This window comes from Humulus lupulus, chromosome 7 (genome assembly GCF_963169125.1).
Source record: "Humulus lupulus chromosome 7, drHumLupu1.1, whole genome shotgun sequence".
NCBI classification, from domain to species: Eukaryota; Viridiplantae; Streptophyta; class Magnoliopsida; order Rosales; family Cannabaceae; genus Humulus; species Humulus lupulus.
Genome location: NC_084799.1, coordinates 24,430,571 through 24,502,659, shown reverse-complemented (window position 1 = coordinate 24,502,659; position 72,089 = coordinate 24,430,571). Strand labels below are relative to the sequence as shown.

Genomic DNA, 72,089 nt, shown 5'->3' with positions numbered 1-72,089 from the left:
ATTTACATAATATTATCATAGAATAATATAGTCCATAAAATATATGCATAACAAATTCAATTTATTTATTTATTTCATAAAAACAATGTCTACTACATATGCTTTCAAGGCACATTTCCAACAACTATGCCCCCCAATGTGATCTCCACAATATCCTTCATGGATTTCTTCCAAATTTTTCTTTGCCTCAGGTGGAGTTACACATCGAAGTAATGGCATAGAGTACCCTCTTCTATACAACTTCCCTTCCACAATAGTGTACCTTGGAATCTGATACATCGGTTTCCTAGCCTCGTTCTGGTCTGCTGGGAGACTTCTGATTTCGAGGTAGTAACCTATTGGGGTCATCCAGGTTGGTTGTGAGTCAATAATTCATACGTCGTCTTCGTCAGGCTCGTTAATACTCGGGGTCGGTAGAAACTCTACTTGGGACCACATTCAGTGTATCGGCCTCATTAATTGTGTCTGCATTTGAATTTTGTTCTCGGGGGACTTGCTCTACAACGTAGAATTCAAACTGTCCGAGTGTAGTTTTTTCTTTCTCTAGGTACGCAACCATTTTTATGTTACAAGCCTCATATTCTCCCAAGACTTGGTTAACCACTAGCTGCGAGTCACTATAGCAATGTATAGCCTTTGCTTTGAGCTCTCTTGCTATTTGGAGTCCTGCCAGTAACGCCTCATATTCAGCCTCGTTGTTTGATGCTTCGAAGCCAAACCTTAAAGCCGAGTGGAATCGATTTCCTACTGGGGTAATTAATATGATGCCTGCCCTCGATCCATTTTCATTAGAGGATCCATCGACATAAAGTTTTCACAGCTCTTGGACTGGGGTTACAACTTCGTCATTTGAGATCCCGATACATTCGACAATGAAATCCGCCGAAGCCTGTCCTTTGATAGTCGTTCTTGGGTGATATGTGATCTCAAACTGCCTGAGTTAAACAACCCACTTTAACAATCTTCTGGACGTTTCTGGCTTGGACAAAACTTGTCACACTGGCTGGTCAGTTAGCACATGAATAGGATGTGCTTGGAAGTAGGGTCGGAGCTTTCGAGATGTGTGTATCAGGCTCAGAGCCAGTTTTTCCATTAATGGGTATCTCAATTTTCCCCCAAGAATCTTTTGCTGACGTAGTACACAGGTTTTTGTACTTTTTTTTCCTCCCATACTAGTATTGCACTAATGGCGTGCTCGGTTGTAGCGAGGTATAGATAAAAAATCTCTCCTGTGATAGGTTTGGACAAGATTGGTGGTTCAGCGAGGTGTTTCTTAAGATTTTGAAATGCGAGCTCGCACTCTTCTGACCACTTGCACTTTTTGCCCCCTCTTAAGAGATTTAAGAATGGAAGGCATCGATCTGTAGATTTCGAGATAAACCTACTTAAGGTTGTCATTCGTCAAGTGAGGGCATATCTATTAATGCCTTAATCTTGTCTGGATTAACCTCTATTCCCTGTGCATTTACTATAAATCCAAGGAACTTTCACGAAGACACTCCGAATGAGCACTTTTGTGGGTTAAGTTTCATGTTGTATTTCCAAAGTACAGTAAAACACTCTGTGAGGTCATCCACATGGTTATTGTTATGTTTAGATTTGACTAACATATCGTCCACATAAACTTCCATGTTATTTCCTATCTGTTCAGCAAACATCCTATTTACTAGCCTTTGGAATGTGGCTCTAGCGTTTTTGAGCCTAAAAGGCATGACATTGTAGCAATATAACCCTTTATCGGTTACAAAGCTCGTATGTTCTTGGTCTGGCACATGCATGGCAATCTGGTTATATCCAGAATAAGCATCCATGAATGACATGATGTCATGACCTGCAGTGGCATCTACGAGCTAGTCTATCCGAGGTAAGGGGAAATAGTCTGTAGGGCACGTCTTGTTAAGGTCTGAGTAGTCGATACAGGTTCGCCATTTGTCGTTGGGCTTTGGGACCAACACTGGATTGGCAATCCAATCCGGATAAAAGGCATCTCGTATGAATTGATTTGTTTTTAACCTATCGACTTCTTCTTTGAGGGCCTTCTTTCTGTCATCGTCTAGGAGCCTTCATTTTTGCTACTTCGGGGGAAGCTCTTGTCAATGTTTAGTGCATGGCTTATGAAATTTGGACCGATCCCTACCATGTCCAAGTTTGACCATGCGAACACGTCCTGATTTTCTTTCAAGAAGCAAATTAGTTGCTATCTTGCATTTTCAGAAAGATTCTTACCCACTTTTACCACCTTCGTTGCATCCATTTCCTCGAGTGCCACTTCCTCAAGTTCTTCCAGAGGTTCGAGATCGACCCTTTCTTCTACTCTGGGGTCGATCTCCTCATCTTTATTGAAGATGGATCCATCCATCTTATGCATAACTACAAGTGTCTGTGCACTTCTTTGATTCTTTCCTCTCATGGAAATGATGTAGCATTCCCTTCCTACGAGCTGGTCTCCCTTCAACGTCCCGATGCCACTAGAAGTCGGGAACTTGATGGCCAGGTGCCTGACAGATGATACTACCCCTCCTGAGCAGTATGTTGTAGACCGACGGGGTGTCCACTACTATGAACTCCATCATCTTGGTTACCGAGACTGGATAGTCTCCCAAGGTCACGGGGAGCTCAATGGCTCCCGTACAGGCAATCCCTTCTCCTAAAAAACCACACAACTTCATTGCACATGCTTTCAAATCACGAAGCGTAAGTCCCATCTTTTCTAGAGTGGCCTTGTACAGGATATTCACCAAGCTTCTGTTATCAATCAGGACTCAGCGTACCCTCCTATTCGCGAGCTGAAGAGTAATGTCCAGGGGGTCGTTGTGACGAAATTGGACGTGTGATGCGTCCTCTTCAGTAAATGTGATGGGCTAAGTCTCAACCCTCTGCTGCTTTGGAGCTCGTGGTTTGGGTTCATAGGGAGAACCGTCTCCAGTCTTGAGCTCGTTAACATATCTCTTTAAGGCATTCCTGCCTGAACCTGCAATATGAGGTCCCTCCGAGATGGTTACTACATCCTCTCCATCAATCGGAGAGGGTCGCTCATCCTCCCGAACTCGGGAGTTATTATCCTTGGCAGGTTGTGTAGCTGCTGCCCTCTGACTTGTTGAGGCTTGATTGGAATTTCGGTTTCTAACATACTGTCTGAAACATCCTCTTGAGATCAAGCCTTCGATCTCGTCCTTCAATTGTCGACATTCATCGGTTGTGTGTCCGATGTCTCTATGGATTCTACAGTACTTATTTGTGTTAGGAAAATATAAATTGTCTCAATGGAAATGGTAAGAAAATATTACAACTCTATGCAAAATATTACAATAGACAAGGATTGATTAAATAAAGTGTTACAACTCTATAACTGAAAATACAAATAAAAGGAGAATGAGATGTAAGATGATAGAAATAGAAAGTACAACTCTATTACAAAAGGATACAAGTAAACTAGAAGTGTTTGAACAAAGGAAATAAAAGGATTACAACTCTTAAACAAAAGTACAAGTAAATAGAATAAGAAGAAAAGAAGAAAGAGCAATAGAAGAAAATAAGAACAAGAACCAAAACAATAAACTCTCACTCATACAACCAAAGTGAAGAGTGTTGGGGATCACCAACTTGAACAAGGTTTGAAACCTTTGTCCAAAAGCTTATTTCCCCCTAACTCAAGCACTAAGGGATCTCTCACAGATTATAGGAAATGCTTTCTGGGATAATCAAGCCTCAAGGTGTTTCTAGCCAAGTGCTCTAATGGATAGAAAATGTTGTGTCTTACAAGTGAGCTATAGGCTCTTATTTATAGAGTTTAGAGACACCCTTTGAATTTCAAATTCCACCAACCCCCATGGTTGTTACCAATGTTTAATTGGATTAATATGAAATTAAAAAAGAGATTTGGGAGTTATTTGGGTTTATTGAGCCGTTCAACAAAAATTGAAAAAACTGAAAAAATTGGTCAGTTTTTGGCCTGTGGCCGCGGCCACTAGTCTCTGTCCCACAGGCCGCGGCCACCGACCAATTTCAGCACAAAAAATGTGATGTTTTTCCAAACGGTTCCAAACCCTCCCAAATTATTTTGTAACTCCTAAAACACATTATTGGGGTTAAAATCATATCTTTAATAGCCATATCACATATGGCATTATGAAATTCATCTCAATATTGTGTAACAACAATTTTACACAATAAAGGATAATATTTGGAAGTTACAAATTTGTAACACCAAATATGTTACATTATTTGGATATATATCATATATCTAAATATTGTAACTCTCTATTATATGTTACAATATGTGACACACTTTGTCACATTTATTTAATCTAAAACATTATATTATAATATAATATAATATTACATTATATTATAAAATAATATAACAATTTGAGTCCCTTTTCGCCTTCTGATTCTGCATGGGGTCAGGTCGTCTGAATGGGACCTGACTTTCATTGGTTAGAAATATGTTTTCTTGAGTATCGTTGAGCTCGGTATACTCTGTGTAAATGGAGAAATATTTATCTCCTTTCTTCTTTTTTCCCTCCATCAGCCTCGAGGTTATTCTCTTTGTTCTTCTTTCTTTAAGAAGGGTTATCCCCGGAGGGTTTTGAAGTTGATGGGGCTGCCGAGGTCGAGGCAAAGTTAACGTTCGTCGTTGTAGTTATGGGCTGAGAGGTCAGGTTTAATGCTAACCTCACCTCTTCTACATTGACAAACCTTTGGGCTCTCCGATTGAACTCGATTAGTGCCCTAATGTGTTTTCTTTGTAAATCTTCCCAAAGGGGACTCCCTGGTAAAATACCAGCTCGAACAGCCATTAAGTGGCCACTATCATCAACATTTCGGGCTCGAGCCGCTTCTATGTCAAACCTCGTAAGGTAACTCTTTACTGACTCCTTTTGTCGTTGTCGGACATTGGTTAGGGCTGAGGCTTCGGGCCTGACACCAACCATAGCCTTGAATTGCTTTTTAAATTCTCTTGCTAATTGATACTAGGATGAGATCGAATGTCTTTGAAACTTTTCAAACCAGTTTTTTGCTGGTCCTGTAAAAGTAGCTGGAAACAGAATACATCTGAGCTTGTAGCCACCATTGTTGGCTCGCATGATGGTATTAAAGGTGCTCAGATGGCTGTACGGGTCTAAGTTTCCATCAAATGGTGCTATGTGAGGTATTCTGAATCCTTGCAGAAATGGCATGTTAGAAATATGCAGGGCAAAAGTCTCAAGCTCCGCATCGGACTCTTCAGCCTTATCTCTGCTCCACTCATCTTGCAGGAGCCTGAATGCCCTTTCCAACTAATCAATCCTTTCCTGGACTAGATCCACTGGGGGTCGAGCCTGAACTTGAGGGAGCTGGTTATCGTTAATAAAAACTCCAGCTCCTTGTCTCGGCATAGGGTTATATGCCGACTGCTTACGACCGTTTAGATGGTCTCACATATCAGGGTTCGGGGGATTATCTCATCCCCAGTTATGGTTAAGGTGATCTCGCAGATCAGGATGATTCCCACGATTCCATGTATTTCTAGGTTTAGTATTATAAATGCTCACGGATCGAGTGTAATCCGAGCTCCTGCTTGCGAAGCTTGCCGGCTTTTCTGGCTGCGAGGCTCGATGATTACGAGGTGAGCCCCCTGCTGGTCTCCTTACCGCAGCAGATTGTGATCTTGAAATTTGGCTTCCTGAAGGTTGAGGAGCTCTGTGCTCCCGGATAGCCTCCCTTTCGTTTCCCTGTCCAGGTCTGGCCTGTCGGTTTCCATCCCGACTGCCACTGCGAAACGGTCTCCGTGGTGCAGTTCGTGGGACCTCTCGGTCTGGTGAGGGGTGCCTTATTGGTGTCAGTGGATGTCTTATGGGTGATGGCGACTGTCTCCCATTGTTGGGCCTAGATGGCTCAAAGCTTCCCGGATAGGTTCCGAGATGTTTCTTACAGTTTCAGAATTCGGGTTCCGAGCTATTGGAGGAGCTTGGTTATTACCCTTCCCTATTGACAACTCTACAGTTTGGTTGTCAATGGTCTTAGCCCGAGTGTTTCTCCTAGACCTTGGTTGATCCTGCTGCGTCGCTTGTTCCACTCTCTTGGCGGCCGTGCTCCCACGGGGACGTCCTCTAGGTCTCCGGGGAGGTGCCTAGGCTTCAGCAGCCTGCCTGATTAATTCCTCATTGTGCTTTGTCGCCTCTACCAACTATTTGCGCAGTTGGCGATTTTCAAGTTCCACGATAGGAACATATCTTTTAGGATTGTAGTACAGATCCTCATCAGGTCCGGGAGCAGGTGGCCCCCGAGAATCGGATGAATCACTCATCTCTTCAGGGCCTGGGTCAGTCATGGGTTGCTTTCCAGGGCGTCGTGGATAGTCTTCGGTACGAGGAGTTTTCTCCTCTGGTATTTGGGGCAATGGTCGCCCACCAGTGCTGGGGTTGTTTACGGCAACAATTGATGATTCAGGAGGTTTTCTGATCAAATAGGCTAACGTCTTGTTTAATGGCTCTCAATGAAAGCATCAAACTGTTGATGTGTTTTTTCGTCAACTTAGAAATGAAGAGCACTAAACAAAAAATCAGAAAAATAAATAAGAAGCACGCGATTTTTTACATGGTTCAGCAGTTAAAACCTGCCTAGTTGTAGAGTCCAAGAACTTTACTTAGCTAGTTAGATAGTAGTATTATAGTATTTATAGCATTATCTTTGCAACTGTGGATTTTTGGTTCAGACCGGGAATTATTTGGACACTCATAGTAGTACTTGTAGATTTTCTAAGTTTAACCTATAGTTTAAGAATATTAATGTTAACCTAAGGTTTGATTATATGACTGATATTAAGGATAATATTTATTATACTATAAGGTTTAGATAAGGACCAATAGGATTTTAAGCACATGTTATGTATGGATGATTAAGGATTAAGTATTTTGAGGATTAAATTTAATAAGGGTAAAAGTTTGAATGCTATAAGGTCAGTTAGTAGCTTTGAATACGTTGAGGGCTTAGTCAAGGCTGTTTACTCCATTCAAACTTAGCTAAAAATGTGTAATTTCGTGTTTAATTAATCAGCGTGTGCCGATATATCGCAGCACATAGATACGGAAAACACGAGACGATGCACGACAGCCTCGGGCATACTGGCCCAGGTGATATATCGCCTACAGGGGGCGATATATCGCCTCCTTCAGTATATTTTAAAAGTTTTTGAATTCTTTTTCCTTTCAGCCATTCAACCTCTTGATAAGTTCAGCACCTTTTTGAACGAGTCTTCAACCTCTGCTGAACGATTATTCAAATTATTTTCACCTAAAAAGCTATTATTTTTATTCAAGTAAAATTTAGATCCTTTCATTCCTAAACTCTATAAATAGGACCTAGTACCCAGCCATTATTCATCTTTTGCTCTAAGTTCAGAGGCTGCAAGTGCTAAGTGAGTGTGAGAGTGTAAACACCTGGGTTGGGGAATCATAAGCTTGATCATCATAAGCTTATCAAACACTTTGGGAAGTAAGGTTTTATAGTATTTCGGTTTGAGGTGTAGATTGGTCTTACAAGTCTTCAAGGTAACCCAAAACTCTAAGTTCATTTCTGTACTTGTTCTCTTAAGTTCTCATAGTCTTTTACTCAGCTTCTAACCATATTCTTATTTTGGTTAGGAAATCTAAGAACTTGCACATAAGTTTTTGGTAAGTATGTTTCTCCAAGGTTTAGTCCTTCCATTCCTTTCATTTCTTTTTCTTCAAATCTACTCACCCTGTTATATATATGGTTTTAGGAGTGTTCCAAAAGTCCCTACTCTGTCCTCACATCCCGGTAACTTTGGTAAGGAAAATAGGATAGAAATGCATATGTTATATGTTCTATATGTTATCTTATGTTTCTTATGTTATGATAAGTGTTATGATATATATGTTTGTAGTCTTGGGCATATGATCCATATGACTAACAAGACCCCAAATAGATTATGGGCATATGACCTACTTAGCTAGTAGGACCCCACTAATCTCATGGGCATATGACTTGTTTAGTCTATGGGACCCCAAGTAATAATGGCCATTATAGTATGTGTATGATATAAGTGTTATGTTAAGTTTTTATGTTTCTTATGAAATTATGTATATGAACTATGTGTTAGATTTTTCCTTGCTGGGCATTAGGCTCATTCCTTTTGTTTATATGTGCAGGAAAATAGCTATAGTGGCGGTAATATTCGTGGATGCTTGGGGAATGTGTATCGATGGTGAATGGAGTCAAGGAGTCGAGAGTTCGATTTTCGAGGATGTAGTCTTGTTTTACCTTTTTTATGGTTTTACATGTATTTTTCCGCACTTTCTATGTAATTCCTTTTAATTTAAATTATGTTTTGTTTTTAAGACAATGGGATCCCATATCCTACTTATTTTATGAAAGTAACTCTTATTTCTACAAGTTTCCAATAAAGTTATGGTATTTTTGCAAATGTAAGTTTTATTAAGGATTTGTATGTATAGTTTCGTTAATGGTCCAAAAGTCTAGAGTAGTGGGTCATTACACTAGTCCACGAGTTGTTATTATTCAACTATGGAATTCTCTCAAAGCTCTTAGAAAGCAATTCAGCAGAGTATTCCCAGTACCCATTTCCGTCCCTACAAATGAATTTCTCCAGTCTATTTATAGATTGGTTTATAGAATATCTCCCTTCACATTTCGGGAAGTTATTATCCAAATTTCCAATAAATACAATTAAATCTGTTTAAATATATAATATCCCCTGACATTCAGGATTTATTAACAAAGTACAACAAATCTCCCAGATATAGGGGTATTCAAACAGTAACCGTATTCACACTAGATTATCGACCTCTAACATGGCCCACATACCTTCGAGGTCGACTAATCATCATGAGCTCGCTACCTCAGTTTGTCTTGGTCTTAACAAGTAACTTTATCGAGATCGTCCTCTCCAAGCTCACAATGCCTAAGCTCGAACCTCCTTGTTTGATTGTAGTTTCGAGCTTAACTTGTAACCTTGAAACACCTTCGAGACCGCATAGTTCCGAGCTCACCAATTCCAACGTCGTCGTTTTAATACTGAGCGAGACTGTCAAACTCAATTCTCATTAATGATGATCACATGACGAAATTGCTTATTTCGAGCTTACACTTTATGAGCCTGAATTTCGAGATCAAAATTTGGGTGTAACAACTGTATAATTACATAAGAAAGTAGAATATCATTCATCTTCTATCAAGAATAAACAAGCTTATTCTCCAATCACTAAAGTGTGCTTTGAAGAATATTATGACTAAATGTTTTGTATCTTGAATAGAGTTAAGTAGAGCGGCCTGTGATTTAAAAAATTATCATATATTTTTTTTAAAAAAAACCTATAGACAATTTTTTAGTTATATATTTAAAAAAAAAAAAAAGACCGTGGACAATATTTTGGTTTCTTTTTTTTAAAATGTTTATGCCATTTTTTTATAATACATGATATTGTTTATTTATTTAAAATCTATATGACAATTAAAAAAACATGATACCATGTTCTAAATAAAATTAAGCAACATGCAATTACTAAAATATAGTGTTAAATTTGAAATAAATATCAAAATAAGATAATTAAAGTGGAAACCAAAAATTCCCACTAATTTGGCGTGGATGATCGAAATGACGCACCAATTTTTTTTTGTAGAATTTGGTACTCCATTGAAGTAAAATTCCATACCATTTTGATGTTGTATACCAAAAATAATATAATTAAATGTTGGGATTAGTGCCCTTTAAATCATATGTGTTGAACAATGTTTATGAAATAAATTATTGAAATGAATTTTTAGCATACGTTGATTATTATTATTGACATAATAAAATTATATGAATATCATAAAATTCTCAAATTCGTTATTATGACTACAATCTTGTATTGGTGTGAGATGATTAAGATTGTAGGGAATAAATTTAAATAGTTCGCAATAAACACAAAGTTATATAGAATATTTGGATTAAATAGTGTAAGTACAGTTCACTAGTATTATGAATACATGCAATCTAGATTCGGATTATTGATGTAGTATGACATCTTAGTGAATGTACTTTGTATAAAGTGGTTATACAAGAACGAGACCCGATCTGTTATTAATACTTAATAATACCGTTTACTTTATAAGTATTAATTAAACATATCAATAAAATGATCATATACAAATTGATCTTAATCCTGAAGTTATTATGAATTCATATTTGTGTCATATAAGTTCTTTGATTCACTCGTTATGGTTTGTTAAAATGTTCAGGCTGAAAACTTTTGTATTGGGAACTCATTGATGTAAATGGTTGGGGACATAATATACAGATATGGATTCTATACATTTCCGAGAGGAGTTGAATAATGGTTCTCTTAAGGGTTGACCTTTGAAACTGAAAGGTTATTGAGCTCAAATTTATAAATTAGTTTATGAATAAATCTTCACTAGTAAAGTTAATGTTAATTAAGGAAACAAGATATAATTAAAGAGGTTAAACGATAACTAATTCCAACTTTAATTATGAACCATTAATAGAGGATTGAATTGTATGTAGTGATTAAATCGATGGACAGTTTTTATACTTAAAAGTACTCAATAAAGTAATGATTATAATTACAAAAGTGAAGTCTCATATTTTTAGTAGAATAATATTGAGATTAAAAAATTAATTTTATTATATTAAATATTTTTAATTAATAATCTAAATTTATTGGAGCTTAAAATTATAGGTCCATGGGTCCCTATGATGACTCTATCAATACTATTTAATGTAAGAGTTGAAATCGGGAAAAATCAGGAAAATGACATATTTGGAATAAATTTGTTCTTCGGGGTTAAATATGTATTTGAGACAAATTAATTAATTAATATAATTTTCTAAAATTATTTTTGAAATAAAATAGTGATTTTCGAAAATAGTATTTAATTAATTAAGATAATTAAATTTGAATAAATTAGTTTTATTTATTTAAATTATGTGAAAATATATTTATGATAATTTAAAATGGATTTGAATTTAAAATAATATTTATTCTTTAATTATTCTGACAAGATAATGTTACACCCAAATTTTGAGAATAAATAAACAATCTCGAAATGTAAGCTCGTAAAGTGTAAGCTCAGAATTAATAAGTATTAACAAATAAACATGAAGTTCCAAATAGCCATGCCATTTGCACTCAAGCATGAGTTGCAGGCTCGAAGGCAACAAGAAGTCTCCTCCGAAAGATGAGTTCGATGGACCCATCAAGCAATGAAGTAGCGACAATCGGAATGATGAGCTCGAAGCTACATATGATCTCGAAAGCACACCGAAACAATGTTCAAGCTCGAAGATCCGTTAAACTAATACATGGAGATGCCGTTAGGAAATCCCTATAATCATGGGGATTTAATTCAAACTGTGTAATCAATCCTATTGTTTTATGGATATTTATATACAATTAATGCAATTGATTGTATTTTAAGATATATTGTAATATCCCTAAGATTAAGGGAGGGTTCTTGTAACTGGGTCTATAAATAGCCTAAATTTAATCATTTGTAGACATGCACTATTTTGTACTAAGAAACGCTCTGTGAAATTGCTCTCAAAAAGCTTTAACGAAGATCTTAATAAAAGTGACTCATGGACGTAGGCAGATTTTAACTGCTGAACCACGTAAAAATCTATGTTATTCTTTTCTTGCTAAACTATACATTTGCTTAATTTATCTTGTTTTTAGTTGGCAAAAAATGTCGTCAACATATAAGTTATCAGATTTAGATATTTTTTAATAAATTATTATTAAATAATAATGAAATAAAAGTGGTTAAGACACATATTTCTGAAAATTGGGATATGCTACACGCCAATCACAGTGAACTAGGTCCAAGAATGAGTCTTGGATATTTCTTTTATTTATTTAATAATTGGTTTATAATTTGAATTTTGAATTTAATTAATTATTTTATAAATCTATTTGACAAAAATTAGTTTCTACAAGATTAAAAAAAAAAGAATTTTGAGTCTTTTTCATAGAGAGAAAAATATATCGTATTATTTTTCTCTATCCCTGAAAATGTCTCAGATTTAATATTCCAAGATCTCATGAGTTGAGTACATCTTGTGAATCATAAAATTTTTCACCATTACTCCACGTGCCCACACACGTCTTGAGTTGTAGAAATACATCCTGGAAGATCTTGGTCTGAGTATTCAAAAGGCTGCTTTGAATTGGATGTTCGATAGATGTACTAAAAGATAGCGATGATTCTTGATTGTTCTACAATTGGTAAATTTTCATCATATTTTTCTTTCTCTTTTATTTACTATTTTTCATATTAATGGATCCGATTATTTAAAGATTGTTTAATTTTTTTTTTGAAATCTCTCGGCCCACCACCCCATGCTTTCCGCTGCGTATTTATTTATTTTTGTTTAGGATTGGTTTTATTTTGTTTTTTAATTAAAATTTATAATTAATTTTGGTTAGATTTAGTTTGAATGTAATTTAGGTTATTGATTTTGTTTAAATTTTGATTTAATGAAAAAAAATTATTCTAATTTAATTAATTAAATTTATTATTTTTTTGAATTTTATATATATTTTAATTCAATATTATTTTATTTCATATAATTTAATTCATCAATTAAAAAAAATCAAGGACATTTTAGTCATATTGAAAAATTGTTTGACTAAAATCGAGTTCAGGGTATCATTTTGTTCCATTTGGCAAAATACAGGGTCCGTTTTGTCATTTAACAAAACACATATGCTGATCTAGTATTCGGGCAAAATATAGGGACGAAACTAGTATTTTCCCTTATTTTTTCACAAAATCTTAATTTTTTAATAATTTTCTACACAATATGATATGTAAAAAGATTTGGAGGTTAGAAAAATATCAAAATTATTTATAATTTTTTTCAAAATCTTGATAAAAATTAACAAAAAAAATCTTAATTACTATTGTTTTTTATATTCCAACACACTTAATTACCGAAAAAAAATCTCCAAAAATGAATTACCACACCAAACATTTCAAAGGGTATTTATACTTAAAAAGTAAAAGAGGAAATTATATTTTATATGAGATTCTTAATATAGTGTGCAAAAATATGGCATTTAAAAAAAAAGTTAATCTATGTCTTTTTTTTTTAAGAATTTTCACTTTTATGGGTTTATTTTCCCATATTTTTGTATAAAAGTTGGTTTATGCCATAGTTTTACTCTTAATCAAGTGTTATTATTTTACAAGGGTATCTTTGTGATTTGATTATGATTTTTTTAGCTTATTTGTTTTTTTTATATTAAAATTTTCTTTGGTTGTTTTGTAATATGAATTGTGTTTAAAATTATTTTTTATTTATTATAAAAAAAAATTCCATTCTTTTTAGATTTTACGTTTCTTTTTTAAAATACGGGGTAGATTTTACTTTATTGATTTTTGACAGTTATGTAAAAAAAAATATTCCTAGAGCTAGGTTAAATAAAATGTACTAGGAGGGGTAACTAGTTATCCTGAGAGGAGTAACTTTCTGCCATAAGAGGGGTAACCAGTTACCATAAGAGGGGTGATGGGTTACTCGTATTTAATATGAAAAGAAACACCAAATTTGGAGGAAAAATAGGAAGAACATTTCATTAAAAAATGAATAAGTAACTATGATTTTAGTAACATAGGTAACTAGTAACCATAAAGAACTTAGAAATATACACACACATCAGAACGTGAAGGTAACCAGTTACCTCCAGAAATATACACACAAAGAACGAGAAGGTAACCAGTTACCCCCATAAATATACACACAAAAAAGGGGAAGGTAACCAGTTACCACAGATATGAAGATAAAAAAAAAAAATCAAATCCACTCCCTTTCCCTTCTCTCTCATCTTCTTCGTATAATTTTTTTTCTAGATTTGAATGTTCCTCCCATCAGGGTAACTGGTTACCCATTCACATTTCATATTTTTATTATTTTTCTTTTCAAATTTTGGTGTTCCTGTAAGGGTTACAGTAAAAAGAAAATGCTAAAAAATTAATTTGAATTTGTTTACATATAGTGGAAAAAACTATAAAAAAAATACAATAATAAAAGATAATAAATAAAAAAATAATTATGTAATGTTAAAATATGTGTGGAAAAAAAGGAAAGAAAAATAAAATGGAATGAAAACAGAATAAGTACAGAAAATGAAGAAAAAAGAAGGAAAAAAACTTAGGAAATAAAACTAAAAAAATATGAAGAAAAAATAAAACCAAAGAAATGATGAAGGAAAAAAAATAGATGAATGAATAAAAATGAAAAGAAGACAAAAATAATGGATAAATAGAAAGAAAAAAATATGAATGAAAAAATTGGTAGGAATAAAAATGGAAGAAGAAAAAAAGCTCATATTTGTAAAAAAAGAAAAAAAAAATAGAAGGAGAAAATAATACATACAAAAATGAAGGAAAAAATGAAAGAAAAAAAAAAGAAAGAAAATTGAAAAAATATGAACAAGAAAAGCAAAACAGTACAAATGAAAGAAAAAAAATAGATAAATGAATAAAAATGAGAAGAAGAAGAAGAAGAAGAAGAAGATAATAGAAAAATGGAAAGAAAAAAAATGATGAAGGAAAAAATTGGTAGAAAAAAAAAGAAAATGGAAGAAAGAATAAGTAAGGAAAACAAATAAGTGAAAAGATAATTAAAAAATGATGGAAAAATTAAAATAAAATTGCCGTCAAAATCAAAGAAAATATGATAAAAAATATGACATTTCTATATTTTAATTAGCTACTAATTGTGTTTCCCATACTTTAATTTTTTCTTTAATAAATTTTTCAATACAAATTAATAAAAGTATAATTCTCATATTTTTGCACATTAATAAAACAAAAACCATATTTTTTTAAAAATTGCCATAGTTAAAACACTCCTAATTGAAGGAGTTTTAAGTAGGGGTGAACATTTGACCCGAAAAACCCGAAAAACCCGAAAAACTCGCAAACCAGCCCGACCCGCAGCCCGAAAACCCGTTTTTTAGGAAAACCCGTCAAAATCGGGTGAAATCCGACCCGAACCCGACATAAGTCGGGTCGGGTTCGGGTTTGAAAATTTGTTAGCCTCGGGTTCGGGTTCAAACCCGAAATCCGAAAAAAAAAAATGGTATTTTTGAAAAAAAAAGTGTAAAAAATGGTATTTTTGCAAATTTTAGCTTTTCGGCCCAAAACCCAATAGGCTCAGCCCAACCCAAAATCAAACCTGAAATCTGAAAAAAAAATGGTATATTTGAAAAAAATGGTATTTTAAAAAAAAAAGTGTAAAAAAATGGCATTTTTGCAAATCTGGGATTTTCGGCCCAAAATCACAAATGGCCCAGAAAACCCGAAATTACACCCGAACCCGAACCCGAGTGAACTCGAACCCGAGTGAACCCGAACCCGAAAAAACCCGAAAATTTCGGATCGGTTTCGGTACCATTTTTCTTAACCCGAAACCCGCAAAACCCGAACCCGATGAGCCCGAAACCCGAAAATCCGACCCGTGTGCACCCCTAGTTTTAAGTGGATAATGTCATGGATAAGCTTAGGGACATGCTGTGGGCTGAAACTTATTGTAAGCCCATGTAGGTTTCATTAAGAGTACGTTGAAGTAAAAGCCATAAGGCATTGTGCAAAATAGTTTTTAATGATGCGTGAAAGTAAGTAAATGTGCATGTTTTTAATTTTGTAGTAAAATAGCCTAATCATCTCTTTAATATTATATATTACCAAATATGTCATTTAACAAATTACTATTTTATTCTAAATATTTTAATATTATGGTATATGTATATTAGTTTTGTTTAATTAGTTTTTATTGTAAAGTTATTTTGATTTTTTTTTTATTTTTTTATGGGTTGTTGAATGATATACCATACCACAAAATATATATACTGAGTTGAAAAATAATATACCATCAAAACTTATAAAATTATTACTAAAAAATGTATATACTACACTAACAAAATTATATACTAGCACTATGTATAATAAAATAGAAATTAAATATCACAAAAAAAACATTATATACCATACCACAAAAAACATATACACTAATTGGAAAATAATATACCAATAACCTATAAAAAACTTAAAAAATCAATATAACTTTAAAATAAAAACTAATTAAACAAAACTAATGTACATATACCACTATATTAAAGTTATACAGTCCTAAATAAATAAATAAAATTATAAAAAAAAAAAGCAATTTAGGTAATCAACAATGTAAAATGGTCATTTCTCTACAATTTTAAAAATGAAGACATTAGCTTCTTGATGCTTTTATTTTGAGTCATTTCCTATTATTTCTCTAGCTTCTTGTTCCCGAGTACCCATTTGAAGTTAACTCCTTTAACTTTTATTCACATTTTTAAACTCTTATTTTAATGTTATCCAATTTTTTAATCAATGTACCTATCATACCCTTTTCTTTAGCTTGCTCAAACACAAGCAACACATCCCATAGATGAGAAAGCTTGTGAGATTAAAGAAAGAGAAAGAAAGTTATGTTAGAAAAATTTGAGTATTTATGCATAATGCAGGGGTATATATCAAAAAAATATCATTATTTAACATCATTCCAAAATAATGATAGTATTTGTTTGGTTTCCAAAAATATCCTTATTATTTTTTTAGTCTCCATCCGTCTTCTCTCTCGGGTCACCTTTATTTTTTGGACACCATCCCTCTATCCCTCCATCCCTATCAATTAAGATACTAATTTATGCATTTCGAATAGATCTGTACATGATTTTTTAGTTTTTTTTGTAATTTTTTTTACAATTTTTTAGATCTGAAACGTAAAAATTTGCAGAAAACTCGATATACCTCGATAGACCTCAATGTACATCGATGCCCAGCTCGATGGGCCCTTAAAAATCATGATTTTCAAGAAAAAAACTATCTGCCTCGATAGGCCTCGATAGACTTCGATAAGCCTCGATGCAAATAATTGCAATTAATAAAAAGTGCATAACTTTTCACTCGGGTGTCCGTTTGAGGTGATTTTTTTTTTAATTTTGGTATTTTTTTTTAGATATACATGTCTGGGATATGTACACACACATTTGGGAAGTTGAAAGTTTGAAAATATACCCAACTTTGGAAATATAAGGGTATTATTTTGAACTTTGGTGTGTTTTCAAGCTTTCAACTTCCCAAATATATATGTACACATCTTAGATGTATAGATCTCAAGAAAATACCCAAATTCAAAAAAAAAATCACCTCAAACGGACACCCTAGTGAAAAATTATGCACTTTCTATGAATTACATCGAGGTATGTCGAGGCTTATCGAGGCATATGGTTTTTTTCATGAAAATCATGATTTTTAAGATATACCTCAATAGAACTCAATGTACCTCGATAGGCCCTTAAAAGTCATGATTTTCAAGAAAAAAAGCATCTGCCTCGATAGGTCTCGATGCAAATCAATGCAATTGATAGAAATTGCATATATTTTCACTCGGGTGTCCGTTTGAGGTGATTTTTTTTAATTTGGGTATTTTCTTGAGATCTACACGTTTGTGATATGTAAACACACATTTGGGAAGTTGAAAGTTTGAAAACATACCCAACTTTGAAAATATAAGGGTATTGTTTTTTAACTTTTGTGTGTTTTCAAGCTTTCAACTTCCCAAATGTATGTGTAAACATATTAGACGTGTATATCTCAAGAAAATACCCAAATTATAAAAAAATCACCTCAAACGAACACTCGAGTGAAAAGTTATGCACTTTCTATTAACTGCATTAATTTCCATCGAGACCTATCGAGGCCTATCGAGATCTATTGAGGCAAGTGGTTTTTTTCTTAATACCATGCTCACATAAAGCTTCAGAAATATCCCAACAACACAATCCAGAATTTCAACCTCAACTATTGCCATAATCAACTAATTATCATTCACATCCTTTAACTATTCACCATAATAATTAAAACTCAAGTAATTGAAATAGTTATGCACATCAAATTCTCATCGTCATACCACAATTCATATTATTCCATAAGTTTGCATTACTCATTATTCTCCACTAATGTAAACAACACATGCTTAAGAATCAATAGGACTTTAATGGCTTACAATGTATGGCTTAGGTGAGGTAGATAAGAAAGTCATTTAGGCACTAATACCATAAGCATACCAACCTTTCAAACAACCATGTACACATAAATCCCAAACACCCATATTGAACAACCTTGACATGAATGAGAGCTGTATATATTTTTCTTTCTTCCTCGTTTCTTCTTTAGTTAATATATATATTTTTCTTTTTCAGCTCTTTTTTTTTTTTCAACACTCACTCCCCAAAACTTTGTGTATACAATATATTTCCTTAAGGGAGTGAGTCTCCATGATAAAAATTTTCTCTTTTTTTTTTTTCAAGAAGAAACTTTCTCTCATTCATCTTTTCCTCTCTTGAAAACCCAAAATACTTTCCATTACAAAACCCCTTCCCACATTATCTTTGTATGCTCATGATATTAATATGGTTAGGATATTTGATAAGATTTTCGTTAGGTTTCAACAATTTTGGGGTTTCAACAAAAATAGGCCTAGGCTCAATTAGGGTGACTAAGGATACAATTTTGTCTCGGGTTGGCTAGAAAGGCTCAAACGGACCAAACAAAATTGCCTACATCTTCTTCTTAAGCACACATTATCTAGGATTTTGTCTCAAATAACAAGTAATACAAATTCTAGAGTAATCAACCAAATCTTTCCACAAATCCCATTTAACATGCATAACACAGTCAATTAGCACGAATTTAACAATCATGGCAAAAAGTTCAATCTTTCCTCATATATTAGTCAATCATGGCAACAGACAAAATCAAGCACACGGATTCAAAGTGGTTTTATTTCTTAACTTTATGTTCATAGCATTCATTACGTAACCTTGACTTTTATTATTGACTTGATTCGAACACGACTCACAACAACCCGACTCTAAACACATATTTATAAAATAACAGAAAACTTTCGAAAGAAATCCCTCCCCCAAACTTTGAAACAAACATTGTCCCCAATGTGTAACTACAAAGAAAAGGAAAGAAACTTACAAAAAATCCATGCTTACGGATAAGGAGAAGGTGGTGGCGGTGGTGGTGGATCTTGCATCCCTTGAAACGGAGGGGGATAAGCGAAATAGTTATTCTGTCCTCTGTTCAACGTCCACTGAGCCACCAACAAATTTAGTTGATCCACCTGATTATGCTCATATGCCTCCCGAGCAGCCAAATAGTTATGAGTGATCGTGTTTTGTTGAACAATGTAGCGCAGCATGTCATGCGAGTATTGCATATTAAGATCAGTTGGGCCACCAAGAGCCAAAGGAACATCCACATTCATTGGCCCCTCTACATTCTCAAGAACACTGTCATCCTCTTGATTTTCAAGGTCCTCATCATCACTCTCCCGCCTTCGTCGTTGGCCTTGTCGTCGTGGAGGTGCGGCTGGTGCTACTAAAGATGCATTAGGATAATGCGCAATTCTTGCTTTAGTAAGTTTTCCTTTGACTGGCACCACTATATCAGTTTTTTCCCTTGGTACTTCATACACTACACACATATCGGTGATAAATGACCCAAACGGCAATCCCCCAGTAGTGGTGCCACGAAGAACAAACCTCATACCCTGACGAATAATTCGTCCAACATCGATGGTCATCCCCGTCATGATAGCAAAAACCAACCTCATCCGGTCATTCGTCATATGGCTAACATGACTAGTTGGGATCAATTTGGCTGCCACAAAATAAAACCACGCACGAGCTTCTTGATTAAGTTGCCATAAAAACATCCCATTAGGCTCATCATGAGCATATGCAATTCTAGCTCCTGGGCAACCCAATGTTTCCGCTATAAGAACATGATCATGCTGATCTTGTAGAAACAATTGGTACTCATCATGCTGGTTATCAATGCTCTTAGTATTGAAAAAATCATCGATGGCCTTATAACTCCCCACTGGTAGCCATTTTCCTCTCACAAAACATTCCCCCTTCTCATTCAACTCCGGAAAATTCGCATAAAATTCATACACCCAAGAGATATTCATTTTAATTTCCGGTTGTTTCACAACAGATTCCCACTGCCTACCTTCTATGTTGGCTCTAATTGGCTCAAAGATAGCACACGAACTAGGTTGAGGATCATATTCAATACCTCTTTCCTTGAGCACCGGTTTCCCCATAAAAGAAGTATATTGATCTTCTGCCTCCTTACTTACAAATTTGGTGGTATCAAATGGTGGTGCCCTAGAGGATGAAAGTCTTGCACTATTTCTCTTAGGTCCCATGGTGACTCGGAACAACCCGCCAAACACCCAAACAATACCTCACTTCCTAATTAATCACAGATTAACCCCCTTAACAACTAAACAATCCCACCAAACTTAATTCAAAACTTCTTCCTCACTACAATTAAGCAAAAATCACCAAGAACAGTCACTTAAGCAATTTCTCAAACACTTGGTGGGCATCAAATATTCTCACTCTTCCCTTCCACTTTTCTCTCGATCTTAATTCCCCAAATCACAATAAAACTTCAAAAAAAAAAAACTATCCAATAATCATCAATTCCAACACATCAATTCACACATTCATCAAAATCAAAATTGCCTCTTACATGAAATATCCATTCAAGAACTTAAGTGCTCCAAAGAGATGAGTGAATGACTTACTTGATGAATGTGAGTGTCTTGTGATCTTCAATGAACTACTCTCCTCATAAAATTCGGCCAAACACCCTTGAAAAGTAAATGAAAACTTGATCACAGTGGAAGTTGATGTGGTATTGATGATTAGGGTAAGGAAAAAATTGAAGTAAAAATGGGATGAGAGATTTGATGATTTGGGATTAGGAATGGTGATGAGAGGAGTAGAATTTGATGATTTGAAATTTAGGAATGAGGAAAGAAAGTAGAGTTAAGGGTGTGGGATGTTGATTTTTTCGGAGTAGGGAGAAGAGAAGAAAAAAAAATTTGTGGTTAGAGAAAAAGAGGGAAGAAAAAGAATTTAAAAACCTATATTTTTTTTTTCTCTGTTTGAAGTGGCGCTGCGGCGCTACATAAGGGCGCTGCTGCGCCAAAATCCCTGATGCTCCAGGATTTTTGTTGCGCGAATTAGCGCTGCTGCGCTTGGGACGTCTAGAGAACAGTCTCTCTGTTTGGGTATGGCGCCGCAGCTCTTAAGGGAGGCACTGCAGCCCTAATTCTTGCCACAATTGCGCTGTAGCGCTATGAAGTGGCGCTGCAGCCCCTGGTTCATTTTTTTGTCATTTTTTTTTTCATTATTTCTTTCTTTTTTCACGATTTTCACGGCTCAAAATAAACTTAATATTTACAAAATAAATAAAATAAAGTCTACTAAAATAAAATAAAATAAACTAACTAAAAATAATAATACTAAAACAATGGGTTGCCTCCCATTAAGCGCTTAATTTATCGTCTTTAGCTAGACATTGATGACGCTTCAGTTGCTGTCTTGGAGATACATCGTCTCCACCTTCTTGTGAATTTCACCAAAATAATGTTTCAACCTTTGTCCATTCACTTGAAAAAGCGAACCGTCATTATTTCTTAATTCCACAGAACCAAAAGGAGAAACTTTGGTGATAACAAACGGACCAGACCATCTTGACTTTAGCTTGCCGGGAAATAACCTCAAACGAGAATTGAAAAGTAAAACTTGCTGTCCCGGCATAAATTCTCGCTTTAATATCATTTGATCATGATATTTCTTTGTCTTGTCCTTGTAAATACGAGCATTTTCATATGCATCATTCCAGAACTCCTCCATTTAATTCAGCTGCAATAACCTTTTTTCACTCGCTGCTTGGTAATCAAAATTAAGCTTCTTGATAGCCCAATAAGCCTTGTGCTCCAATTCTACTGGTAAGTGACAAGCGTTGCCAAATACTAGTCGATAAGGAGACATACCGAGAGGAGTCTTGTACGCTGTCCTGTAGGCCAATAAAGAGTCATCAAGCTTTTGAGACCAATCTTTTCTATTTAAATTCACTGTTTTCTCCAAGATAGACTTGATCTCTCGGTTTGATACCTCAGCTTGGCCATTAGACTGGGGGTGATATGCCAAAGCCACCTTATGTCGAACTCCATATTTCATCAAGAGTGGTTTAATAACTTTGTTGCAGAAATGTGTTCCTTCATCGCTTATTATCGCTCTTGGAGTTCCAAAACGATTAAATATAAACTTCTGCAGAAAATAAGAAACCACCTTGGAATCATTTGTAGTAGTGGCTATCGCTTCAACCCACTTTGAAACATAATCAACAGCGAGTAAGATAAACAAGTTCCTGAAAGATGGTGGAAAGGGCCCCATGAAGTCAATGCCCCATACATCGAACAATTCCACCTCTAAAATCACATTCATAGGCATCTCATTTCTTTGCGAGATATTTCCAACTCGTTGACATCTATCACAGGTCTTGACAAAAGTGTAACAATCTTTAAAAATTGAAGGCCAATAGAAACCCGATTGCAAAACTTTCGCTGCTGTACGCGATGACCCGAAATGCCCACCGTAAGGCGCCGAATGACACTGCTCTACTATTGATTGAGTCTCTTCCATTGGTACACAACGACGAATTATTCGATCTGTACTCATTTTGAACAGGTATGGATCATCAAAGAAGTAGTATTTACAATCATGAATCAATTTCCTCTTTTGATGTGCATTAAAATCAGGAGGTAACTTGCCACTAACTAGATAATTCACGATGTCTGCATACCATGGAAGTTCTGTTGATACAGCCAGCAGTAACTCATCCGAAAATAATTCTTTGATCGAGTCTTTACATTCAGCATCTTTATTCTCTAATCGTGATAAATGATCTGCCACAAAGTTCTCTTGCCCCTTCTTATCCATAATCTCAATGTCAAACTCTTGAAGTAACAATATCCAACGTATTAACCTTGGCTTGGCCTCCTTCTTTGCAAAAAAATAACGCAGTGCTGCATGGTCTGTGTATATAATAACTTTGGAACACAAAAGATATGGTCTGAATTTATCGCATCCGAACACCACCGCTAACAGTTCTTTTTCAGTGGTTGAGTAATTTCGTTGAGCATCATCAAGAGTCTTGCTCGCATAATAAATTGCTCGAAAAATCTTCTCTTTTCGCTGCCCCAACACAGCCCCTACCGTATAATCACTAGCATCGCACATAATCTCGAATGCTTGACTCCAATTCGGGACACTCATAATAGGGGCTGACACCAACTTTTCTTTTATCGACTCAAATGCCTTCCTACACTCTTCATCAAAAAAAAAATCAGCATCTTTTTCTAGGAGATTGCATAGTGGCTTGCTGATTTTGGAGAAGTCTTTAATAAATCTCCTATAAAAACCCGCATGCCCCAAAAAACTTCTTATCCCCTTGACATTCATCGGTGGAGGAAGCTTCTCAATGATGGCTATCTTGGCTCGATCTACTTCAAGACCTTCCTTCGAAACTCGATGCCCCAAGACAATCCCCTCTTGAACCATGAAGTGACATTTCTCCCAATTCAGCACAAGGTTCTTCTCTTCACATCTACAAAGGACCAATGCCAAGTTGTGCAAGCACTGGTCGAATGATGACCCAAAAACAGAAAAGTCGTCCATAAATACCTCCATGATCTCTTCTACCATATCTGAGAAGATGGCCATCATACACCGTTGAAAAGTGGCAGGTGCATTACAAAGTCCGAAAGGCATCCTCCTGTAAGCAAAAGTGCCGTAAGGACATGTGAAAGTTGTCTTTTCCTGATCTTCAGGAGCGATTGCTATTTGATTATAGCCTGAATAGCCGTCTAAGAAGCAGTAATGTGTATAGCCAGCCAAACGATCGAGCATCTGATCGATAAATGGAAGTGGGAAATGATCCTTTCTAGTCACCTTGTTCAACTTCCGGTAATCAATACAAACTCTCCACCCCATCACTGTTCTTGTCGGAATCAATTCATTGGCTTCATTCTTGATCACTGTCATTCCCCCTTTCTTTGGTACAACTTGCACAGGACTAACCCATCTACTATCCGAAATAGCATAAATGATCCCAGCATTCAATAGCATCAATACTTCTGCCCTCACTACTTCTTTCATGGCTGGGTTCAATCGCCTTTGATGCTCAATAGAAGGCTTATAATTTTCTTCAAAAAAAATCTTGTGCATACAAACAGTTGGGCTTATTCCTTTCAGATCTGAAATTTCCCATCCTATGGCAGATTTATATTTCCTCAAAACTCTTAGCAATTTTTCAGTTTCACATTTTGATAGTTTTGATGAAATGATCACCGGGCAAGTGAAATTCTCTCCTAGATACTCATAACGCAAATGCTCTGGGAGTTGTTTCAAATCTTTCTTTTCCACCACTTCCTTCTCGACTTCTCCTTCCTTGGCTTGACAAAGAGTTTCTTCCACTTTAATACTACTAGCACAAGGAATAACACTAAGAGCCATCACGCATTCAGCCACTTCGTCACCCACAAACTCACCATTCACCTTTTTCAAATCAGCCTGAGTAATACTAGAATCAAGGCAATGTTGTAAAGGATCAGCACATAATTCTTTTCTCATCGTCTCTTCTAATACTACCTTAATAGAATCCACACGGTGACATGTGCTCGTGTTGTCATGCTACTGTAGTGCTTGATAAATGTTGAATTTAACCTCTTCATTGTTAACCCTCAGTGTCAAATGACCACCTTGCACATCAATAAGAGCTCTTCCAGTAGCCAAGAATGGACGACCAAGAATAATGGGGATTTCATGGTCCTCCTCCATATCCAAAACCACGAAATCAGCGGGAAAAATAAACTTGTCCACCTTAACCAATACGTCTTCAATCACTCCCCTAGGATAAGTAAGTGACCGATCTGCTAATTGAAGAGTGATGGTTGTGGGCTTCACCTCTCCTACCCCCAATTTCTTGAAAATTGAAAGTGGCATCAGATTTATACTCGCTCCAAGATCACACAAAGCCTTACAAAGGACGACCCTCCAATAGTGCATGGTATAGTAAAGCTACCCGGATCTTTCACCTTTTGAGGCAACTTCTTTTGTAGGATGGCGCTGCATTCTTCTGTTAACTTAACAGTTTCAAAGTCTTCTTTTCTTAGACATAACTTCTTTCATGAATTTCACATAATTAGGCATTTGCTCAAGAGCATCTGCAAAGGGAATGTTTATGTGAATTCGTTTGAAGATTTCTAGAAACTTGGCAAACTGTTCGTCTAATTTCTTCTTCTGAAATCGTTGAGGGTATGGAATGGGAGGTTGATACACTGGAAGGCTATCTTTCTTCATGTTATTCTGGTCGCTTCCACTCTGCTTCTTGGCTTGCTCTTCTTTGTCTACCTCTCGTACCACTGGCTCAACTTTCTCCTTTGAACTAGCTTGAACATCACCCTCTTGAAGCACCTTACCACTTCTCAAAGAAACTACTTGGCATGATTCCTTTGGATTTACCACAGTGTCACTAGGAAAACTTCCCTTCTGATTAGAATTCACCGCATTAGCTAATTGGCCCACTTGAGTCTCAATCTTCTTCATTGAAGCACCCATGTTAGTCATATGGGTTTCTATATTGTCGAGTCTTGCTTCATTTTTTCCGAACCTCTTGTTAGACTCCAAAATAAAAGTGCCCAAAATGTCTTCCAACGACTGCTTTTTCTCTTGTTGCGGTTGAGAATTGAATCCCGAAGGTGGTTGTAGCACATTTTTATTATTGGCATAAGAGAAATTTTCATGATTGCGCAATCCTGGATGATAATAATTAGGCATGTTGTTGCTTCTGTAATTATTAGGGAAGGAGCGGTTTGCCATAAACTGGGCTTGTTCTGGACTCATTTCTTGCCCCTGCATTGCAGCAGCCGCTGCTACACTCTCCATAACCGTTGGATTATTTTGCGCTGATAGAGCAGCCATTTGGGTTTATAGAGCAGCAATTTGGGCATTCAGGGCTGTCATCTGATCAACTTCATATAACCCAGCAACTTTCCTTGGGCCTGACCTCTCATTAGGCCACTGATAACTGTTGGTGGCCATTTCCTCCATCAAAGTGAAGGCTTCATCAGCTGTCTTGGCTAATAGAGCACCCCCTGCAGCAGCATCAACTATTGTTCGTGTTGGAGCGTTCAACCCTTGATAAAAAATCTGAACTTGCATCCAATTTTGATAACCATGTTGTGGGCAACGTCGTAATAATTCCTTAAACCTCTCCCAAGCCTCATAGAATGGTTCTTGATCTAACTGTCGAAATTGTCCAATATCGCTACGTAACTGGGCTGACTTGGAAGGAGGGAAAAACTTAATCAGAAACTTTCTTGCCATCTCATCCCATGTTGTAATTGTTCCAGGCTGCAAAGATTGCAACCAACTCCTGGCTCTTTCCCTCAAGGAGAAAGGGAAGAGACGCAATCTGATGGCATCATCAGTAACGCCATTCATCTTCACTGTGGCACATACCTCCAGAAATATGGCCAAGTGAATGTTAGGGTCTTCAGTAGCTAGACCCCCAAACTGATTTTGCTGCACCATGTTAATTAGTGCAGGTTTCAGTTCGAAGTTGTTGGCAGCAATGGCTGGATTTTCTATTCCAGTGAGATTCTCATTCACAACAGGCATGCAAAAATCACGCACTGCCCGCTGCGCTGGATTAAGAGGAGCCCCAGCAGCTGCTGGTTGATTGTTATTATTGCCATTGCCACCGTTGTTGTTCACCCCGTTGTTGTCCATATTATGCTCTTCAATCCTTTTCTTAGATCTCAACTGACGGAGTGTGTGCTCAATTTCAGGATTCAGAGGCTCAACAGGTGTAGAACTCCTAGTCCTTCGCATATACTGAGAACACAAGAACAATCTATAACGTTAGTAACAAAATAAATAAAAATCTAATTTAAAATCAAGACTTAAAGTTTCAATATTAGTAAAATTAATTTTAATCCCCGGCAACGGCGCCAAAAACTTGATACATAATTTTTCTACCGCAAGTGTACGGTGTATTGCAATATAGTTTTAAATTAAAAGATGTCGAACCCACAAGGATTAAATATTAAATTTACTAATTACTATCATTGTTAAGTCTATAATTTTAATTAGAAAAGTCAATAAATTAATCAAACAATAAAATAAAGAATATGAAATAACAAGATAACCAAATCTTATGCTCTTGAAAAGTGATTAAATAGAAGATAAATGTACTAGAGTAATGATTTCACTATTCAATTATGAACATAGTTTCTTTATTATTCTAATCAATTCTCCTCATTTGTAATTTCTAGAACTATAATATAATGCATTTATCTTTCTCAAGCATATATGCAATTAATCTCAATTAATCAATATGATATCTCTATTCGCTATTAATTAATCAAGACGTCATTAAGCAATAGTTATTCTAAACCAAATTCATAGAGTTCAAGGAATCTCTCAATCTCACAATCACTCTATGTCAAATCTTCTTATGTCCAATCTATGTTTATCTTTCTCAAGCATAAACCCTAGATTTCAATTCACAATAATGATGGCCAAACATTAATATGATAAAATTAATTCAAGAAGATATGAACAAACGAGAAGAATTTCATAGAAATAATAATAGAAACCACAATTCAATAATCAAAATAGATTCATCTAATACTCTAGCACAAAAAGAGTTTAGTTCTCCATTATAAACATAAACATAATAACAATGTATTTGTTCATAATTAAAAAACTAAAAATCAAAGGAAGAAGAAATAGACTAGATGTAATGGTGATGATCTTGATGATGTCTAGCCTCCTCTTCTTCTCCGAGCCTCTAATCTCTGTCTAATCTCCTCCAAAAACCGTCCTTAGACCCTAATTAAAATTTTCCTTATATATCCCTTGCAAAAAGCCCTCTTTTGCCCTTCAAAAATCTCAATTTACGATTTCCGTACGGCTCCCGGCGCTGCAACCCCTTAAACAGGCGCTGCTGCGCTACAACTGTGCCAAAAACGAGTCTCTGTTTCAGTCAGCCGCTGCAGCCCTTAAGGATGGCGCTGCAGCCCTAATTCATCCCAGAAATAGCGATGCAGCCCCTGAATATGGGGCTACAGCCCTAATTCACGAATTTTGCATTTTTCTTCGTTTCACTTCCGTTTTGTTCCAATTTCGCGCCACTTTTCCTTGGACCCTACACAAACACAACACAAGCATAAAACCAAACAAAAACACCCTAAACACCTACAAATTAGATATAAAATGACACTAATAAGTGAATCTAAAATTCACTTATCATCTATCGAGATCTATTGAGGCAAGTGGTTTTTTTCATGGAAATCATGACTTTTAAGGGCCCATCAAGCTGGGCATCGAGGTACATCGAGGTCTATCAAGGTACGTCTAAAAAATCATGATTTTCATGAAAAAAACCATATGTCTCGATACCACCTCGATAAGCCTCGACATACTTCGATGTAATTCATAGAGAGTGCATAATTTTTCACCAGGGTGTCCGTTTGAGGTGATATTTTTTTTTATTTGGGTATTTTCTTGAGATATACACATCTAAGATGTGTACACACGTGCTATAATTAGTGATAACGGTATACACTTTTGAAAGAAAATATATTTTCTCGTTTTGGTGCACCACGTGCTATAATTAGTGATAACAGTACACACTTTTGTAATAAGCTATTCGAATATTTGATGAAACAATATGACATTACACATAAAATCTCAACACCATATCACCCACAAACTAGTGGTCAAGTTGAAGTGTCTAATACGGAAGTTAAGCACATTTTAGAAATATCTGTGAATCCAACTAGGAAAGATTGGTCGTTAAGACTCACTGATGCATTATGGGCGTATCGTACCGCGTACAAAACACCCATTGGCATGTCACCCTACAAACTTGTGTATGGGAAGGCATGCCATTTACCTGTTGAGTTAGAACATAGAGCCTTTTGGGCAATTAAGCAGTTAAACTTTTCTTTAGACAAGGCAGGTGAGAAACGAAAGCTTCAACTAAATGAACTAGACGAAACTAGGAATGATGCATATGACTATTCAAAAAAATATAAGCATCGCATGAAATTTTACCATGACAAAGTCCTTTTATACAGCTCTCGTTTGCATTTATTCCTTGGAAAGTCCGGTCCTTACATTGTTCGTATTGTTTTTCCACATAGAGCTATTGAAATTGAAAATCCTAAAAATGGTGATATATTTAAAGTTAATGGACAAAAATTAAAACCATTTTTAGAGTTGAAAACCGATGAAATGGATGAGATCCTCCTTGAGGACCCTGTTTACCATGCTCTTTGATTTCTATTTGATCTTGATAACTTGTGTTTTGTTTGTTTTATGCGTGGTTTAATTTTTGTTTGTTGTATCTTTTTCTCTCTTAGCGATGCACCATATCGAGGTACGACCATTCTAAACTCTAAACTCTTGTCAATTTTAATTTATATTTATATTTTGACACATTGAGGACAATGCTTAAATTAAGTTTGGGAGTATCGAGTTTTTATGGTTATTATCATTAAGGAGAGTATGATTTAATGTGTTTATGTTTTGCGTTGTTTTTATTTTTTATGTTTTGTGTTAATTTTTGTTTTTATTTATGTTTGTTTGGAAAAAAAAAACTATTTTAATCTATGTGTTGTTTTGTAAATATATATATATAGTGTTGTCTTGTTAAAAAAAAATATCAAAAAAAAAAAATTGGTGATGTTCTTCATTTTCAATAATAAAATCTTGATTGAGTTTGAGTTTAATTTTCTTAACAATATGAATAATTTTTAAGCTTTGTTTTTAATTATAGGGTCAATTTTGCTTGTAACAAAAATTACATTTTTCATAACAAGAACACTCATATTTCCTATAAGTTTAAGTGAGAAATAATTTTAATAAAAACCTCTTTTTAAAGTAAAATTGACAATTTAATTAATTACACAAGCTTAACTTTTATCCATATTAATTTTTTAGAATTATTTTCATTGTGCAATTTTTGAGAAAATCCTTTTTCTATCACCAATAAAAAAAAATGTGTGTTTTAATTTTTCTTTTGCTTGAGGACTAGCAAAACTTTAAGTTTGGGGGTGTGATAATTCTACAAAATAGAGTTAATTTACCATATTTTATATGCTAAATGTTGCTTAGTTCTTGAGTTTTTAATTAATTTATTAAGTTTTTAAGTAATTTTGAGTTTATTAGTCTTATCATGATTTTATATACCTTTGTGTGTTTTTATGGTTATTTTATTATAATATGTTGTAGTTTAATTATTTGAAATTAGTATTTTTAGATTAAAAGTTAAAAAATGTAATTTTATTGAACTTAATTGCCAAAGTAAATTAAGTTTTAATTAATATTTTCAAAGAATTAATATGATTTATTTTATAATTGAAAATATTTGATTTTGATTTAATTTTTGTTTATTTTGTAGGGACTATATTGTATTTTTCTTTGGGCTTTGAAAAATAAAAAATAAAGAAAAGAAAAGTAAAGGAAAGTGATAATTTTGAGAGGAAAGCAAGGGAATTCGGCATTTTTCTCCTCACCCAACCCAGCCGGCCCAACAGCAACCCAGCCTAGCCCGTTGCCTCTTCAACCTTTCCAGCCGAGTCCCTTGCCTTCCCCTATCCAGCTGCCTGCCGAGACCCTCTCAGCTGCTCCATCCCAAACTGGGCCCGTGCCTCCTGCCAAGCCCACACGGGCCAGCTTCTCTCCACTCCTGCACCTGGCACCAGGCCCACGAAGCCTTCAGCTGCCACCGAAGCCTAGCCCACGAAGCCTTCAGCTGCCACCGAAGCCCATCCCACGAAGCCTTCAACTACCACCGAAGCCCAGCCCACCAGCAACAAGCCCACCTGCTGCCACCTTCCAGCTGCCCTAGCTAGGCCCATGCCCCCTCCTTCATTCGGCCCTGCCTGTCCCAGCCACCAATAGCCACCCTTGTAATTTTTCTTGAGCCCATAAATAGCTCATTTGTACCATTTGTCTCCTATGTCCAAAATGTCAATTTTTTACCAATTTTTCTACACATTTTCACCACAACATCATCATTACACCTTATAATTTACCTCTAAATACCATATTTATTTAATTTAATTAATCTAATCAATTTAATTAATTTAAGTTGATTATTTTAGTAATCTCATTTTGGCTATAAATATGGAATTTCAAGACCATTTTAGGGTGTTTAATTTTTGGTTACCATCTTCTTTTCTCTCATCTTCTTTCTACCATTTTCTCTCTTCCATTTTGGGTTTTTTAAGAGCATTTTCAAGTATGTATTTCATTTATTTTGTAATTTCTACTCTAGTTATGTGCTTCTAATCTTTTTCATAAGATTATTAAGATCATGATGAAGCAACTTATAACTAGGTAATATTTATGTTGTATGTTGATTTCCCTTGTAATGCAACAAAGTTTATGGATTTTTTTTCTTCATATATGTCTTTCATCTTTAATATCTCATATTTTGGATTGTTAGAAAATATGCACTTTGTTCTTCATTTTGCAAAAACATAATATTTTTTGTGTAAGATGTGTCATTAAATTGTACACATCCATGCTTAGAACAAAAATATTATGTTTTGCCTTATGAATAATGTTATTTTATTTTTTGTTGTTTCATTAGGTTGATTCACCTTAAATACTTTGAAATTATAATTTTTGAAAAGTGAAGAAAAATCCTATTTTTTAGAAGTAATTTGTGCTTAAAATTATAAATCTATTTGAAAAATGATAGTTTGAATTATTTTAACTATCACTAAAACTTGGGAATCAATATACTAATAAATATTATTAAACTTACATTTTGTGGATTCTAGTATCTTTTTAATCTTTTCTTTTAACACTTATTTTCAAATCATTATTGGTTTATTTTTATTCTCTTAAATAACTTTATTTTTCAATCTTTTATTTTATGTTCATGACATTAAAACTCATCAATCTTTGGAACTAGGTTAGAATATATTACTTTTGATTTAAAATAGTTTTTTATTTTATTTTAGACAACTCATTTGTATTCGATCTCGTGCGTACACGAACACTATATTTCATATACGATTCGTGCGTTTGCGAGTATAAATTTTTAAAACATACCCATTTTGGGTCCATCAAAGATCTAAAAAATTGTGAAAAAAATTACAAAAAAAAACCAAAAAATCATGCACAAATCTATTCGAAATGCATAAATTAATATATTAATTGATAAGGGATGGATGGATGAATAGATGGATGGTGTCCAAATAATAAATGTGACCCGAGAGAGAAGACGGATGAAGGCTAAAAAAATGATAAAGATATTTTTGAAAACTAAACAAATACTAGTATTATTTTAAAATGATGTTAAAGAATGATATTTTTTTTTATATATGCAGGTACAATATGCATAAATACCCAAATTTTTCTTTATGGTAAAAGTAGTTTAGGAAATCTCACTATAAGATTGGATAAAAATGAACTAAATAATAATAAAAGTGGACCTTATTAACTTTTCTCGTTCTTCTTCTTCTTCTCTTGTAGTTCTCATCACGTGGCTGCCAATGAATGAAGCAAAATTCGGTGGTTGCAGCACACTTAAATACTGTTTCGTTTATTTTGTCCAGAGACATAGCCATAATAATTGTGACAAGTTACCAAGTGAAGTAAACTCTGGTAATGGCAGTACTCTTTATTCATGTTTCCACCAACCAAGCTAGTTCAGTTCCCCCTATATAGGCCTATATAAATGATATGACGTGATATGATGCTGATTTCTTATCTTTGTTTCTTTATATATTTGTTAATAAAAGGCCAACCGTTTCTATAATTTCTTGTAAGATTTTGCTAGAAATAGTTTGCACTATTCATTTGCAAGAATTTATTTATTAAGAGCAATGCAAAACGAACACTATTGTAATCAGTATATTGTATGGTGTAAATGAAACCTTCTCCTTTGAGTAGTTGCCTAATTTCATCTCATAATGACACTTCTGTGCGCTATTATTTGTAAATAAATTATAGGGAGAATTTTTTTTAATAGCATTTATATGTCTAGGGAGTAAATAAGGTAAGTAAGACTCTATATTTTTAGCCACTCTCTTTGAAAACGTATATCCTTAGCCTCGGGCCTAGTAGGGCTATTATTTTCTTCTTTGCTTGTATGTTTTACTAAAATCTGTGAAAGATCAATTTGTGTACAAAAGATTTGTCCCAGTCAGCTAGGACCACTAAGTGATCAATTGATTTAGACAACTGAATATATATTACAATAGTTTATATTTTTTACTAGCCGTGAGCCTGAAGATTTTACTAGTCCTCCTCTTCTTGGTGTTATTCGGAGTTTAGCAATGTGGTGGGGTGGCTCAAATTTATGGTTTTTATGTGGTTATTTGGTGGTATTGGTTGTTTTACGGTCACAAGATGACGAATTAATAGGCTAAAGGAGTGACAAAGACACTTTGGGCCTGTTTGTCATTATTTTCTGTTTTTTGTTTTTAAAATTTTGTTCTCAGAAATGAGAACAGAAAACTGTTTATATAGTTTTCAAAAAACAAGAGGTATTTGGTTAATGTTTTCTAAAAACAATTTTTTTAGTTTTATTTTTTTTAAATCTTAAATAAAAAATTAACAAATATATTTACAAAGAAAAAAATATTTTAAAAGTTTGTAATAAATAATGAGATAAAATAATTTGAAAGAAAAAATGATGAAAAATAAGAAGTGAGAAAGTTGGGAAAGAAAATTTGAGAACAATAGAAAACAACTTTTTGTTGTTCTCAAAATTTTCTGTTTTTTGTAACTATGTTTTTAAAAATTGTTTTCTGAAAACAATGCCAAACACTCCAACTTGTTTTCAAAAAACAGTTTTTAGCTTTTAAAAACAAAAAACTGTTTTTTAATTAAGGTGCCAAACACCCTCTTTGTGACCGGAGGATCGATAATGGTTGACGATATGTTTGCATCTTCTATTTTTATCAACTTCTTGTGTTGTTTGGTTGTTGCACCTTACTTATAGTTGTGTTGTTAGTTTTTATTTTCTTGATTTTTTGTGTGTTTTGTTTTCTGGCTAAGTTATATCTTAATTAGTGTCAATAATGATATTTTGTTCACCTGTAATTATTTATCAAAGCTCCCATATGAAGGAAAATAAATAATCTTCCACATCAAGTCTTGCTTGAACATCTATGGATTTATTGGTTAGAGAATTTATACTATTTTTCTAATTATGAGTTTTTGATATTATTCACGGTTTATATGCATATCTTTTCTATATGATAAGTGTATAGATAACGGAAATTTTTAGTTTTAACAGTTTTTATATTTTTCTGTTAACTTTAACGAAATATTCTTATATTTAACAGAATATTCTTATATTTAATATTAGATTGTAAACATAACTTAAATTTAAATAAAATTAATTAAATAAATAATTAAACAAATTAAAATAAGATATTTTACAATGATAATTATTTAAAAATAATAAAACCATATATTTTATAACTTAAATAAAATTTAATTTAATTGAACTTATACTTAATATTATATTAAACATATAATATATATTTTGTTATCACTATCAAATTCAAAAACTAGAACAAACTTAAACTTAAACAAAAATAAATAAATTAATTAATTAAAATAAGATATTTTAAAGATATTTTATTATAATTAAAACAATTAATTCATATTTATTTAAAAATAATAAAGACATACATATTTTTTTTTATCTTATAAATTTGTGTGATAATTTGTTTTTTTATCAAGTGATTGAATCTATTTTTCTTCATCAAATTCATCAAAGAACATTGCGAGATATATTAGAAACTAAAAATAGTTGATGCAGTATACTAATGTCTACACTATGACTTTTTCTATTCTTATTTTATCTCTATTATTAATTTCTTTTTAAATATTATTGTAATTTATATATATATATGTATGCATTCTTAATAGTTACTACCCATAAATGGTTACTTTGATATTAACCATTGGATTAAGATCAATGATCTATATTTATTGTTTTTAATTAAAATTTCCAAAAATAAATTGTAATTTTTTCAAATTTTTAGAAGAGTGGCCTGATAACATGTCGGTCACATAATTATTAAATTAATAAATTAAAAAAAATCTTATCTAAACATTAAATAGGAAATTTGCATTATAAATAAGCATTATATATATATGGGTGCACTCTTAATGGTTACTACCCGTGGATGGTTACTTTAATATTAACCCTTAGATTAAGATCAATGGTCCATATTTATAGTTGTTAATTAATATTTCTAAAAATAAATTTTGATTTTTTTAAAATTTTGGAAGGGTTGCCTGATGAAAAATGTGTATTTATTATAAAAATATAATATTGTAAACTTTTCATTTTTCAAATGCATGTCAATTTCAAAATATAGCTAATATCTCTCATTGGTTGGAAACAACATTAATTATGTAAAAAAAAAAAACTAAATTCGAAATTAATGTTGGAAAAAATATATTTACATGTTGGTGACTTGCTATACCAAGTCACTATGTTTCCACATCATCATAATTATTAGTACACATCTATGAGTAGTAACCATTGAGAAGTCTTCTATATATATATATATATATATATATATAACTCATCATTTTTGCCATTGACTTAGTTTAAAATTAATTGTCACAAAAAAGCAACATTAATCACGTTAATATATATTATCATTAGCTCACTCTTTTTAGCAAAACCATCCCAAACATTTAAAAAATAATAAATAAAATGGTTTATACCTTTTTGGACCATGTGTTTTGACAAATTACTTTTTGGACCCTATATTTTGTAAAATGGTAAAAATAGAACCTTAAACTCAATTTTGATAAAGAAAAGATTGAATATAACAACACAGTTTTTAAGCATAATAATTTTATTTTTGTTCTGAATTGTTAGTTTGGTAAATCATTTGTGATTTTAGTTAAGAAAACATTGAATGAAATCGGGTTTAGGGTTTTATTTTAACTATTTTACAAAATATAGGGTCCAAACAAGTAATAGGACAAAACACAGGATCCAAAAAAGTATAAACCCAAAAAAAATAAGAATAAAAGTACTTTACTTCAACGATGTCTATTAATTCTTTACATTTTAATAATATCTTGGATTATTGCTAATGTTCAACTTTATTGAATTGACGAAAACATTTCAGATTTTTTTTTACGAATTTTTATATACATGCAACAATATAATAAAATGTCTTACCCTATGTTTGGTAGAGATAAAAGAAAATATGAGTGATTAAAAAATAAAATGAGAAAGAAATTGTGAAGGGAATGAAAGAAAAAAATCGATGAGTAGGGGTGTGTAAAATCAATAAAAAAAATTAAAATTGACCTCAGAAAATTGGATTTGATCTAATTTTTGAAGATCTAAATGAGATTAGTCGATTGACAAATGATATGTGTAAAAATCCAATATAATCTACTAATCGGTTGTAACATTTCAATTAATATTTGGATTAAAAAGAATATGTCTAAAATCATTGGATATGAACCATAAAATGAATTGGAAATGTTATTTATTTGATTTTAGATTAATGTTATTGTGGTAAAAATTATTCTCTTACTTTCATAAAATTACAAGAGCCAACAATTACATACTTTTTGTTTTGATTAATTTTTTTTATTATTATTAAATAATACATAAAGTAATACTATCGTGACAATGTAACTTTAACTGATTTATAAACTCTACTATCGTTATCATGTTTTGTAACGGTACCTTTTTAAGGATTTATAAATGAAATTGATTTCTAGGGTTTTGTAACAATGATAGGGTTTTGTTTTAATAATTACTATTACCATTGTTAATATTAATTAATAATTAATATAATAACAGAAATAAAGGAAACAAAACCGCTAGTTAGCAAGTTACATTTGTGTCAATTATATTATTATTAGATAAATATAATTTAAAAATTTAACAAATCAAAAAATTGAGAAATCAAAGAATAGTTAAAAAAAAAAGTCATACAAGCTGTCACGACACCTCCTTTAAGCACAGCTTTATATAAATAGATTGACTTGTTAGAGCAATTGAGAGATAGAAACACATGCATGCTAGCTCATTATTTGTTGTCTACTAAGTTTTCATCATTTTGAACTAAAAATAAAATCCTTAAGGTTTTTGTATTATTATTTTTTTCGCAACTTGGAGTTCATATATAAAATAAATATTTTGACCACATTTTAAAAGTTTGTTAGAACTGGTTCGTAAGTTGTCTTGAGAAGTTGCTTTTCCTGTTTTAACAAGTTTATATCCCAAAAAATTCAAGCAAGATTGTCCATTGTGCAACTTCAGGTTGGGCCCATTCTTCATGTACCTTCTATATGCAAACCCTCTGCATCGACTTCCACTTCATGTTCAGACGATGCATTTTCAGTATTTTTTTTTCATTTTGCACATAATGTTCGTAATTAGCCATTGCTCAAAGCCAAATTTTCTTGTAGACGTAGAATGTGTATAAATGATAAATGAACTATATTAATGTCAAAAATCAATCCAAATAAGGAGAAAATAATATATATGGAAAAAAAATAATTATAATAAAAATTTATTAATAATTAACTCAATTACAATTTTGCAACATGTTTTAGTTTCTATATATAATTAATAATTTTAACATTAGAGTGTACGTATATTTTTTATTTTAAAATTTTAATTAATGAAAAATTATAATTATATTGGTTTATTAAATATCCTTCAATAGTTAATGAAAAATTATAATTCTATTTGTTTCCAAAAATAAAAATGATGATTGATATATTTAATAGCCTGTAATATACATTAAAAGAAAATTTATTCATTAGCATATCGTATGTACATATAATATATATTAAAAAATCTTTTTTTTGTTATTTTGAATTTTTATTAAAAAAAATCAATATATTTTTAATAATAGGTTTTTTCTATAACAAAACACTAAATAATAAAATATACATAAATGTTTATTTGAAATAAACTATCACTTGATTTTTTTGGCAATAATTATTGTGACAATTATCATTCAAACTAAAATTTCAAATTCTATGTTTTTTTTTTTATTATTTTTTATCATCTTTATCACTTGCCTATTTAGTATTATTTTTTATATATATATATATAAATACATCCACAATTTCGAAATTAATTAACACTATAAAAATGTCCAAATTTTTTATTTTATATATTTTTTTATTTATTTTCATCATCTTTATAACCATTCCTCATGCAAATCTTGTTTAGTGTCTACGCGAAGAAGCTTCAGTTTCAAAGTGTTTGTTGTAAGATATTCAATCATTTTTTGTTGTTTGTTTTTCTTTCTTATAGAATTTTGAAATGTTTTAATTGTTAAAAAAATTGTAACATATTTATAACCTTTTTTTTAAGTGATAATCTTCTTATTCTTCTTTCTAATAGAAATTCTTGATGGAATCCGATATCGAATGGAGGAAACGAATCGATCATGAGCTCAAAGAGATGAGAAATGAATTAGAGTATCTGAAAATGCATTTAGAAAACAAGGAAAAATGTAAATGCAGATATGAGAAAAAAATAAAATTAACAAATGAAGAAATAAAAAAAAAATCTTCACCATCACTATCTATTGAAAAGCAAGTTATTAGTCTAGATCAAAGTGTGTTGTTTGAACATTTTAAACTCGACAATCATTTCAAACCAAAAGATAGGGAGATGTTAGAGTTTATTTTCTCAAACTGCAATCAATCGTAAGTTTGCTATTTTTATGTTTTTTTTTCTCTGAGCGTTTAAAATATTTTTTAATGTCCTACATATTTTTTTTTTTTAAAATATAGGAATATTATAGTTGATTGTGGTTACAGTTTTCTACGATGGTGCGACTCTCGTTACCTTGGACCTAATATAGAATTGGAGACAATGGTAATATGTCCTTTTATTTTTTTACACTAACAATGAGAATGTGATTTTTTTTTATTTGTAAATATAGATTATTACTATGATATCTTCATTGTTGACTGAAGATGAGAGGTTGAAGGATGGGAAAGAGTGTAAAATTTGATATTTTCCCGTGAGAATAATGGAGAGTCTTTTTAATTGTTATTTGTGTCAAGTAACAATTCATGTTTGGAGAGTTATTATTTTTTTTGTATAACAGAAAAACTTATTGCCCGACCTACACTTACCACTATATCAAAGTTGGAAGAGAATGCATTACTACGAAAGATTTAAGGGTTCCCTTGACCATTGTAATGAAGTATGAGTCTAAGTTATAAGTAGAACCTATTTTTATATTTATTATTAATTATTATGAAATTTCTAACTTTAATTATACTTGTAGATATATATTCCCATTTTCATCATGAAACACTACATGCTTGCTCGAGTAATTATAAAAGAAAGAAAAGTTGAAGTTTGGGACTCACTTGCTCATGAAAAGTCTCCTATATTGCAATCATCTAAGATTGTCGAGATTATAAGATTTTATTGGTTGATTTGGAAGAAAGAAGTAATTTCAATTTTATTTATTCTAAATGCAGTTACGCAATCTTGATTTGGGCTTGAAGAATCAAATAAAAAATACCCCTTGTAATTTTAATTTTGCTAGCTTTCATATTGTTCGTGCAACTAATGTCCCTAGACAAACAAATATGTACGATTGTGGAGTCTTCGTCATATTATTTATGATTCATAGTTGCAAGCTTGATTCAAGGTCTTTCATGGTTAGTTCTCTTTGTGATAATATTTTTTATTATCTTTTTAAAAAAGTACACTCTTGACCTTGTTTTTTTTTTGTTATTGTAGTTTGACTCTAATGAAGAGAGGTGTTACATAACTACGTGCCTTGCAAGTTCAAACTACAGCACAGGGTTAGAAGATCGTGATCTTAGATGTTCCATGTGATTTCGTAACAGCACAGGGTTTCTACGCTTCATGCCTAGTAAAGCATTCACTCGATGGGTCTTTTGCTGCTCGGTTAGTTTGATCATAACAAGTTGGAATGTAATTGTTGAAAAAGCTGGATTCCAACTTCAGTTTAGTGGCAAATTTAAAAGAACAAGAGTGAGAAAGAGAGTTGCCTTTTACAGGCACATAACAATCTTCTTATTCACAAGATGATCTGTTTTCTCTACCTGCTGCATCAAAGAAATTATTTTGCTTCAGAATGAAGATCTATTTAAAGAAAAGAGCCAAAGAATCAAACTACATCATAAGGAAGAAGAACTACATCATAAATTTTTTTTAGCTCATGTGATTATATTTTGTTCTGATAGAGCTCACTAGCTCAATTAGCAAAAATGGCTTCAAATATTATATACGTTGTAGGAGCTGAACTGTAGCAACTAGCAACATAAGTGTAGCATTTTTGTTCCAATTGTAAACAAATTTTTTGTTCTAATTGTAAACAATAACAACGCCTTGTGTGTGAAAACCAACTTCAAGGTGACCATAATAAGCAGTGAAGAGCCACATTTTAAGTTCGTTTAAGCCATATATCATGTCATTAAGCTCGCCATTTTTTTTTACCAAAATCACTATTCTCTGTATCTTCATAGCTGGACCATATGAACCTTAAGAACTAGCATTAGAGTTGTAAAGGAAAAGGAAAAATATATCATCCCATCAATTCTTAAGCTTTCCACGAGAAGAAAATCAGATATAATATTATGTCATTTAATGGACAGAAGGCCAAAACAGACAACAGAGTTTCAAACACAAGACGACCTTTTTCTCCATTCTAGATCACAATGTACAGATGAAACAATTTCATGATACTATAACCAGTGGACCGTACTGATAACAATTTTCAGATCACAATGATGTGCTATTGCCATTACAAATAATGATTGGTAAAAATGTCTCCACAGGGTAGCTAATTGGTAGCTTATGTAGCTGGATGGTGTCCCAGCTAATTGGTACCTTATGGTTCTGTTAACCTGGATGGTGTCCCAGATAAAAGTTTTAGTGAAACAAATATCACAAACAAGCCCATGAAGCTGAGTACCAAAACAAATTAACTCTTCTGATGCACAAACAGACAAAACACAAGCATAAGTGACCGAATCGGGCTTCATATCACTCTATCTCATTTTCAAGAAAATTTCAACACAATTTCTTACATAACCATTAATCATGACATTCCATAACACATTATCTCTTTGAGGCATTTTATCAAATAGTTCCCTAGCCTCATAAATACAACCATTTTCAGCGTATAACTTAATCAAAGAACCCCCCAAAAACACATCTACCTCCAAACCCATCAATCAAACTCTCTCATGAACATATTTTGCCAAACTTACATTGTTCAAACCAGCACAATCTTTAATCACATGAGGAAAAGTATACTTTCAGGCGAAGTCCCATAACCCAACATCTTAAGATAAAACCTCAAAGCATAATTAAACAAACCCATCATAGTAAACCCTCTAATCATCCAATTCCAAGGTGAGGCAAGACCCAACTCAAGGTAACGAAGCACATTCTTGGCATGTAAAAAGCTTCGACACAGAACATATATGGCCAAAAGCTTAGTACACAGAAGATTGTTTTTGGTGCGGAGTCCAGCGCCATTAACAACCAACTGAGCATGAACTTGCTTGCCTTGCCGAACAAGAGCATGGTCACAACAAGCTTGCAAGATTAGCACGTACCGGTCAGGTGGTAAGGCTATTTCGATGCTTGGAAAGTTCACAAATGGTTTAAACACATTTGCAAAGTTGGTGTGTACTGATTTGAAGTGTGGTGGTGAAGTACAAAACAAGTGCTTGTGAAGTTGACATAAGGTTTTCTTGAACATAACAATGGTAGAAGTGTTCTTCTCACTTTAGTCTTCGGAATCACACTACTTCTTCTTCATCTTACAAGGGTATATATGTAAAATGACAAGGATATGTATGTAAAATTAAAAAAGTTGATCAGCCTTAGACGACCATAAACCAAGATCATAGTAGTAAATTGGCATGTCCAAAATTCCTGGTCTGAATCTACTTTAGTTTAGTACAATGCCTCACCAGCAGAAATTTTTGACAGTACAAATAATCTTTCTTTGAAAACATTATACATGATCATTCCATATATTACCTGCACATTGTTACGTGTATGTATATAAAATCCTTGGGAACTAATTTAAGAATGGTTTAAAATTATGTCAACTTCTATATAAAGAATTTCTATATAAAGATTAATTATGGCAAAAAAAAAAAAAATAACTAAATTCAAAATTAATGTACAAAAAAAAATTACCTGTTGGTGACTTGCTATACCAAGTCATCATATTGCCACATTATCATAATTGTTAGTACCCATCAATGGGTAGTAACCATTGAGAAGTTTTCCATATATATATATATTTTAAAAACAGTGAATCACTTTTCATCAAAATGATAGACAATGTTTATAACTTTAAAATTAAGCAAACGTGCATTGTACGTTGCTTCTACCTAGTGTGTATATATATATTGATCATATCTTTCCAGATATATATTTGTTTTTTAACCTATAATAAACTATGTCTTTGTTACTATTATTAAAATTTCCATTCATCTTTCAAAAAAAACAAAATATATATTGCAATCACAGCATATATAAATTATATGTTAACATTAATTACAAACCATATTATTTACATGTTATGACCACACTTAATTTTTAGCATGTTTAGTATTATTTATATACAGTACTATAAAATATAATCACATTTATAATTTCCTAGTCAAAACTATCATAGTAACATAAAAAAAAAAGTGTCATTCGAACTATGATCTTGAATGACACATTACATCAAGTTATATATTTTATTTTATTTGTACACTCCAATACTAAATTAAGAAACGAAATACTTATGTGATAAAAGAAGAACTTTAATAATATAGGTTGTGTTGGTAAAATTTTTGTTTTTGAATTTTTTAAAGATAAAAATGAAAATATTATTTTTATTTTTGTTTTTTTATTTGTTAAAAATAAAAATATATTTGATAACTATTTTGTTTTTTGTTTTTAAAAACAAAAAATAATAAATGTGCTTGATAATTTTTATTTTTATTTTTTGTATAACAATATAAAATGAGTTGTTGATTTGAAAAAAAATTAAAAAAAAAGTCAAAAACAGTTTAAAAAAATTTCAAAATGAAAAAAATTATATTCTTAAAATTTAATGAATTTTAATTAAAATTTTAAAAAATAATAATTAAAAATGGAGTTACTAAACACTTTTATATTTAATTGTCAAATTTTTAATTAATTAAATAAAAAATTAAATTTTTAAGTTTTACCAACCAGCTCCCTAATATGTAAAAATTGATATTGGAATTTCAATAAAGAGTTAAGAGTAGAGAAAACTAACTAACTATGCCTAAAAGACCATGCTCATTGTCATTTTAGAGCTAATTGGAATTCATATAGTGATTAATACGAGAACCTAAAAAGCAAAAATCTTTAAAACCTTCGAGTTGGTGAAAGGAAGATAAAGTAAAAAGCTTAGTCTAATCGGAAGATCTCTCATCAATTGACAACCTCATGTGCATAATTTGGTTTGGTAAAAGGGGACCACATCACCAACATTATATTGGTGTGTATGGGCAGTATGTAAAGGACCTATTATTATTAGCGACAGACGTAGCTACTTAAAAAATAAAAAAATAAATCAAAATCGGGAAATCGGTTTTACAAGAATCATCCTTTTTCTCTTAAAAAAAATAAAAAAATAATACTTTGTTATTTGCCAATTTCAAATTGTTGAAAAAAAAAATGAATGATTAGACTTAACGTGAAAGAATTAAATGATATTTTAAGATGATAATTATCCTTCTTCTTCACCCTTGGTTGGCAATCCAGGTAATGTTAGGTAACAAAAACTCATTATTATTATTATTTTATTTATTTATTTTAAAAAGCTAACTAACTCATCCAAAATATAGTTGATAACTTGCACAAGCTCTTACCATTTTGTCAAAAAGTGAATATAGTTGATAACTTGCATAAGCTCTTACCATTTTGTCAAAAGGTGAAAATGACATAACATCTATTTGGTTAAGGTAGCATGCTCTTTTCATTAAAACCACAATATTATCAAACTATGTTTTGTATATTTATTCAGTTGTCAAATGATTTTCAAAAGACAACCATAGGTCCATACCAATTTCAAAAGTTTGGGAAAAGAAAAACAAACATATAAAGATAAAAAAAAAAGAAGAAGAAAACTTATGAAAAAGGCTAAAAAAAAGAGTTTGATGTCAACAATCGATAAATGACAAAATCTTTGTACGCCAACGTTCTTACATTATATGAATTCAAAACTATTTTGTTGCCCAATGCCCATCACAGACAGACAACTTTGACCAGCTTTCTTTTTCCAATTTAATCATGTCACTTTATATTTTCCATTTCGTACTCTATACTTTTACCCCATAATAAAAAAATTTAGCGGGTAAATAAAAAAACCAGACAATGAAGATTACCCTTAGAAATAAAAACCCAGACAGAAAAATTTATAATTAAACTCAAAAAAGTGAGATTTATTGAATTTCACCGTATAAATATAATCACTTTTCCATATACAATCCTAACACAATAATGCTCCAAAGAAAAGAAAAGAACCCCATTTTCACCATACTCAAACAAAACATAAAAATCTGATCTCACGATTTTAATTTGTTGTGTACTAAAAGTAGCATGTACTTAAAGAACAAAGCCTCAGATCTTTCCTCCTAAACCTAAAAAATATACCCTTTTTTTCACAAAGAAATTTCTACATCTAACTCATAACACCAAGATAAACAAAACAAAATAAATACGAGAAAAAAGAAATCACAATAAGCTTTTACAGAAAATTCGAAATATTAACTATAGAGTATTTCCATGAACAATAACAACAATGCCCCCATTAACACTCTCCTCCTTTTCTTTTGTTAAAGTATAACAATCAAACCCATTTCCATAACCCAAAAAGAAAAAAAAATAATTATTAATTTTTTTTATAGAAAAAAAAAAGAGAGGAGAATTAACTCCTGCACCTCGAAATGGAAGAGCAGCCGCGGTTGTAAGGATTGGACTGAGCCCCAGGCTTGCAATTGTAGTAGGAAGCTCCACGGCGAGAGCAAGGCACAGTGTTCCTCTGCAGCGCACCGTAGCTGACGTACTTTTTGGTGGCTAAGATGCGCCTATTGCTCTCCGAGTCCAACTCGAACTCCTCTTCATCAGCTAAGCACTCCGCTATGGAGCCATCGCAGCCTCCCTTCGATCGGATCCAACCGATGAATTCGCCTCCTCCGCCGGCTTCCACGGTCGCCGACAGCGAGCTCACCACCACGATTATGGCGCAGATCACGATGATCCCCACTGACCAAAACCTCGCCATTGTTATCGAGATTGAGCTTTTCTTTCTTCTTTTCTCTTTCGGCTTTGAATTTCTGAAGACTCGAAAAGCCTTTTCTCTTTCGATGTTCTTCTTTCTCTTCAGAGCGCTCTCTCTTACTGGACAAGACAACTAAGACAAACAGCTGTGGTTTAGGACTTATAAGTGGTGTGGGCTAACAAAATGACATGGGTTTTGGTACTTATTTACGAGACTGCCACTACTGTAAGGGTTTACTTTGACAAAAATCAATATGGGCAACCACTAACTCTACTTTGACACTACAAATTTAGTTATTATTTATTAAAATTGTTGTATACATTAAAAGCTTATGTTAATATTTAAATTGACATTGATTTGGTCCTGACTCATGTGAAACGTGAATTTAAACAGCCAATTTTGTAACGGGTGATTATATTTTTGTTGGGGGGGATTTTAGATGGAGAAATATAATATTTGTTTGACCAATTGTGAATGTGATTGCTCTAATATATGATAGTTGAAACTTGAAAAACTTGAGAGGTTTTACTTAGTCATAGAGTTGTTAGTGGTGCTCAACACCTTGCTTGTTACAACTTTGATTTTGGATATTATTTTTTTTATTTATGTATTTTGTTTATGGATGAGTGGAGTTAGTACTGGTTTAGATGCAATTTTTTATTTAAAATTAATAACCTTTTTAAATAAAAAAACTACTAGTTTCAATTATCAAAGAATCTCAAAAGAGAGATTTCAACGATAATATAATTGAATGGCTGTTTAAGACTTTTTTTTTAATAACCTTTTTTAGCAAAGGGAGATATCATCATGGAGATAAGACAGTTCTACTCTTAGCTAATGGCAAATTCGTAAATAGTCAAAAATCCATGTGCAAATTCACAATTCGACCTATAAACTATGGGAACTATTACATGGGGTTGACTGATTTTGTATATATATTTTTGCCCCAAAAAATAGACAGACAATAATATTTAAAATAAATAAATAAATAAAAAGAGCAAAGACGGCATCTAGGGTTAGCACCAATTCCCATTTGTTGAAGTCCATCCAAGAATCTGTTAACCGAAACACGTTTTCTAAATCTTTATTCCAAATTTTACTATAATATAATCCACTCTCTGTTCACCAGCTGCCGTCACCGTTAACTAATATGTCGTCGTCTTAACTCTAGAATTTGTTTTTAAGGAAACCGTTAACTACACTTCTAACCATTTCTGCTTATTCTACAATCTTACATATCTGTTGTGAAGATTGTTTATTATTCTAAAGCACAAATGTAAGTTTTCATTGGTTTTGTTAATTAATTGTACTTTTGATAAGTCACAACTCCATTCTTTTGAACCGAACCAAACTTTTGAGTTTTCATTTATAAAACATAATATATAAAGCAACCGGCAAATTATTGTAGAGTACTTAATTTTTTTCAACAAATATTATTATTCATTTCAGAACTTATTTAATTTAGTAGTACAATTTTTATATATATATATATACGATCAAACAACCTCATCTAGTGTTTACTATTTAACTTCTTTTGTTGTACCATATGTATATGTGGATGATAACAACTCGACATATTATAAAAGTAGTTAGCTTACTTTATTTTCTTTTTAAAAAACATTTAATTAGCACTTCTAATAATATCCATTTATTAAAAAGAAACAACACAAAAGGACAAATATAAAGCATCTACACTTAAAAAATCCAATTTTATTCAATAAAAGCACTATTCATCATACAGATTGTACAAAGAATCTAGCAACTCGAGATTTGAAGATGAACGAAGATGGCAAATCATTAGCATGATAAAAACATATAAATACTTGTTCAATCCGACGTTAAGGAATATAATTGAGGAGAAAAAACAAGATGAAGTTGCACTCTACAATCATTACAAGCCATAAAACTTAACAAGTAAATGTAATAGGTCTTCATGGCAAATCAAACTTCAAACCCCAAAATGATCCTTAAAAGCCAATAAAATTGTTAACTAATATTTATTTCATTCCATCATTTGACAGTCTTATGAACACTGAGAGGACCCATAATGTGCAATGATTTTCTTACAATATATTTTCAATTGCATAACGTCTATAAAGTAGTCATTTTAAATTTTTTTTTTTACGAGAAATAGATAAAGATGAAATGAGATTAGACGGCGTCAAAAGCTAGGGAGAGTAGGCGGAGCACGTCAGGGCGTGGGCCCATCACAGATCGCTAAGGCGGTGCTTGCGCGTTTCCCATACCAACCCTCCTATGCCAGCTAGCTACGTCTTAACAATCTTCCCTCCCAACAATCTTTTAAATTATTTATTAACTTTCCTTCCTTTTTAATATAAAAATATAATAAAACTGAAGAGCTTTCTCTTTCCTCGCGAATCTTTTCCTTAATAATCTCTCTTCTTAATTTAAAGGAAATAGAACAGTGAAGACATTCTCTCACATGGACAGAAATGTCCTTCAGGCCTCTACAATCCTGAACAACCGACGAGGCTACTAACTGTATTTTTGTTGTCCTAGTCTTTGGTCCATATCATATGATCCAACAGCTCCAATACCAATTGCTAATATTAAAAGGAAATAAATAAAGACAGAGCCATTATCAGTCAGTCCTAAAACACATCCAATAACGAAATAAATTAATAAAATAAGAACAAACAATATCTCGATGACTGATATAGGCAAGTAGTCATTATAATGACATCCTGGAATGTAAGCTTGGTTCAGGGATCGTGTCATAAACAAGAAAACACAAAAATCCTCATCTGTCCGTGGCAACTAGGTGTGAATTGGGTCCCACATGGAGGTTTGATATAATATAATGCATAAGCCAAGCCAGTATCAACAAACTTGGTCACTTAATATATGATTCATCTGGGGTTCAGTTAGTAAGCTGGAGGAAGAAGCAGTTGTTACAACATTAGCCACACATCTCAATCTCATCATTAACCCAGAAAAATACCAAGCAAAAAATCATGCGTATATGTGTCTTACTATATACAGGTGAGGACCGTGAGGTGAGTCAAAGCTATGGTGGCCATTTACCTGTCACCAGTTCTTTGATTACATCTATCTACACGTCCAGTCCAGTCTAATACATTTTTATGGGCATATTACAATCTTTAACAAAAAGCTAGGCATCACTGCGAGAGCAAGCAAGGTACACCACACACCTGTGTTGGAGTTGGAAAACCATGTCAAGACACAGATTCACTACAGAGTATTGCAGAAAGAATCAGCATTATAAAGTATCGCAGAAGGAATCCTGCAAGTGCTGCAGGGTTTTACGAAATAAGTCTGTTTTTGAAACGGAATGGGGTCAACACCAGGAGGTTAGTTTGTAACTCATCCATGCTTGGATCAATGACAATGGTGAGAAGATGGTGGAAAGAGTTACATGGCAGAGCATCATCGACTTAAATTACACAGTAAGAATATTAACCCCCCAGTGTTCGTATGGAAGAGAACCATTTCATATTACTATTTTTTATTTATCACGAAACACGTTTGTAGTAAAACAATTTCAAAAAGATACTTGACCAGTTCCACACAAACTAAAGAGTTTCAAGTTATATTTGAAATCCTTAAGTGGATGTTAATATCTATTTAAACTAAAAGGTATTAGTCTTTCAGGCATTGATAGGAAGCTTCTTATGCCGAAAAACAAAGAAAAGAACAATCAACTTGGCATCTCCAAATTACATATCACCAGAAGGTGCTTGGATCATATTTAGATTGTGGCCCTTTATCTAATACAATTTTAAGTTCATGTCAGCAATAAATAAACAGGTAACTCTCTATCAGATAATAAATCAGCATTGTTGTGTAAGAACAGGAGAGCAAGCAAAGAAAAAGGAGAAAAAAAAGACTAATTAGTCACAAAAAGAACTTTATAAACAAAGCACAATCCAAAAGGAGATAGATTTCTTACAAAAGAAGAGAACAGATATCAGCTGATCAAACAGTGCACTAGCAGCTCTAACGTTCTTAATGATATGGTGGTGTTGACTGAACATAAATTTCAGTCTCCTCTCCCTCTCCCTCATCATCATCATCATCATCTTCATTGGCATCAACCCAGTTACTGAAATGGCGTTGTGAAACACCTTGACCATTAATTTCTGGTAAGCAACAACAAACCACAGTGACATCAGTTACTGCAGGAAAATACAATTGCACAGTTAACCCAACATGCTTACTCACCTTGAGGCTCGTTGATCCGATCCTTTTCCATGTAGAAGCTATTACAACCAGTCAAGGAAATGCAGATAGAATCCTAAACAATTAATATCCCATTCATGCAAGAAGATTGTTCTGAAATTTAAAAGAAAACTGAGAAGCTAGGCTGAAATTGTATTGCCTGCATTCATTTGGATGGCAGAGAGGTAGCATTGAGTAGTGCAATCTTTTAAAACTATAGAGAAATTTAGAAAGCACCATTTTCACTCGTTATCATGTAAAAATTAGAAGCATATTTATAATGCACCCCACTATAGAAGCTCAATCCCCCGAGCACAGCATGCAATGTTGAAGTACTCTGCCCAAAAACATATAAACAAAGACATGAGAGTAGCAGCAGTCATAATATAGGGCATTAAAAGTTAAATGGCTATTGAAGCAATAATCACAATTGTAAGATGGTGTATTTGCAGCAACATAATATAGACAGTAAGAATTGATTGAACATTGTAGGAAACCATAGCCTCAGGATACGCATTAGGGTTAACAGGTTCATTTTCTCTATCTGATGCAGATTTAGATATATGCATTGCGCTGATTCTAGTAATTTCTCTCTGTTCACTAGCATTTGAATTTTGTTCCTCTCGAACCTGTCTTCCTTCATTGCCATTTCCATTTCTTGCTGCACTCCCTGCACAAAATACAGAATTTAGAGCAATTGAAGAACATACGTCTCCTTTAGAAACTTTGAAAACAAAATCGTTGACCTGAGAGATCGGACCAAATTCTGGTGTGATCAGATGGATGCTCAGAAATATTTGCTCCAGACTTGACTTGTTGTGGTTGTGACGCTGTTCCATTATCAGTCCCTACGTGCCTTGTGGTATCAGCTTGTGCAGTTTGCTGCGGATGGCTTTCATGGAGTTGTGATGTCAACATGGTTGCAAGTACAAATGTGGCGTCAAAGTTTGAATTAGAACCATCATCTAGACCAAATTTTGGTGCCATAAGAATAGGCCTGATTTCCAAGACACAATCATTAAACATCAAATTACATTTGTCTTAAGTTGACACTTGAATCTTAAATGCAAACAAAAGATTTTATAACATTTGATGGAAAGTACATTTCTTATATCAAGACATCAACTACTTAATCCTAGAAATTGTATATAACTTTCTAGTGGTTGTTATTAGTCATGTTGGATTTTGAAATGAAACGACCAATGGAAGTACTGATGACCAAACTAAGCATATTGCAGTAATATCCCAATGTTTGGGGGTTTCTGGCAAGTTTCTAACCGAATGGTACAAACCATTAAAAGTACATTCCAGCTGGTTGGCAGCATATATCTATAAAGGGGAATAAAAAATGCTTGAACCATGAATAAAACTTCAATTCCAAATCATCATGAATTCTTGCAGTTTTACCACATTGAATTTAAAGCAGGTTTTTGTACTTAATCCCAAATGATTATTTTAAAGTTAACATGCATCCCAAATGATTATGTGTTTATTTTTTAAATTAATAACCTATAAAAAATAATCATTTGGGGTAGAGGACAAAAGCAGACAAAGTTCAAGATAAATGGTTGGATAAAAACAATGTCTTACTCGCCAGCTTTCTCAAAGAATAGATGAATGTCAACTTCACAGCCTTCACAAAAAGAAAGAAATGCCTGACATATAAAACAATCAGAAAACATCACACAGTATAATGAAATTTAGTCCCACTTGCTTTTCAGACAGTGAGATTAAGGGACTATGAAATCACTCATCCAGACATGAATATGCACATTTTGGCATATGTATCTGTACATGTAAACTTTCACAGAATGGCATCAAGTAACAGAATTAAATGCGGGTAGTGACAGCAAGATGAAGAAGGTCAAAATTATTTTAAAAAATCTCAACGACAATAATGAAAAGCTCTTCCACATAGTTCATTTATAGCTTGATAGACATTCAAAACTATAAAAGGGCTTAGTTACTAAACCTTCAATTCCTTCACCCCAAAAGTCACATCTACCGGGTCTCCAGTGTGGGTGTAGTGAACGAACTCTTCCATGGGATCTATCCATAGTTGAGTATGTAATGATGAGTCATTTTCTGCAAATAGAAACTCCGGAATAAATATGCTACTTGTTGTAAATTCAGTTATACATATTATAGACACACACATGGAGTAAAATTAGGAAAAGCCTTGATACCTTTGGTTGGGTCCATATAACTTCTAAGTTCAACAGCTTTGCCTCCAATTTCACTTGCTACATCACAAGGCAATGAATTGGGTTCTGTTGCTATAATAGTTATCTCCTGAAGGGATGATTGAAAATTAGCCAGCAATCTGTTGAGATCTCGAGGCCTCACTACAAAGTTACTTGGGAATTTTCTTCTATCCAGGGACAATTGTTGTATGTTTGGTTCGACATTGCAGGTAATCCAATAGGTTTTTCTCATACCTGAACAAAATGTAGTATGGACTTTGATATTTTGATGATTTAAATGAACGTCATAACATTGTCCAAGAAAGATGGATAGTTTAGTTGTTTCGTGTAACATGACATGCCATCATCCTTTATTACAAAGAAGCAAATATACTTCTAAATAACCAAATGAAAAATACAACTTCCGTATCATAACAAAATGAGTTGGGTATTTGTAGCCAAATAAACAACATGTACAAACTTTTGTGTCAAGACAACTTGTTTCAGATATATGTACTCGAAGATGTTACCATTTCATATTTTAATATTGCCAGGATTAGAAATACTGTCAAATGAAGCATCCTAAAGGACATTTCTGCTTTCTTAATCCAACTTTTTCTTAAAGAGCCTAACTCTGAAGCATTCTTGAAATCTTTCGGTGGCTTCAGAGTCGTCTATTGAAACAGTTTATTACAATATCAGTGTCTGACCAATTTGAAGCTCCATTCTCAATGTTCCAACAATAAAATTTAGAAAGAGAGAGAAAGAGAAATGAAATAATTCTGAAATTGAGGCTACCAAGACTTGTTATCATACTATAAATAGTCTCATAAAACCTAAACCGTATTGATAGTGCAGCAACTACAAAATTAATAATCACCACGAAATACATCTAACCATTACATGGAGTATCAAAAACGATTGTCCCCATATTTAGGGTCCACATCTTCTGTATCAGATTTATTAAAACAAACAATAGGGCAAACATAAAAAAGGTAATGCTTAATCGAAATTACCATTAAAGCACTCTAAGGTCCACTGCACTTTCGATGCATCGGGATCAGGCAATTTGATGCTCAAGCTATCTATGCTAGCTATAGGTGTCCTTAGTACAGAACAAACAGCCTGAAGTTCAGACAGAGTCAGTAAGAAAGCCAAACAAAGCTTCCCTGTTAAGCTATGCAGCATGGCAAAACTTGAACTTTTCAAAGCACCTTTAAGAGCACGCTACATTCTACTTGATTGCCAGAAATTGTATAGATATCGAAGAAGCCAGGTTTAAAGGTAATTGAGTTAAAGGCAGACCGCGATGAATTAAGAGTGTGAAGAGCAAGCTGCATAAAGAGCCCGAGAGCAAATAACGAATTAGAAAGAAAATAAAATGATTTCATATATTAAAGCTGATTTATAGCAGACTTGGCAGTTAAATAAAAACCCAACTTCATGGTCTTCCAAAAACCTAACAGGTATCAGAACCCTATTTCCTAATTTCTCAAAGGAAAAAAAAAAATCAAACCGCTATTACTGAAATCAACCTGCAAAATTAGGAAATACAATCTCAGGACTTAAATAAAACACAATTAAAGAAAAATGATATTACGAACGTAATTCGAGCCACAAAACAAAAAATCCTTGAATGGTTATGCTGTAAGAAACACCAGAAGCGGAATATGAATACAAGAAGCCATAGGTATGGATTCAAGGAAACCTGAGAAGGAGAAGCTTGAATGGCTAGGTCGTTGCCGACACGCGCAAGGCAGGTGACGGAGCGCGCGAAGGTCTTGAGGGCGTTCCCGGTCAGACTCAACTCCATTGCTTCTCTTCTCTTCTTCAACTTCAGCCTTCTCCCTCGTCTCGTCTGCCAGTGGCGGGAAATACTTCGGAGTCTAATGTAGGATTAGCTACTCATTAATGGACTTGAATCTCCACCGTTCACCTCATCGAGGGCCATAAACATATCAAATAACAGAAATTAAAAAAAAAAGTGATTACTTATTTCCAACCTTTACTTCATTTTAAATCTATTTAGCTTCATAATCTCCCATCATTACTTCAAATTTCACTTCAACTTTTACTTACAAAAAATATATATTAATTTTTTAATTCTTTTTAATCATCCATAAATAATAAACTAATAATAATCTTATATATTAACATTAATATATAATTAAGTAATTATTTTATATCAATAAAAAAGATTAAAAATTATTAATGAACTTAACTTAAATTGCTACATTATAAAAATAAACATATTCTTTTTATAAAAAAAATTAAACATTACATTTAATATGAATAAACGAAAAAGTACAAATAATAATTGTATACTAATTTTTTAAATTAGTAAATTCGTTCCACAAATGATTGATTAGTGCATTTCGAAGTGCAATATAAGCTTCTTTATCTTTGATTCGTTTGTATCCATTTGTTGTTTTTTTTTAATTATTGTTGATTTCATTTCGCGTTTAAAATTTATGTTTTTAATATTATTGTTGTTGTCCGTATTTTCACCTCCAACACGTGGCAACCCCCAGTGACTGGCTCGGAGGTTCATAGACATCATCAGGGCATGTTACTGCCCGAGGCCTCTAGTCGGAGCAAGGGTACTCCTAGTTGAGACTGCATTTGACAGTGGGTCGTGGGTGCCCTAGTAGAATACTTCCAGAGGTTCGTCCTCGGAGCTGGAGGTTCTCCAGTTTGGGCAATTAAGGCGAAGGTTCTCGTCCCCCAGTCGTCTCCCAGGTCTGAGGTTCTGGTTCTCAGACCTAAGATAAGCCTCAGACCTAAGATAAGGACCAACGTGTCAGTAAATGCGGGTTTTCAGAGCCAGAGGATTGTCTGACAACCTTTATGGGCGATCCATCAACATTGTTGTCAAGTGTACGACTCAACAATTCGCACACCCACTACGCCGTCTGACATGGAGGTACTTACAGCGCGCCCTGACAATACCTGTGGCATGTTCTCTATAAAGTAGGTGCTTTCCTGTAGTGGGCCCCACAGATCTTGCTTGGGTCGTGGTCTCTATTCAATGTAGCCTAATGCATTGAATTGATATTAATCCCCTAATAATGGGAAGAATATGTATTTATTACTTATGATTAGTATTAATGACCCCAGCCTCTATAGATAGGGCTGGAGGTCTCATTGTAAAAGGGTCGGTTTTTTAGAGAGAAAACACATTGTACTCAGATCAATCTAAACGCTGCCTGAGAATACACCATTGAAGCTTTCCCTCACAAGTTTCCAATCCTCTTAATACCAGAGACTCGTGAACTAGGGTTCTTTTATAACCTAAACCACGTAAAAATCCTTGTGTTCTATTTGCTTATTTTCTTTAATCTCTCTTCTTACGGTTGATAGCGAAAAATGCAGTCAACATTTTGGTGTTTTCATTGAGAGTTTGAAGAAAGCATTTGAAACATTCATAGCCATGGTAACTACACGAAGAAACGTTGTAGATGACGTGCTCCCTCCTACCGGAGTTGAAGGAGGAGAACCCAGTCAGCAACCACCTCAGGGCGTGCCTGAGATGATGGAGGACTACGACGAATACGCCAAGTATGACGACGAAGATAATGGTGTCGACTAGGGGTATTATGAGGAAGAATACCCTCAGCCCATGGACGTAGAAGAGACACCGGAGGTGGTGGTGCTCCGTGAGTAGGTGGCCACCCAGCAATAAAAGATTAACGCTCAAGAGGATAATATTGCTGCCCTACAGGAGATGGTACTTGCAATGAAGGCCATTCTTGTAGCCCAGGGGCTGCGAGTAGACCCCAATGATAGCGTACCTTCTGGGCACCTGTTGATGTCGCCGGAGTGCCTCTCGAACACCCGGTTGCACAGGCTCAAGATCTGCTTGCTGAGGTGCCCACCAAGCACCTAGTAGGAGTTGGAACCCCGATGCCACCGCATGACCGTAGTAAGGGAAAGGCTGACGATATTCCTGCTCCAATGCAGAAGAGGGCTCGTCAAGAATCAGGGGGCCATCAGGTTCCTCAACAAGCTGGCAGAGGTAATGACCCAGCGCCCCGAGGGCACCGACAGGCAGTCAGTGCCCATGGAGCTTGGGGCATTCAGCCCTGACGTGCTCATACGGAATGTGCGAGGCCTAGAGCTGGTGTTCCCTTAGGACCTAACCAGCCCCGTATGAATAACGGTCCAGGGATCCACCCGAGGAATGCCCCACAAAATCAAGAAAACAACATCAGTATCTCGGTAAACGAAAATGTAGAGTCTGATGGAGATACCGAAGTGGCTCGTCCTGAGGATAACAGTGTGTTTCAAGGATAGGCTAACCTGCGAGACAACCTTAATGCCCAGATATGCAATAAGGCAGGAGGACACGAGCCCTTTGGGAGAGGCCCGTCAGATCTCTGAGATAATCTTAACGCTCGGAGAAGAGATAACCCGGCTCAGAGCGTCAACCGGGATCGTGACCCACTCCGTGCGAAGTTAGAAAGTCTTAAGCAGATAATGCTCAGGATGGCTAGGCGACAAGGCCATGAATCTGACTCGGAGGATGAAGAGGTGGAGCCATGTGCCCCTCACCTTGTTGAGGCCCTGCTACCACTAGGCTTCAAAATGTCATCCATACTGCCCTATGACAGTGGTTGGGATCCCACGGACCACCTGTCTAAGTTCAATAGGTTAATGTCGGTGCATCGTGTCTCCGACGACGCCAAGTGTCATGTGATCCTGATCACATTGACGGGGCCAGCAGATGAATGGTTCAAAAAGCTCCGACCAGGGTCCATTCAATCATGGCACCAATTATCATCTGCCTTCTGAAGACGATTCATAGGAGTTCGGAAGGTAAGCTTTGAGGTCAACGCCTTGACCAACATAAAGCAAGGGCCCTTCGAGACCCTCAAGGCCTACATCAAGCGCTTTAAGGAGGAAGCAGCGAGAACCAAAAGGGTCGATGATGGCTAGCAAATGATGCCATTACAAGTTGGCATCCGCGCAGGGTCCCCGCTTTGGGATGATCTCCAACGAAAGGGGATTTCGGCATCTCGATGACTTCATTCGTCGAGCACAAGAATACATAAGTTGGGAGGATGCCTAGATTGGGGCATTCAGAGCATCCGCCATTTTCCCTACATCGGTCGCGCCTGGCCCCGTGGCGTCGGGGATCTAATATTCCCCTTATGTTCCCGTCTAACAGAGCTTGGGGGGAGTCCAACCCAGCCAGAGTGCTACACCTTCCGGTTATAGCGTCATGTCCGCTCCTAGATTTGGTATGGCTCCGGCAGGGTTCGGGGCAGCACCCACTGGATATAGTGCTTTTCAGCCTGCATTCAGTGCTGGAGTTGTTGCCTCTCCCAGCTTGCTGAATCCAGTCGAGCTCCTAACGACAGTAGGCATGGAGGGAAAGGTAAGGGTCTAAAACCCAGGGGGAGCGGAACCACACAACCAAAACAAGGAGTCACATCAGGCGAGAAGTATGTCTCGCAATATTTCGAGTACACCGACTTGGTAGACTCCTGAGAGAATATCTTCGTGGCCATGACACAACACGTTCATTACAGGAAGCCGCAACCCATCCGAAGAGACAGGGATAGGCGGGACCCTGGCAAGTTTTGTCGTTTCCACAATGACATAGGGCACCACACCAATAAGTGTCATCAACTCAAGGACAAGATTGAGAATCTCATCAAGCTGGGACACCTCCACCAATATGCCAAGGGTGGAAGGCGTCTAACACAGCCTCACGTGGTAGGAACGGTGGTACCACCTGTTGCACCACAAGTCCCAGCAATAGCTCTTGTAGCCCCCCAGCATCCAGTGACCCAAGGACCTCCTTCGGTAAACGGGCAGGTAGGAACCATCTCAGGAGGGCCTCACTTGGGGGGCACTTCACGAAGCTCGCAGAACAGGTATGCGCGGACTTCGAATCATGATGATAAGGTCATGGCTTTGGCCGAGCTTTCTACCAAAATGCCACGAATGACTGACCAAGTCATAACATTCTCCGAAGACGACGCTCAAAGAGTACATTTCCCACTTCATGAATCGTTGGTGATTGAGAGCCAAATATCCAACAAAATGGTGGCACGAATTCTAGTAGACAACGAGAGTTTGGTGAACATCCTGTTTAAGCTAGCCTTTGAGAAGATAGGGATGACCACGACAAACTTGTCCCTGTGTGCCTCGACACTCTACGGATTCTTAGGGGAAGCCCTCATCCCGATGGGGCAGATAAAGCTCCATGTGACGCTTGTACCTCGCCAAGCCTTCAAATATTGCACCTGGTGGACTGTACCTCAGCCTACAATGCCATCTTGGGACGACCTACACTAGTGGAGTTCGGGGCCGTCACCTCCATCCGTTATCTGTGCATGAAGTTCCCCACGGATGCAAGTATTGGCACGGTCTGTGGTGACCAGAAAGAGGCAAGACAGTGTTACAATGACTCCCTGAAGGTTCCCGTGATGATGGTAAGGGAGGTATGCCCTGAGAAGTCTGATGCCTCTGAGGTACAAGTTGTCCAGGAGTCAGAGCCCGACGAGTTAGATCCAAGGGTTCAAGAAGAGAGGTCCATCGAACCAATAGAGGAGGTGGAGGAGATAGTTCTTAATACCTCCACTCCCAACAGGAAAATAAAAGTTGGGGGAAGCTTAAAAATGGAAGTCCGAGAGGCATTGGTGGGCTTCCTCCGAGAAAATCAAGACGTGTTCGCATGGTCACATTCTGACATGACTGGTATTGATCCAAATATCATATGCCATGCCTTGAATATCGATCCTAGCTATGCTCCTGTCCAGTAGAAGCAATAGACGTTTGATCAAGCTCGGAAAGAGGCTCTCAAGGCCGAAGTGGACAAGCTCCTCTCCAATGGGTTTATCCAAGAATCCCAATACCCCAGGTGGCTATCCAATCCTATCCTCGTGCCAAAGCCAAATGGCACTTGGAGGACATGCATCGATTTCTCAGACCTTAACAAGGCCTGTCTGAAGGACTGCTTTCCGCTCCCCTAGATAGACCACATGGTCGACGCCACCTCTGGTTATGAGTTGCTGTCGTTCATGGATGCATACTCGGGATATAACCAGATATCCATGCACGTCACCGATCAATGGCACACCAACTTTTGAACCGATGAAGGTGTCTATTGTTACATTGTGATGTCTTTTGGGCTAAAAAATTATGGCGCCATCTACCAGAGGCTGGTTAACAAGAAGATCAAAACCCAATTGGGGCAGAACATGGAGGTCTATGTGGATGATATGTTGGTCAAGTCCAGGACCACCCCTGACCATGTGGTCAACTTGACTGAGGTCTTCAAGGTGCTTCGCCGGTTTAGGATGAAGCTAAAACCCCAAAAGTGCACATTTGGGGTTGCCTCCGGCAAGTTCCTAGGCTTCATCGTCAATGGTTGGGGAATTGAGGCGAACCCCGAGAAGATTAAGGCCCTAATCGAGATGCCGTCTCCCCGGAAACATAAAGACGTTCAAACCCTAATAGGTAGGATCGCAACTTTTAGCAGTTTTGTCTCAAAGGCAACGGACAGGTGCATCCCTTTCTTCAATGTTCTCCGAGGGAGTCAGAGGTTCGAATGGATGGAAGAGTGCGAACAGGCGTTCCAACAGCTCAAGGCGCACTTGGAAAACCCTTTAATTCTGTCCAAGCCAATAGATGGGGAGCCTCTCCTACTCTACATGGTTGTCTCGGACAATGTAATCAGTGCCGCATTGGTAAGGGAAGAAAGCCGTGTTCAGCACCCCGTCTATTATGTTAGCAAAAGACTCCTTGGAGCAGAGTCTAGGTACCCACTGATGGAGAAGTTAACATTTTGCTTGCTGGTGGCCTCTCGAAAGCTAAGACCCTACTTCCAGGCGCATCCGATTAATGTCCTCACAAACCATCCTTTCAGACAAGTCCTTCAGAAGCCTGAGTCGTCGGGAAGGATCTTGAAGTGGTCGATAGATATGAGTCAGTTCAACATCACCTACCGTCCGAGGACTGCTATAAAAGGTCAGGTACTCACCGACTTCATCACCGAGTGCACAGGGAATCAGGAGACGGCTGAGGGTACCCCAGTGGTCAGACCAGCCTGGAAACTGTTCATGAATGGGTCTTTGAACTAAAATGGCGTCGGGCGGGACTTATTGTGGTTTGCCCCTAGGGGAATAGGGTGCATAGTGCCCCTCCACTTTAGGTTTAGCGCCTCTAACAACGAAGCGGAGTATGAAGCCTTAATCGATGGGCTCTCCGTGGCGCTGGAGCTCAAGGCCGAAGGACTCGAGATCTTTAGCGATTCCTAACTCGTGGTGAACCAAGTTCTCGGAGAGTACCAGACCCGGGGAACAAAAATGGCAGCGTACTTGGTAAAGGTTCAAGAAATACTGCATAACTTCCAAAGATTCATTATTAAGCAAGTACCGTGAGAGCAAAATTCCAATGCGAACGCTCTGGCTAAGCTAGCCACGACCAAAGATGCTAAACTAATCAATGTGGTCCTTATTCAGATGAGGTGGAATCTATATAACCCCAAGATGGTTTGATGAAGCCAATAATTAAATATCTTGTCTCCGAGGAGTTGCCCCAAGATAAGAAGACAACTCGGAAGTTGTTGTATCAAGTACCGAGGTACATAATCATGGATAATAGGCTTTACAGGCGAGGTTATTCTTTTCCCTTGCTTCGGTGTGTGTCCAAGCAAGAAGCTGGTTTAATACTACGAGAGGTACACGAAGGTTTCTGCGGAGATCACGTTGGAGGGCAAAGCCTCTCAAAGAAAATCTTAAGGCAAGGGTATTTTTGGCCCACAATGAATGGAGATGTGATGGATTACGTCAAGAAATATGACAAGTGCCAACGTTTTGCCAATATCATATGATCACCTCCAAATGAGCTTATGCAGATGACCAGCCCATGGCCTTTTGCTGTTTGGGGCATCGACCTTATCGGGTCCTTGCCTACAGCGAAGGGAGGGGTGAAATATGCCAGAGTGGTCGTCGACTACTTGACGAAGTGGGTTGAGGTCGAGCCACTCGCTACAATCACCTCCAAAAAGGCTTTGGATTTCGTCATTAAAAACATTGTTTGCCGGTATGGGCTTCCAAGGAAGAGAGTCTCTGATAACGGATTGCAGTTCGACAGTGAAGTGTTCACGGACTTCTGTCAACGGCATGGTGTCATCAATAGCTTCTCTTTCGTGGCCCATCCGCAACCAATGGCCAAGTGGAAGTAGTTAACAAGACACTCAAGTCCACTTTGAAGAAAAGGCTGGAGCAGACAAAATGAGCTTGGCCAGACCTCACCACTGCCCAAGGACAATGAGCTGCCTAGGGAATTATGGAGCTACCGCACCACTGCCCAGACCTCCACCATCCAATCTCCCTTCTCGATGGCCTACAGGCATGAGGTTATGCTCCCAGTTGAAGCAGCAATCTCCATACACCGACAGGATACGTATGACCCGACCACGAACCATGCTTTACTTTGGGAGTCCCTGGACCTCGTGGAGGAGCTACGTGAAGCTTCTCAGCTTTGAGTAGCGTCCTACCAATAGAAGGTGGCCAGGTATTTTAACTCCAAAGTGAACGATAAAAAGATTGGGGTTAGAGACCTGGTGTTGCGAAGAGTCTTCTTAGCCTCTCGAGACCCCCGGTGCAGGAGTGCTGGGACCCAACTGGGAGGGCCCATACCAAGTCGAGAGCGTTGTGTGTCCGGGAACATACAAATTAGCCCGACTAAATGGGGAGTTGATTCCTCACTCCTGGAATGCCGAGCATCTTCGCTGGTATTACCAGTAATAAGAGTAGCAAACATTGTCTATTTCTGCAATACCCCATGTAGTGTTCGGGCACATGTAATGGAAACCGTGTAGATAAAACATGGTAAGAAATTTAGTCTGCTTATATTATTTGGTTTCCTTTATATTCTATTAATGCTAGGTAAGAGCACCCGCTCGCCTGGACAAGTGACTACAGACTAGTCTCTGAACACTTGGGGGGAATGGAGTTAGGACAGCGCTACGCCTTACAGGGAATGACCTAGGAAACTAAACTTTTCAATTGTCAAGAGGAGTAAACCTAGCGTCGCCATCCCGAGAATATAAAATCCTAGGAAACTAGTTAGGTCTAGCCTAGAAGGCAGCTTGTTCGAGGCAGAACTAAGCTTAGCACCTAGGAGTTAGATAACCCAAGTAGCATAAGAATAGAATATTGTCACCTCCCGTGGACACCGTTCCTGAGGAGCTCTGACCAAGTCTCTTGATCTCGAGATGCGAACAGAAGGGGAGCTTGGCTAGTCGACGAGTGAAGTGCCCCTAATGTCACTATATCTCATAGTTAGAAAACCTAGTATAATGTAGACTTAAGAAATTTAGGTTACCTCCTGAGGACAGCGCGCACCCGAAGAGTAATAACCAAATCCTAATCTGCGAGATACGGGCGGATACCCAGTCAGCCTATGCTTAGGCATCTCATTAAAATTGCCTCCAGAGGAGGTGCGAGATGGTATGGAAGTGACGAAATATGCACTTGGAGAGCGGTGTTGAAACCCCCGGCCGACCTCCCGAGTAGTGCATACTCGGGGGGCAGGTGGTTTCTCGTGCTAGGCCCCTTGAAAGCTCGAATCTTTGGATTGCAGAGGCATAGGACGCCGAGTGAAGACCAACGGTAAATTCCACGTCAAAGTTACATCTAGGACTATGAGCCTACAAGGGACTAAATGCGGAAACCACCTGTAAAACTGTTTAAGTTCTTGTTCTCGTGACATTTGTGTTACGTTGAATTTATAGAACCAAGTGTTTAAAATGGTTTGAGTTCTTGTTCTCATGACATTCGTGTTACGTTGAATTTATAGAACCAACTGTTCAAAATAAATGTGAGTTCTTGTTCTCGTGACATTCATGTTACGTTGAATTTATAGAACAAAGTGTTTAAAACAGTTTGATTTCTTGTTCTCGTGACATTCGTGTTACGCTGAATTTATAGAACCAAGTGTATAAAATGATTTGAGTGCTTATTCTTGTGGAAATTTAAGTTACGGTGAATTCATAGAACCAAACCAAATAAAAAGCAAGGCAAGCTACATAAATCTTAAACAAGCGAATAATTACAACTATGCTCGGGGGCTTGAGCGATTGTTTGTCTGTACCCCAAACAAGTTTATGGCACGCAGGCCTAAGTGTAACAATTATGATAAGTCTTTGGGAACCTCTGCCACCAGCTCAATGATCATATCTCCACTCGAGGCTCCCCCTGCCTGGGTCATTTCAGCAGCTAGAGTTTCGTCAACTGGTTGAACAGCCTCGACAGATGGAGTCACCTCGGCTGTTGGAGCCACTTGGTTCGCTTCGGCAACTTAGGTAGCTCGGAGGCGCTCGTTGAAGAGGAGTCTATACTTCTTAGGCCCCCCAGTGAAATCCAAGATCATGTCTTGGTTGTGATACCAGGCCACGTAGAAGGCGTCCTCGACGATGATCTCGGTCTCTCTTTCAAGCTTCTCCACCTGACACCGAGCAGACATATTCAACTCCATGGCTTGGAGGGCCTTTCTCTCTGCTAGCTCAGCCTGGTCAATGGCCTCCTTATCCTGCTCCTGAAGTTGGGAGTTCTCCAAGACCACTCAGGTGACCTTAGCTATGGCCTTCTTAGCCTCCTCCTGGGCTCGTTACATGCCCTAAATGGCCGCCTTCATCTCATCTTTGGCCTGATGCATGTCCTCGGTAGCGTTTTGGACAGCTTCTTCAAGCTCCCGAGAACATTTTCGCTCGGCTTCGAGGGCAGCCTTGGCTTGGGCAAGTTCTTCCTGAGGGCCTTTCATTTTATCCTTAAGGGACGCAATTTTGTCCTGGGACTTCTGGAGTGCATACGATTTCTCCATCATAATGTCTCCCAGGCGCTGGTAGGCCAAGGCAATCTGCAAAATGAGAAAGTAAAAAAGAGGGAAAGTGTTAGCCTTAAAACCTTGTTGAGTTGAATTCAAGCATGGGAATGATTAGCTTACCCGGACAGAGGCATACCAACACAAGGCCATGAGAGAAGCCTCGCTACTTTCGCCGAGTTGGGAGAAGCTTCGGGCAGTCAACTCGCACATGGTGGAGCTGACCCCCCAGAGGAGCTCATCAATGAGAGGAGCAACAATCTCCCCTAGCTTGGTTGAGAACAAAGTCTCCAGCTTGGCCCGACCAATTGGAGGGATGACGGGCCTCTCTCGAGGTGGCTTGAGCTGACGAAGGGCCTCGACTGTCTCGTGCAAGGCTTTGTTGCCTTCTTCCAACCTTGCTTCAAAGTGTTGAAGCATCTTCTCGTACTACTCCAGCAAGGCCCCCTCATACTTCTCAGGGTACACCAGGAGAAGAATTTGGGGTGGAACCGCCTCCTGCTCTGAGTCTTGAACTGACCCTTGATCCAGTTCTGGGACCTCCTCCTGCCTTGGCTCTTGAACCGCCTCGTCTAACCCGGGTGAGGAAGGGATCTCCAATACCAGGGGCAAGTCAACTGCAGGGACCTCCGTAGAGGGAGTGGAGACTCTCTGCCTCTTGGCCAGAGATGGTTTAGGTTGCTCCCAAGGACACAATGACCCCTCTCTTGTCGAAGAGCTAGGGGCGCTCCTAACCTTAGCGCAGACCAGGCAATGTCCGCCAGTCCCATGTGAGTTGCAGGAACAAATTAAATAGTTAGCGTACATTCTACACAAAAGGATAATGTAATAACATAAGCTACTCGAAGGCCCACCATAAGTTGAGCCTCGGTGCAAACAGTGAGGGTGTTTTATCCTATTCCCGACCTCACAACTAATGTTGGTACCATATTGGCAAAATCAGCTCGAATTGAAAGACGTCACTCGGTCTAGGGGTAGGAAACCTCGAGAAGTTGACTGCCTCCTCGAGCGGTGGAGATACATGTAACGCCCCAACTCCAGGGACCGTTACGGTGTGCCTTGTAAACAGTGCTAAACTCGCTAATCGAGTCATTTGGCCAAAATCGTGTAACTAAGTATGATTAGCGGTTTAGGGATTAAAACTTTGGATAAGATGTAACATTTCATTATAACGTTTAATATATATGTTGGGATCCCAAAATTATAATTTTAGAGTCTATTACAAGAAAATATTTACAACAAGTCGTTCTATGCGGCAAAACAGGGTTTAACCCTAGTTCCTTCTCAACCTCGGCCGTGGTGGACAAGAAGCTGCATATGTACACCTCATCACCTAAGCTCTCCAACTCAAGGATGGTCCAGCTTTCTTTTGCCTTTACCTGTACCACATAGCACCCGTGAGCCGAAGCCTAGCAAGAAAACACAATATAACATGATATACTATCAACAGTGATTGTATTACTTATTCAGGACCAACAGTCCAAACAAATAGGTGACTATCACAAAAGTCACAATTATGGGGACAGCACCCTTTAGCCATGTGACGATAGGATCACCAGGGCTTAACAAATAAGTGAGCATCTCACTAGATTTAGTAGGATAGGTGCATGGTGATTAGTCACCAACATAACCCTCCTCCTGACTCTAGAGTCATAACTATGGAACAGCGTTCCCTAGCCATGTGACAAACAGTCATCGGGCCATATTCCCTGGCTCTGAATAACTAGTCTCAGACTAGCCAAGCGCTTATAATTTCATCGACCTTATGGTCGGTCCAGCGTTAATACCCCATATAGGTCATTCTTGCTGGTATCGATTAGATCTAATCTTCATTTGGCTCGGCGTTCACAACGCTATGCCATTTCTGACTCTTAGGTCAGTAAAACACGACCAGTGTTCAACCCATTGTGAACTTGACTAGTAAATCACAGCTTCAAAGATGGATCTAACACCATTGCCGATTCTGACTAGTAAGTCAGTGCCACATACAAGTAAGCCATGCCACCAAACATATATTACATATCCAATATCCATAACAAGGTATTCAGCATGCTTACCTAACGAGTACTAGTACAATTGGGACTATGCACGAATACAGAGGCTCAAGCTCTGAACGATACCATACACAGTATATAAAGCATGTCCTAATCACATATTTCTCATGCATCATATGCATTATATTTAGCAATCCAACATGCACCAATAATAGCCATGCATGTCACGTTTAATAATCAACCAACATGCATCAAGAATAGCCATGCATGTCACATATACACAGGGTGCAGTTTTCTTACCTCAGATTCAAGCTAGAACCAATAAGAGAACAACCCTTGAGAACAATCAACTTTTAGTCCTTTAGCGGTCACCTAGTCATAACCAAATATAGGATACCATCAATAAAAATGATCAACATAGGTTTCCAAACCAATATCTAGCCTCCGGGACAACAATCCAAACTAAACCAAGTAGTAAGATTGACCCTGAGGCCTAAGGCTAGCATCCCCAAGTCAAAAATCCATTTCTGGCCAAAAATGCCTCTATGGGCTGCGGCTCACCACAGCCATGCCGCGGCTCACCTCTCTGACAGAGGCATTTCCTCCCCAGAAACCAACATAGGCCGCGGCTCACCATAGCCATGTCGCGACCCTTTACGCAAAACAACAAGCAACAACTTTTCTTCCCCTGCGTTTTTCCTCAAAACCAATCCCTCAAACCAGTCCCAAACATCAACCTAACACCCAATTCAACCACTAAACTTCATCTACAACACACCCTCATCAAAACCCAAGTTAACACCAACCAAAACTTCCATTAATTCCAACTTTCCACAAATAATTTACAAGCTGAAAGTCTAAAGCCAAAACAGAGGACACCATAAAATTAATGGCTGGAACTTACCTCAAGCTTGCTTTAGGTGCCCCTCACTGATTGAACCAAGGTCCTAAGTCCTCAAGCCTTGCTCTCCTAGCTTGTTGCCTCAAGTTGGTTCTCAAAATTCAAAGATAAATGAAGGGAAGAACATGTACGGGGAAGAAAGAAGGAGATGAGGATGATGCTCTGTTTTTTTTTGTTCTGAATTTCTACAGCCTTGAAGTCAATATAAATCCAACCCAAATGACCTAAATGCCCCTAGGTCATTAAAAGTTTCTAAAGCCTTCCCAAGGGTAAAACCGTCCTTTCCCGCCTATCTCGTTAATTATAATTAACGCTCTCCAATTCCCGCTATTCTCAATATTCTCAAATTCCAATAAATCATATCCCATTACCCTTTAATTCCCGATAATGTTCTAATCATCGAAATGACCCCGAGACTCACCCCGAGCCCCGAACTTAAGCCCGTTATGACTAGACCGAACACTTACATTTCATGATCGTCTCATGTCGAATAGCTCGAACCAATCCACCTTGCAATGTGGCTATATTAATTAATCACAACCATGCACCCAAAATGCACAATTATGCCCACAGCGGCCAAATTACCAGAATACCCTTATAATTATAAATACTCCCATACGCACGCATTTACCATCATATAATAATGTAATTGACATAAACATGCATATGATCATTAAATATCATCAAAATTCACTTATGGCCCTCCCGGCCTCCTAATCAAGGTCCTAAACCCTATTAGGAAAATTTGGGGCATTACAACTATCCCCTCCTTATAGAAATTTCGTCATCGAAATTTACTCAAGCAGCTCGGAATGAGAATTCTGCACAATTGATACAAATTCTCCAGGTCGCTTTCTCAACCTCACTATCTTTATAACATTACCGTAACCGAAGGTACATTCTGGTCAATAAAACCATGTTACTTATGTCACAATCTGAACCGGCTATTCCTTACCGGAATACTTAACCTTAACCTTCAAATTCTCATAACTCAACTCATAAATTCCTTTAACCCATGTCCACTGCATGGAAACACATAACTCACTGTATACAACTGCCAATGCCAAAAGTAAAGCTGATTCCGAGTCAACCTATTCAGACCTAATCGGGATCCAACTGCCGAAACGAATTGGGGCTTAACTTCCCTTAATTCCTCACCTTTTTTTTTTCCACGGTGATACTTTAAAGAAGATATATCCTTCTACCTGGAATTCCCCATTCCTGCTTTTCAATTCTATAAAACTTTTCCATTTATTCTGATAAATGAGTAACCAGGCTTCAATCTCCAGCAATCTCATTAATCCCCTGAACCACCTTAGGATCCAGATATACATTTACGCATTCATCTTATAAGATGTTCCTCCAATAATAATTGGATAACCCTCTCTCTCTGATTTACCACCAGTCTGAGAGTAATAATCTGTACTGAATTTTATCTCTGATCTCATGGCCTTCTAACCCTTCCAAAACTTGGAAGTCCCAATAAAGTCTTCATCTAATAAGATAGACCTTGAATTTCATGAAGGCACTTTATCCCTTTCACAAGAAATTCGAATACTGATCAGCTGTACCATTCACTTATCCTTACTGATAAAATGTACTCACTTGGACTACCAGTCCACAATGACTCAATGCCAACTCACGCTGATCCATCAACCTGGGAATCCCACTGCGAAACTCATCGCGATGCTCTCTTATTCCCACTATGAATTACCCAAAGGCTGTAATGGCCTTACTGATTCCTGATACTCTGTCTTGACCTGCTAACAGGTTAAGAACTTTACACGTGTCTCACTACATCCCTCTTCATCTCAGGCCATCACTATAAAGCTTTCATATCCTGTTACATTTCCACGATGCCTGAATGAAGAAAATAAAAGAATAACATGAGATTCATTTAGAATCTCCCAATATCCCTCGGATTCCAAATCCGACCTCTTTACCATAATAAATTCATATCTGTCACTGTACAACTCTTAGCTAATCCAGCTAAAGCTTTTCGTTCAATCTTTCCTTTTTATCTTCTTTGAGATAATAATATCAAACAATAAATTGGTCACCTGGCCCACCAGAAACTCTACTCTAGTTCTGGTCAGATCCTTTAATTAACATGTTGCATAAGCAATCACTTTTCTCTATTACTGGGATGTCATAACAATCCACTAACTGATCCTGGTCCATAAAAGACCCAAAATACTTTCCCAAGGCACCTGAAATATCTTTACCACCTATGGACACTCCTGTCCCTAAGGCACTTTTCAACCTTGGCAAATCTCCGCAAATAAAATACCACAATACCATCGTTCAAAACGATCACAAATCCCATTCAAATAAACCTTTGAATTCACCATTCATCTGATTCACAAACACTTAGCATTAAACCAATTCTCAAGACATGTTCAACACTCGCAGTGCTCTAATCTGATACCAACACAATCCTTTATATAATTTCCTCTCTGATCTCTAACTGGTCCTAACCAGATCCAAGATCCACCTTAAGGAATTCCATCTTACTCCACAACTAAACCTTTAATTCTTATAACTTCACTGAGCCACTCAAAATAGTGTTTACATCTGATTCTATCCCTGACACTAATCCAATCACCATTCTAGTCTCTTTTCATAAAAAGAAGCCGTGTCAGACCACCTGGAAACACATTCAAAATCCACAGACTAATCCAATTTGTCCTGATCTCACTGGTACGATCCATGTGATATCCACCACGCTAGCTAAGAGTTCCATGCATCTCCCTGCACAAAACTCTAGCTCTCACTACAGGTGTCATAAACATAAAAACCATGTACCAACCTGACTAACACAAGGCTTTCCGCTCTCAAGCCCAAGAATTACTATACTTTCCTTGCCATTCAAGATTGCTCCACAATTACTTAACCAACCCATATCCTGGATCAAACCAAAGCCCGCCATAACCAGCTTTACCAAAATCACTGATGAGTCCTTTTCATAACCCAACTCATCTCTTAAGTTGCCAATACCGTATTACGTTTCCATCACAACATAACCATGTGATCATCGTATCATCCTTATGCTTCCATATATGCAACAAACAAAAGGATAGCATGGCACCAAAACCAATAAGTATAACTTAGAAATCAAAACTAGAAAACTAACCTGCCACCCCTAAGGAACTAGTCTCAGTCTCTGATTCTGACTGCATCGGAATGAACACTCGAGCTGAAGTCGAGTTGTCCATCCCCTTTTGCTCATTCTTCTTCCACATTGGGCAATTCTTCTTACGATGTCCAAACATCCTGCATGAGAAACATGCCCTTGCTCGACATACTCCAAGGTGATGCCTCTTGCACCGAGTGCATATTGGATATGTCTTCCGGCCTTCCTTTTTACTTGCTCCAATAAGTGGAGATACCGCTATCTGAGCCCCATGCTCTCCAGCACTCTGCTGCCCAATCTGATGTCCTGCGTTTTCAACAGCAAGAGCCTTCCCTACCACCTGAACATAGGTAGAGACTTCATGCACTGGGGCAACTCTAATGCCCTGAGCTATTCCAGGATTCAATCCTTGAACAAACTTTTCCTTCCGAGCTACATCTGTGGGTACCATGTCAAAGGCAAACTTGGCCAACCCATCAAATTTAGTAACATACTCGGTCACCGATACATTACCCTGAACAAGATTCAGAAACTCATTCATCTTAACGGTCTTGGCCACATCACAATAATACCTCTCATTGAACAACTGCCTGAATTCTTTCCAATCCATCACAACTGTATCTCGTGTCTGGGACACTACCTCCCACCACGTCCGGGCATCATCCCTGTTAGTTTTTGTTGCCTGAAGATGGTTTTGGTGCATGGTTGGAGATGGCCTTAAGCTCATTTGATCTTGCCCATCAATGGGAAATATAAATTACATTTTATATGGGATTTTTAATAGAGTGTGCAAAAATATGGTTTTTATATATATATATATATAAAGAAAAGTTAATCTATGGCTTTTTTTAAGAATGTTATCCATATTTTCCACCTTGGACATGTGGCATGACCAAACAGGTTTCATGGGCTCTCGAGAGAGGCCCAAGCCCAACCAGGGCCTAACGAACAATGAGCAACCAAACCCTATCGTCCCGGACCATGCCGAGCCCAATAACTAGCAAGTAGCACGAGCATAGTAAAGGGGGCCAGAAAAGAGATTTAGACCGGAACCACCTTCCCAAGGGCACCTAATCTCTATCCTTCGAGATTTAGAGTATGGTGGCAGATGGTTCATTCTAAGAGATAGATCCCATCAAGTGGGATCCAGATGAAGTCTCTGAGTCCATCCTCAACATTCTAATTTTCCATCAGGATGTCCTTCGATCCATCATAGCTAGCTGATGTTTGTCCTGGTAAATGAACCAGGGTCTTCGTCAATGAACCTGAGCATTGGTAAACGAACCCGGACCATACGTTTGGGTGCAGCGAGCCCAGTTCTTCCCACTGCTGACGTGTCCCCGATAAAGCTGACAAATGGTCTCCCTAACTAACCTGCATAATGGGGTACACACAAAACATACTGTAACATCCCAAATTCCCTAATGTGTCTTTGTGCCTAGATTAGGGGGTCAGGAGGGCCATAATTGATTTAATGCGTTGTTATGTGATTATATGCAAGATTATGTGCATTCTATTATTTTATGACTATATTTGTATATTTATGTGCATGTATGTGATATATGGGTGAGACCACATTATTAAGTGGATATGTTTGAGCTATTCGGCATGAGACTGTTAGGAAACTCATAAATGATCTTGTTATCAGGTAAATTAGCATTGGTGACGTGGCGAATAATTTCTTGATACGTGGCTGATACCTGGAAGCATCTGCTAGAGTATCGACCAGGAGACACACCAGAAGCATGACAAGCCTATCTTTGCCACGACCAGACTGGTCGGTGGTCCCACTGGCAAAGCAACATTTGTGAGAAGATCTTTGTGAATCCCGAATTTATCTCATGCAATCTTCCGAATATCCCATTATTCAGGGGATAATATCTGCAACAATATTCTGTAATCCTCCATGAGCCTATAAATAGCAGGATATAGCTCAAGGGGAGGGGACTTTTCTTTTAACTAAAAAATCATAGAGAGAGATAGAATTTCTCCTAGAAAACTTGTATTGCTTTAAGTGAAGTGCTGAAACTCATTGAACCCAAGTTCTCTGATCACACTTCTGATTTCATATCAATATAATTCTAAGTGGACGTAGGTCATTACCAGATCCTGGGGCCGAACCATTATAAATTGCTGTGTTTTCTTTATTTTCGTCATTATATTATTCTCTTTATATTTGTCCATATCATTCATATTTTGACTCCGTGTCAGTTGGCCAAATCGTGGGTCAACATTCTGGTGCTTTCATTGAGAGGACAATTCATTGCTGTTAAGAAAACTAATGGCGAAAGCAGGAAAGAAAGCTGGCCAGACTGCCGCTGCTGCACCGTCGAATCCACCACCTCCTCCTCCACCCGCAAGCATGGCGGAAGATGAGCCGCAACTAGATTTTGAAGAGGAGGAAATGGACGATGCGACGCTGAAGAGCACCCTGGGCGCGTTGCAAGAAGAATTGGCTAGTCTGAGGGCCAATCAAGAGACTGCCGCAGAAGCCATGGCAAGGCAGCAGCAGGAACTTGATCGTCAGCGGGCGGAGTTGAGC

The 72,089-nt window shown here is 36.1% G+C and overlaps 4 protein-coding genes across 8 annotated transcripts; 1 reads left to right on the top strand and 3 right to left on the bottom strand.

Annotated features, from left to right (window-relative positions):
- Nucleotides 1-21,467: 21,467 nt before the first annotated feature.
- Nucleotides 21,468-21,794, bottom strand: LOC133791502 (uncharacterized). Its single transcript, XM_062229426.1, has one exon. It carries the CDS (start codon nucleotides 21,792-21,794, stop codon nucleotides 21,468-21,470), a length of 327 nt encoding a protein of 108 aa, XP_062085410.1.
- Nucleotides 21,795-44,762: 22,968 nt separating this feature from the next.
- On the bottom strand, nucleotides 44,763-45,576 carry LOC133790970 (rapid alkalinization factor). Its single transcript, XM_062228830.1, has one exon. It carries the CDS (start codon nucleotides 45,299-45,301, stop codon nucleotides 44,945-44,947), a length of 357 nt encoding a protein of 118 aa, XP_062084814.1. The 5' UTR covers nucleotides 45,302-45,576; the 3' UTR covers nucleotides 44,763-44,944.
- Nucleotides 45,577-47,834: 2,258 nt separating this feature from the next.
- On the bottom strand, nucleotides 47,835-53,636 carry LOC133790969 (uncharacterized). 5 transcript variants are annotated; one of them, XR_009874092.1, is made up of 12 exons: nucleotides 53,390-53,635; nucleotides 52,896-53,015; nucleotides 52,698-52,806; nucleotides 51,685-51,936; nucleotides 51,471-51,583; nucleotides 51,089-51,153; nucleotides 50,245-50,495; nucleotides 50,012-50,168; nucleotides 49,502-49,539; nucleotides 49,230-49,419; nucleotides 48,293-48,471; nucleotides 47,835-48,191 (listed from the first exon to the last, which is right to left on the bottom strand). XR_009874092.1 is itself a non-coding variant. In XM_062228829.1 (10 exons), the coding sequence occupies exons 1-10, from the start codon at nucleotides 53,492-53,494 to the stop codon at nucleotides 49,286-49,288; spliced, it is 1,344 nt and encodes a 447-aa protein (XP_062084813.1). In that variant the 5' UTR covers nucleotides 53,495-53,636; the 3' UTR covers nucleotides 48,997-49,285. The 5 variants fall into 5 exon arrangements, 1 of the variants encoding a protein (XP_062084813.1); XR_009874093.1 differs by having other exon boundaries at nucleotides 48,344-48,471; XR_009874091.1 differs by having other exon boundaries at nucleotides 47,835-48,471.
- A 3,553-nt stretch (nucleotides 53,637-57,189) lies between these two features.
- LOC133791501 (uncharacterized) lies at nucleotides 57,190-57,984 on the top strand. The gene has a single exon (XM_062229425.1). The coding sequence runs from the start codon at nucleotides 57,190-57,192 to the stop codon at nucleotides 57,982-57,984; it is 795 nt and encodes a 264-aa protein (XP_062085409.1).
- Nucleotides 57,985-72,089: the final 14,105 nt, after the last annotated feature.

Excerpts from the sequence above, each read along its gene's own strand:
- LOC133790969 (XM_062228829.1), bottom strand. The coding sequence starts at position 53,494 with ATGGAGTTGAGTCTGACCGGGAACGCCCTCAAGACCTTCGCGCGCTCC. Across the intron at positions 51,584-51,684 it reads TTATATGGACCCAACCAAAG|AAAATGACTCATCATTACAT; the intron begins GTATCAAGGCTT and ends TTCTATTTGCAG. Across the intron at positions 50,169-50,244 it reads AATTTGGTCCGATCTCTCAG|GGAGTGCAGCAAGAAATGGA; the intron begins GTCAACGATTTT and ends TATTTTGTGCAG.
- LOC133791501 (XM_062229425.1), top strand. The coding sequence starts at position 57,190 with ATGACACAACACGTTCATTACAGGAAGCCGCAACCCATCCGAAGAGAC.
- LOC133791502 (XM_062229426.1), bottom strand. The coding sequence starts at position 21,794 with ATGGAGGAGTTCTGGAATGATGCATATGAAAATGCTCGTATTTACAAG.
- LOC133790970 (XM_062228830.1), bottom strand. The coding sequence starts at position 45,301 with ATGGCGAGGTTTTGGTCAGTGGGGATCATCGTGATCTGCGCCATAATC.